Genomic DNA, 72,089 nt, shown 5'->3' on the forward strand with positions numbered 1-72,089 from the left:
CAGCAAATTTTCGTTTTCATATTGCTATTTTCCATTTACAATAGCAAAACTGAAATAAAAAAATGCTGTTTGAATTAAATGCACTGTAATATATATATAAATCTCTCTCTGTGTGTGTATATATATATATATATATATATATATATATATATATATATATATATATACATAGCACTCTCACTACAGCGGTCCCGCACACATCAAAAGCCCCTGAAGTCAGGAACGTACATATACATTCCTGCTGCACGGGGTATGTGCAGCAGGAATGTATATCTATGTATTGCTGACGTGAAGGGGTTAAACATTGAAGGGGTTATCCAGCGCTTCAAAAACATGGTCACTTTTCCCCCTACTGTTGTCTCCAGTTCAGGTGTGGTGTGCAATTAAGCTCCATTTACCTCAATGGAACTGAGTTTCAAAACCCCACCCAACCTGGAGACAACAGTAGGTGGAAAGTGGCCATGTTTTTGTAGCGCTGGATAACACCTTTAACTATTACTGTCGGGGACGGGTAATAACGCTACCAGTGACAGTAGTTTAACACTTGTGTTTGCATTATTTTCTAAAGGTGTCATTATGGACTTGGTGACCTCCAAGTGGTCAAATTTAGGTTTCCAAAAAACTAGCATTTTTTCACATTGACTTTAATGGGGTTCGATATTCGATCAAATAGTCGAGTATCCCGGTCTATTTGAATCAAATTATGAACTTTTAAATTTTTTACTTCTTGCTCATCTCTAGCTGTCAATCAGTTAATAGTTATTGGCCTGAGGTTATTTCCTCTCCCCCCCCCTCCTTTTACATGTAAAAGTTTACAATTCTATCAGATACACACACAGAAAATAATCCCAGCAGTAACAGGAGGACCTGAGAATACAAAGTAGAGGGCGAATTATACAGACTAGCGGAATTCATCGCTGCCGTAGTTTTAGTTGTGCTTGTAGGTGTAGATGCAGATCTTGTTGTTTGGGTTGCTGTAGTTGTAGGGCTTGTAGTTGGGGTTGTTGTAGTTGGGGTTGTTGTAGTTGGGGTTGTTGTAGTTGGGGTTGTTGTAGTTGGAGTTGTTGTAGTTGGGGTTGTTGTAGTTGGGGTTGTTGTAGTTGGGGTTGTTGTAGGTACGGTTGCATTCTGACATGAGCTCAGAGGATAATTTCCAATAGAAGTGGCACAGGACGCGACACTAGAACAGCCAAGTGTACTAGTAATACCATCTGTGAGGAAGTAACACGACATTGCAATGTTATAAGGGGTTGCCCACCTTCTTATCCAATATAAAAATATGTAAGTATATATCTGTAGTTCTGTAACTTATGTATACTGCAGGTTATGTAACTTATGTATACTGCAGGTTAGCTGGACACTGTTGCTAAGCTTAGTTGCTAAGGCCTCGCTCTACCCTTCTATTTAGCAGATTAAGGGTGATCCTGTCCATAAACTGGCAGAACACATAACCACGCAGCTCACTATTCATTTTTTATTATTATTATTGTTATTATTATTGCTATCCTGCCCATATAATTTTTGTGCCTATTTTTGTGAAGAATTAAATCCATCATATTTTGCCTATAAGAGATTGGGATCTTTATTCTTAGTAACTTCATATTTTCCTGCAACTACAACCTCGTGCTGACCCTTTTCTGACAGGAAGCGGTTTACTGCCCTCTAGGGGTCTCCCGGGAAAAGGGCGTTAACTGTCTACTAGGGGCATCCTAGGGGAAGGGAGTTAACTACATATGAAGGATATCCTGGGGAAAAAGGGCTAACTACCTACTAGGGGGGATATGACTTATTAAGGGAATCCTGGGGTTTAACTACCTACTAGCAGCACCCTGGAAGGAAGGGTTAACTACCTAATGGGGGCATAATATCACAAGCTTGTTATTCTATTCATAGGGAATAAAAAGCTGACCATTGGGTGTCTGAGTGCCAGGACCCCCACTGAACTCTGTGCAGATGCACTGAACACTGTGATTGGCCGGGAGCTCCAGAGTCCCTACTCAGTCCAGACAGCTGATTGCATGCCCGGCTGTCACTTGACATGGCCGGGTATCACCTCCTATGTCCCTGATGGCGAACCTATGACACGCGGCCGCAACCATGTTCGCTGACACACGGCCGCGTACAGAAAAGTATGCTGCCGCATACCGACTCCATCGCAGCCCTAGCGGCACCAAAACTACAGAAGCCTGGATGCACCCTGGCCTGACCCCACGCTGTGTTGCCCGTTCCACGTACGGGCCGACTTTGGCCCTGCCTTGCTCCTTGTGCGCTCCGTTCTCACCCTCACAAAGGCATCCTAATGAATTGTAAGCCTGGGGAGCAGGGTTTGGGGAGGGATGGGAGAGGGGGTTTAGTGTGTGTGTTTGTGTGTGTGTGTGTGGGGGGGGGGGGGGGATGAATCATGTGGGCATGCTAATGACCGCTGCATGTTGATATTGAATTGTAAACCTAGGGAGCAGTGTGTGTGGGGATAGATGGGGGTCAGGTGGGCTAGTGTGTGTGTGTGGATGGGGGTCAGGTGGGCTAGTGTTTGTGTGTATGGGGATGGGGGACAGGTGGGTTAGTGTGTAGGGATGGGGTCAGGTGGGTTAGTGTGTAGGGATGGGAGTCAGGTGGGCTAGTGTGTGGGGATGGGGGTCAGGTGGGCTAGTGTGTGTGGGGAGGGATGGGGGTCAGGTAGGCTAGTTTGTGAGGGGATGGGGGTCAGGTAGGCTAGTGTGTGTGTGGGGAGGGATGGGGTCAGGTGGGCTAGTGTGTGGGGATGGGGGTCAGGTAGGCTAGTGTGTGGGGGGATGGGGGTCAGATGGGCTAGTGTGTGTGTGTGTGGAGGGATAGGGGGTAGTGTGTGGGGTGATGAATCAGGTGGGCATCCTAATAACCGCTGCATGTTGGTATTGAATTGTAAACCTGGGGAGGTGTGGGGATGGGGGTCAGGTGGAAAACGACTGACAGATGAACAAAGAAGTCACTAAGCGGGTAAGTTAATTATTTTTTTGTTTATTAAGTACAATTATACTGTATATTACAATGACATATTTTTGTAATTTAAACTATAAATGTCGCAAATTATGGTGTTTTTTTCGAAGTGACAAACCATCCGAGTTATGCTCGTTTTTTTGAGACACACCAAGCTCAAAAGGTTGCCCATCATTTTCCTACGCCATGCGGGTAGTGACGCTGGAATTTGACTAGGTATGTAAGTGCCTGACACGAGCCATATAGAATTAGAATAGGGCTCATGAACAGAAATGCCCCAGTGTGGCCCTATCCATAGTTCTCAGAACTTCCAGCAGCAAGGTCTGCCCATCGGGTGAGGAAACAGAATGACTGGTATGCTTTAACTACCTAGTTAGAGCATGACCTGCATATGTAGTTAACATTAGGCAGATTGTGCTGACGCTACAATTCTTGTACTGTGAAAAATCAGCACAATCTGTCTAACGCAGGTACAGAACACAGCTGCTGGTCTGTGCTTGGGGTGGTAACAGGCTGGCATTATTAGGCTGGGGAGGGCCAATATAAATGGTTGCTCCCACCCTGGTATTGTAAGGCTATTACTACTTACTCTGCAGCTGGTTGTTTATGAAAAATAGGGGGATCCCACAAATTTTTTTAACCCCTAGACGACCCTGGACGTAGAGTTATGACATGGAAGTCGGTCACCAGACGACCCTGGACGTAACTGTACGTCCTGGGTGTTTCTCTCTCTATAAAGCGCGCTCCGAAGTTCACTCATTTTACTGTCCCTTCGGCCCCTCTAGGCTCCAGTTTCTTCCTGCTCTACCTGGCATGTGTGCTGGCCCTCTGTGATTTAAAAGGGACAGTGCTTCCCTGATTGGTTGAGCTCCTAGTTACCTCCCTATTAAAGCTACACATCTCTTGACATTCCCTGTTGGAGACTCTGCATGTTTTTTAAAGTGTGTGGTCTTAGCTCTCCATGTTTCCTGCCCCTGATTCCTGCCGTCAGCCCTGCTGTCTTCCCTGATGCCTGTGATTCCTCACATGAGTTCTGCTGTGTACCTGCCTGCCTACATGTCTGTAGCTGCACCTCATCCGCCGCTGTTAGCAAGCTTAGCCAGGGTTAGCGGCCTGGGGGTCGCCTGCTGCAGCAAGCCCATCCTGCCCATCCTGCCGAAACAGCTGTATGTGGATGGTTACCTAGCCTTGGTTTATCCCTTGTCATTACATTGACTTATAGGGCCACTTAATATGGTGGTTTTGGGGGTTTCCTAACAGGAGCTGCCCCTTGGCTGGGTCCTTCCCGGAGGGATATCTGGCTAGTTCTGTGTTTTGAGACTCTTCAATGAGGCTCCACTGGCTCTTCTTTTGCACATTCGTGTTTTCCAGGGGGCAATGCACCTAGGACTTAACTGCATTGAGCGCTTTCACTAGCAGCCGGCAGTGTTGTTGTTTGGCTGGTCTCCCTGAGTTCAGCAATCTGTTTCTCTTATGGCTCTGCTAGGCATTGCTCCCACCTAGCCAGAATCATGCTCCACACTGATGAGGGGCAACACCCCGAAACAGCTGTATGTGGATGGTTACCTAGCCTTGGTTTATCCCTTGTCATTACATTGACTTATAGGGCCACTTAATATGGTGGTTTTCTAACAGGAGCTGCCCCTTGGCTGGGTCCTTCCCGGAGGGATATCTGGATAGTCCTGTGATTTGGGACTCTTCAATGAGGCTCCACGGGCTCTTCTTTTGCATATCCTCTTTTTCTTTTGCATATCCTGCCTTGTGGCAGGCACTGGTGAAGACCAGCGGCCCCTTATACTCCGCTCCCTGGTGCAGTTTACACCAATGCTAGCGGTGGTACAGCCGATCCACAACTCCAGTCGTTACATAAAAGAGGTCATGATACATTTTAGGAGTGTATTATTATAGGTTATAGTAACTAGATTCTGGAAAATATATCCACATTCCCCACAAAAACAAAGCCCATCTCACATCAACAGTGCTAACTCTACGGACCATCAGAGCAGAGAGAATCATAAATACATATAGGAACACCATGTGTCGGCTCTGTACCAGTGCCTTCCTCCAGTCACATGACCTGAGAAACACGTTGTCAGTTTCTGTATTTATGATTAAAATAATCTAGCAATCTCTTCTCTGATGGTCCGTGGAATTTGCGCCGTTGATGTAAGATGGGCCTCGTTTTTGTGTGGAATGTGGATGGGTGTATTGGTAGTGTTGATTGAACTGGTCGGGAAAAGTTTGATTCGAATATCGCGATTTTCTCGAACTTGAAATGAACAGTTTACTGTTCATTCGAGTTAATGTTCATGTTCAAGTTTGTGTGCCTTTTTGCCAGCCAATCAGTGCAGACCCCATAGAAGTGTCAGAAATGTCATTGTTGAGGTAGATAGATATATACAAACCAATCAATCGTACATAGCACAGAACGGCCGCTGTCATACACTGTGTGAACATGGCCTTTAAGTGCACCTAACGGTGACATATACTGGTGCGTTATTGTGATCCACATACATATATATGTGTGCCATTTGCATTACCGGTGTCCTATGTGTCCTTTTGGGCCAACTTAGGATGCAGGGTCCAGTGGTGGCTGCCTCCTATAGCTGCCAGCTGAACCTCAAAGTTGCCTTTTGGCATGTTCTCGCTGCCACCAATGGTACTGACATCTATTCTACTCCAGTCTGCAGAGGCTGCACCCCTATAGCTATGCCGCTGCTTGCAAGCTGTCCTCATCTTTTCAGTTATCCATAGAAAGAAATGCAGTAGTTTACTTTCAAATTTTTTTTTTTACTGTCATTCTTAGAGCCAAGATTCTTCACTAAGTTGTTCCATGTATCTAGTATACTCATCTGGATGGTAATTCCAGCTTCTCCTGGCCTGTATAGGCTTAAAAATTAAACCGAACATCTCCCATTGACTTTTTTTTTATAACACTTTATTTAGAAAGTTTTTCAATAGAAAATTGCACAATACAAGGGAATGCGTTACAGGTACAGTAAAGTACAACAGCATGTGTATTGAGCAAGGGAAGGGAGGTGGGGGGGAAAGGGAGGGATATAAGGGGAGGGAGAAGGTAAAATGGGGATAGAATAGGGGGCGGGGGGGGGATAGGGCTTATGGTGGGAGGGGGGGAGGGCACCACTAAACACCAGTGGCGCAACATGGGGAATACAACAAAGAAATCATCGTACAGTCCGGGTTTTTCCACCTATTACTCTAGACAAACTCTAATCCTAATACAGTAAAAAGAGAACCTGAGTGCATTCATCAGAGATGCTGGTCCTCCCATGCATCCCATTTAACTAGGAATGAGGGGTAGGTATTTTGGCGCCTGGCCACCAAACCTTCCATAGTATGGTTATGGTTCACTACAGCGACAATGCTTTCTATTGTGGGGATACTTGTAGATTTCCAGTTCCTGGCTATAGCTGTTCGTGTGGCTGTAAGAAAGTGGAATATGACCGTGAGGTGGGAAGTGGAAAGGTCATCCAGTCCCATGGACAACAGTGCCACCTCCGGTCCCCACGGCAAGTTAAAGTGTACTATTGTTTCCAGTTTAGTGCGGACCTTGGACCATAGATCCTTCACGGCCTTACACTGCCACCAAATGTGTAATAATGTACCAATTTGGGCCCCGCATCTCCAGCATAGCGGGGAGACGGAAGGGTATAGTTTAGATAATCTATAAGGTGTATAGTACCAGCGGTAAAGGAGTTTTCTGGATGCCTCCAGGTGATTCTCACACTTGGACACTTTATAAGGTAATTGAAAGGCAAAGGCCCACTGTTCAGCAGTAAAGGATCGTCCAAGGTCCAATTCCCATTTGGTCTGGAAAGGGAAAGTATCGGGGCAAGACAAGGATATGATGTGCAGGTAAGCTGCAGAAATGCCCTTGCTTTTGTTAGTAGGGTTCAGGAAGTGTTTCTCATATAGTGTCGGAGGGCTGTCCCACAGCCAGTCCAGGGAAGAAAGAAGGTGTCTTATTTGTAAGTATTTGTAAAATTCTCGGTTGTTAAGATTAAATCTATCAGCTATATCCCTAAATTGCATTAAAGTCTGCCCTTCTGAAATATCCCGTACAGTGCGTATGCCCACATCCAGCCAAGCCCGAAGGTCAATATTATCCAGGGAGTTTTGGATGGCTACCAGTGGTATGTCCTTAAGTCGGGCTGGGCAAAGGTTTCTAGTAGGTGACTCCATAAGCCACATCTTAAGGCCTGCTTTAACAGTAGGTGTGAAGGATAGTTGGGTGGGGGGTAGGATGCGTGAAGCCCAGAGCCAGTCTGACATGGAAGTTACCCCAGAAGAACGGGCCTCCATGTCCACCCATTTAGGTGCCATAGAGTTACTGTGCCACCATGTGCGGATCTGATCCATCATTGCTGCCCTATAGTAGGAAAGGAGACAGGGGCATCCCAACCCCCCTAAGCGAGTTGGTGCGTAGAGAACCCGTGCTGCCACTCTGGGTTTGGAGTTATTCCATATAAATTTCATGAGAATGTTTTGCAATTTACGAATAACAGGGAGAGGGATCACTACTGGCAGGTTGCGGAATAGGTATAGTATTTTAGGTAATAACATCATCTTGGCCGCATCAATGCGACCAACCCAAGATATTGGCAACGTGGAGTAAGATATTATGTCGGAGTTGAGTTGGGACATAAGGGCTGTGTAATTCAGGGAGATGAGTTTGTTTGGTGATTTGGTTAGTAATATTCCTAAGTAGGAGATGTTACTGTCTGACCATTGGAAGGGGAACTGTAGCATTAGGTACCTTTTAGATGTGGGGGTGACATTTATATCTAAAATAACTGATTTTGTAATATTGAGCTTGTAATAGCTCACAGAGCTGAATTTTTCTATGATGCTCATTACAGCGGGGAGGGATTTATGGGGATTGGTGATGGAAATGATCACGTCGTCCGCAAATAAGCCCACGCGGTGATCAAGTCCATCCAAGGTTATACCTGTCAAGTCAGTGGACAATCTGATATGCTGGGCAAAGGGTTCCATCACCATGGCAAAAATCAGAGGGGACAAAGGGCACCCCTGACGGGTGCCATTGGTGATGTAGAAGGGGGCAGAGAGGGAACCAGCGCTCAGCACTCGTGCTTTAGGAGAGGAGTAAAGGGCCATAATGGCCGTAAGCAATCTGGGAGGTATACCAAAAGTCTCCAACACAGCCCGGAGGTACCCCCAATGCACTCGGTCGAACGCCTTCTCCGCATCCAAAGAAAGGAGCAGAGAAGGCGTTCGAGCGGAGCAGGTCCTGGAGATAATGTTAATAAATCGCCAGGTACCATCCAACGTCTGGCGACCTGACACAAAGCCAACCTGGTCGTTATTAATGACAGTTGGGAGAATATCCACTAATCTTGATGCCAATAGTTTTGCGTATAGTTTAAGATCCGTATTTAATAATGAAATGGGCCTAAAGTTAGCAGGGGTATCGGCTGTTTTGCCAGGTTTTGGCAATGTGACAACTATAGCCTCTAGCATTTCTGTAGGGGGACGGTGGCCTAATGCGAAATCATTAAAGAGACGGGTTAAGTAAGGTGCCAGGGTTGGACCATATAATCTATAAAATTCGTTAGTCATTCCATCAGGGCCTGGCGATTTGTGCGGTTTTAGGGATCTGAAGAGTTTACATACTTCCTCTTTAGTGAACTCAGAGGCAAGTTCTTCTCTAACGGACAGTGGAAGGGAGGGAAGATTGGCATCCCGCAGGAAGGAGGATATGGCCTCCTCGGTTGGTTGTGAAGTTTGGGTATTATCTACAAGATTATAAAGGGTGGTATAATATTCAGCAAAGTAATTTGCCATACCCTGAGGGTCAAACACATGCGTTCCATCGGGTTTTATAAGATAGGGAATGCGCATTTTAGCTGTTTTGTGCTTGAGTTGTTTAGCGAGAAGGGCTCCAGCCCTGTTGCCCTGCCAGTAATGAGACATTTTTAAACGACGTAGGGCCATGTCGAATTTGTGCAGGTTTAGTGAGTGTAATTGTGCCTGTATTTTGGATATGGCTACAGCCCTGTCCGCTGTGAAGGCCGCCTTATTAAGTCTGTGTAGTTCAGCTAGTTCGCTTTGTAAGGACAGTTGGGTTTGCCTTCGACATTTCTTATCATAAGCAGTTTGACTGATAAAATGACCCCTGATGGTGGCCTTAAAAGCACACCAAAGCGTGCTGTTGGAGGTGTCACCAGTGTCATTCGACAGGAAGAAACTCTGAATTTGAGTAGATGTGGTTGTCTGGTAATCAGGGTGCTGTAGTATGTAATTATTTAACCTCCATACGGAGTTAGGGTGGCAGGGGTATGACTCTCTGAGAGTAAGGGTTATCGGGGCGTGGTCCGACCATGTGATTGTTTTGATCTCAGTGTGGTCGACCAGTGGCAGAGTATTCTTGTCTACTAAGATATAATCAATTCGCGTATAAATCTTATGTGGGGCTGAATAGATTGTGAAGTCCTTTTCTGTCGGATGCCACACCCTCCATGCGTCATATAAACCAGCCTTAGCTATAATAGAGGACATCCTAGTGGGCTCTGTTACAGGAACTGCGGATGTGGAGTCCATAGAGGGCCAGAGTGCGTAGTTAAGATCCCCTATGACCACATGTGCACCTTGCACCCATTCTGCTGCTCTCCTTAGGGTAGAACGTAGGAAGGCATCTTGTTTTCTATTTGGAGCATAAAGAACTGTTAACGTGTAATCCACATTGTTTAGGGAGCACACCAGCACAAGGAACCGACCTCCAGCATCCACCTCCACCCGTTTGAGTGCAAAAGCGACTGTGTCACGTATGGCTATTGCCACCCCCCCCCCCCTTCTTATTAGGGGCTGGAGCGGAAAAAACATTAGGGAAGTTTCTATGTTTGAGCCTAGGAATGTCTGTGTCTATCAAGTGCGTTTCCTGAATACATAGGATATCTACTTTAGACACACGGGCTTCATTCCAAAGCATTGATCTTTTGTAGGGGGAGTTTAGCCCCTTGGCGTTAATGGAAAGAATTTTGATCCCCATTGGGAGGTAGGGACCTGGATGCCGGAGGTCGGCCCATACAGAGTATGTGCCATGCGGTCACAGGTAGGAATGCAACGGAGAGGACATTTAGCATGCACTGTGATTGGGGGTGGTACAGACCGGACAAGAACAAACAAAACATTACAACAAACAACAAGTCCTGTTTGGTACTTGGGATAGTGTCCATAGAATCGTATAGGGGGAAGTGTACGTAAACGTACAGGGGGGAAGAAAAGGATAACTTACAAAACGTCATGTAACCATATAAACGGCCAATATAGAACACAATAGGCCCCTCTAGTCAAGTGCAAAAAAGAAAAAGAAAGACGATGAACAGGAAAAGTTGCACCTGGGTCTTAGAGGTAGTTCAGCAGTTAAGATACTGCGGAAGTCGGCAGTATATCAACGCTGGAGATTCATCTAGCGGTGCGTTTCTTCCTAGTCACAGTGATCCACTCCTCCTGGACTCTGGCGTTTCGTCCAGTTGGGCGTATTTCAGCTGCATCTTCCTCCTCCAGCAGTCCCCAGTCGGTGCATAAACGACGTAGCGCTGCCGGTGTCTGTGCCACATGCTTGCTTCCTTTATAGGAGATTATCAGCTTCACAGGGAAGCCCCATTTATAGGCAATGGCGTTATCCCTGAGTATTTTGGTTCCCACAGCAAATTCTCGTCGTCTGGCAAGCGTTGCCGCTGATAAATCAGTAAAGATCAGAATATCTCTGAAGCGCTCAGGTAGATCTGGGTTGCATCTCGCTGCATTCATTAGCTTTTCTTTAGTACGGAAAAAGTGGATCCGCGCTATAGTGTCTCTTGCTGTGTTGGGGGCCAGATTTTTAGGCTTAGGAAGCCTGTGTGCCCTGTCAATCAGGAGATCAAGCGCTTCAGCCTGAGGTAAAAGTGCCACAAAATAATCTGTGAGGAAATCTTGCAAGTCCTCCTGCTTCACTGCTTCAGGAATGCCCCTAAAGCGCAAATTATTGCGCCGAGACTGGTCCTCCATGTCAGCAATTTTTAGTTGTAGTGCCGCGATTTCATCCTCCATATTGTTTGTAGTGTCCACAACTAAGTTGTGGGAGGTAGAGAACTCCGCCATCTTTTCCTCAATATGGGCAGTGCGACCTCCCAGGGACGAGATCTCTTTTTGCATGGTGGTGATGGCCGAGTGTATCTCAGCATGAAGGGAGGTTTTGAGATCTGCCATCATAGCTCTCATCATAGGCTCGGTGACTGGGGCAGCCTGCGAGGAGGGATGATGAGGTGATAGCATGTCTGCTGCCGTGAGGTGGAATGGCGCCAACGCTTGGGATGAAGTGTGGCCTCGCTTACCCTGTGCGGGAAGATCAGTGCGGGGTCCAGTCTTTGTGGCGAGCTGCTGCGGGGAAGCTCCACTATCCGCCGGGGAGGATGGCGATGCCGACGGGGAGCTGCTCGAAGCAGGAGAGAGGGATGCAGGGAGCCGGGGTGCACTTAGCTGTGAGGAGGAGAGACCCGCCGCGCCATCTTGGGAGCCGGGTGCTGCTGGAAAGAAGTGAGTGAGCTTCATCGGGCTCTTCTTCTTTTTCCCTCTGGTCCTCATAAATGTCGGGTAGCTTGTCCCGGTTACGTACGGGGTAGCCGGTTGAGCGTTTTGTCGGGGCTGTTAGCCGTTATGAGCCGCTTAGGCCGATACAGAGAGCGGAGCTCCTAGTCTAAGCGTCCGCCGCCATGCGCTGCTAACCACGCCCCATCTCCCATTGACTTTAACAGGGTTTGAGTCGAACTTCAAACCAAACACCACTACCATTCAAAGTTTGACTTGAACTTTTAGGCTATGTTCACACTACGTAAGTCTCCGGACGTAGCGCGTTCCGGAGACTTACGTAGTTTGCGCATAATGGAAAGTATACGATGTACGGCGCACAGTTCACACTACGTAAGAACTTACGCGAGGATAGGATTTTGAGGACGAAAATGCTGTAACTTACGCCCGTAGAGTAACATGCGGTCCCGTACGTAGTCTTTTTGTGCCGATCCAAAAGGTTGTGTGGGGTGTCCGGGGCTAGGCAAAGATATCCAAGTAAAAGACCGCTGTCAGATCGCTATGTAGAGCGCTCGGGAAGCGTAAGTAGACTGCGGGCGTAAGTTCGCGCTCCGTACGTAGCCGGCTGCAAGTAGCGTAAATCCCAGGCCGGAGTTTACCGCGTATATGTCCGGCCGCGAAAATATACGCAGTGTGAACATAGCCTTACTGTGCTTATCACTTATTACTGTTCGCTTGGTCTGAAGCTATCTGACCCATTGAGAGGAGAAGTGCCCACTCCTAGCAGCTTGATCCGTGACTTGCCATGTCTTTGACTACTATACATGTTTAGCGGTGTTGTGCCTGATTAGCACAACACAAATGGGTGAGCTTATTCACTGAATTTTTTTTATTCTATTTTAAGAGATGATGGTGCACTAGGTGAGTGCACCCATTCGTTTTTTCGTTTTCTCTATTTAGCATTTTTTGCAGATTCTGGAGAAGGGACGTTGATTCAGGGATTTTTTTCTGATTGCCAGATTAAGAATATTGGCTTCTACATCATGGTATTTTTGGTTGTTTTTCTGGATCCACAATATAAGCTAATAAGCTGATCTAGATGGACTTGTGTCTTTTTTCAGCCTTAGGCCATGTTCCCACTGCATAAGTTCCATAGTAATCACGGCCATTGTAACAACGGCCGTGATTACTATGGAACTTACATAGTGCTGCTTTCTAAGGAATCCCGGCCAGAATCCCGGCGCAGCAAGAAACTGACATGTCAGTTTTCTGCAACCGCTATTCAATGAATAACGGCCGCAGAAAACCCTGTTCACACAATGGAGCGTGCGGCTCCGGCTGCAGTACAGATCATCTGGCCGGTACTGGATAATCTTTTCTGACACCGGTCATTCCGTGCCCCGGCCTGGTCACGGAACGGCTGGTGTCATACAAAGTGTGAACATAGCCTTACAAAGTACGTAACTATATTGTGTGGGAACCTACTCATTTGCGAATGCCATAAACCACTCCAGAGGTGACTCCAGCATCTATGGGACATATATGATATATCCTGTGCATCCTTCATAATTATCCCAGAAAAAAATAATACTGCTTAGCAATTCACTATAATCTTGCTGGATATATTAACTGAGATTCCTGTTACTTCCAGCAGATATCACTAGAGATGAGCAAACTTTTCAAAAGTTCGTTCCGACCGGACTTCCAGATTTTTTCAGAAAGTTCGGTTTGACCAAATTTCGGATTTCATAGTTTAAAGCATCTATATGATACGGGGGTAGTGTATTTGGTTGAATTTAGGGCTCTACATGTAAGTAACATCATTATCTTTTTGATATCTCAAAGTAATTTTTTTTTCTTTAGACTTCAATATTCACCATTACAGGGTCTATGCAGGAAATTCACCATTACAGGGTCTATGCAGAAAAAAAGGTCACAAATGCAGTGAAGGAGCAGCAGTAGTCATTGGAGACCAGTGGAGGTCCAGCAATAGTCATTTGCACAGGGTATTTTTGTCTCTCAGGATAAGACGGATGTGATATGTACAAGGGTCCAAGTATAGAAATTGTCTATATGTATAGCACTTTTTTAAAGACTTTTATGGTATAAACCTGCACCAGGTATTTTTGTCTGTCAGGATAAGATGGATGTGATACACACTATCAGAAGTATAGGACTTGTATCTGTAAAGCAAGTTTTTGTTCTGTGCACCCTTTGCTGTCCTATGCCTAATGTACAGTATCTATCTTTTGCCCACTCTATATTTCTCTCTCAATCACTAGATGTTTCTCCTCTCCGCTTTCCTAATCTTTCCTTTCCTACAATATCTTCTCAGTAGTCTGTAGTACACAACAGCAGCAGCACCAGCAGCGTTTTGATAATCACGAGCTGTGTGCACTGCAATAACAACCTCCTTCCTCTGTGTGTGCACACTGTGTTGTGCGGTCATGTGACCGCTCCTCTTAAAGCAATACCGACATCACACAGGGGGTGGGCTAGTGCAAGATCCCTGCTGATTGGATGTGTTCCGTGCATCATGGGAAAGCACTTTTCCCGCCTGGAAAGCAAGAATAGAAAAAAAAAAAATTTGGAGCGGATTTCCAAAAATCCGAATGCGATCGGACTCGGACTTTTGGAAACATATGAACCGGATCCCATACCGGTCGAACCGGTTTGCTCATCTCTAGCTATCACATGAGAACTTGAGCCTCCCAGCATGTAGCAGATAACATACTGTATTCTATTGGCTCACAGCATTGTAGTCCGTACCTGTTTTTTTTCGTGTTTCATTGAAGCATTGAGTCTGAACTCCTGTGCATTCCAATACTTGTACAGAGGAATTTGTGGTAGAATCCCAGAAAGGACAATATAATCCATTTCCGACTGCAAATAAACAGATAAAAGATCAATAAACAGAATGTAATGTTACTAATGATAACTGAACGCTCATTGGGTTCCAGTAGAGGGAATGAAAGAGATATTATAGCCTAATAACACTATGGGGGAGATTTATCAAACATAGTGTAAAGTGAAACTGGCTCAGTTGGCCCTAGCAACCAATCAGATTCCACCTTTCATTTTCCAAAGAGTCTGTGAGGAATGAAAGGTGGAATCTCATTGGTTTCTAGGGGCAACAGAGCCATTTTCACTTTACACCATGTTTGATAAATTTCCCCCTTTGACATCATGATCAGACTGGGCCCGTCCTCTGGGACTCGCTAATCCTGATATGATAGTTGTGCAGTGTAGATTCAGTTCTACGGCCTTCACAGTTTTTCTGTCCCCTGAAAAGTGGTGTATCCTATCCCCCAGCTGTATAGAGATCTGCTGTTGCCCTATTTAATGTTTATCTCTGTGCAGAGAACTGAATCAATATTGTGACTTTATTATCGGAACCGGGTAGGGGGTCCCAGGGGTCTCACCTTAACTTCTCAATGGCATATCCTAGCAACAGGTCAACACTTTATAAGGTAGGAATACCCTTTGAAATTTATTCTTGAAAGAATAATCAAAAATCTGATCACAGGTTGTTTGATTCCTGGGAAACATAGTGTACAGCCAAAATCTGTGGTACCGCCCATTTTTATTTCCCCTGGAGCGCCACCACAGGAGAAATGAAGCATTGCATGTTGTCTATTAAATTCAATGAGATGTTTAAAGTGACTCTGTACCCACAATTTGACCTTTGATCTGGGATTGACATCCCGCTGTGAGTATGTGCTTTAACATTTTGCCGCCCGCAGCCCCGCCTCCTGCAGCCGCTGCCGCCCGTCCCGCCGAGAGCATACATTACCTGCTCCTCGGCGCGGCTGCAGTGAGGCTCCTGGCTCCGGTACCGCTCAGCCGATCAGTGCTGCCGTGCGCTGATCGGCTGAGCGGTACCGGATCCGGGAGATGCGGCGGTGGGGCTGCAAGAGGCGGGCATGAGGCGGTGGGGCTGCGGGCGGCAGGGGGTTAAAGCACATACTCACAGCGGGATGTCAATCCCGTTGCGAGTATGTGCTATCATAGGGGTGAATGGTACTGGATCCGCAGAGGATCACGCTGCGAATCCGCAGCGTGAGATCTGCTGCGGATCCGGTAGGTGTGAAAGCACCCTAAGGCTAGGTTCACATCACAATTTTGCTATCCATTTCACTGTAACCATTTTGCAAAATGTACAGAAAAATGTGGTGACCCACATTTTTGTGTATGTTTTAGTGAAATGAAAAAAAAAGGATCAGTTTTGATCTTTTTTTTTTTTTTCTTTTTTTTTTTCATTTAAGTGTGCAAGTTAATGGAAAACGGATCAAAACGGATGGCATACAACAGCAATCCTATCCATTTATGCATCCTTTTTTTTTCATAGAACGGACACATTAAACGGATAGCAAAATTGGGATGTGAACCTAGCCTAACCTGCTGTTATGTTCCCATAGTGATGAAAGTAATCATTTAATTAAATTAGGTGGTTTGATTTACTGAGATGTTGACTTCTTGATGTTGTGCAACAATCTGCTAAACCTGCCTGCTTCTTCTCTTCATTATTTATCTAGCACTATGCAGCGATGCAGAGCACTGCCTCTAAATACATAAGGAGGCGTGTCGGTAGGGAAGATTGGTGCACTGAGGGACTAATTTGCATCTTAAATAGTTGCAACAAAGTTTCCTTTAAAGGAGAAGACCAGCGAAATTTTTTATTAAAGTATTGTATTGTCCCCCAAAAGTTATACAAACCACAAATATACACTTATTACAGGAAATACTTAAAGTGCTTTTTTCCCTGCACGTACTACTGCATCAAGGCTTCACTTCCTGGATAACAGTGTGATGTCACTTCCTGGATAACATGGTGATGTCACTTCCTGGATAACATGGAGATGTCACTTCCTGGATAACATGGAGATGACACTTGCTGGATAACATGGTGATGTCACTTCCTGGATAATATGGTGATGTCACTTACTGGATAAAATGGTGATGTCACGACCCGACTCCCAAAGTTGTGCGGGCTGTGGCTGCTGGAGAGGATGATGGTAGAGGGATGCTCAGTGTCCCTCAAGTGCCCTCTGCCATCATCCTTTCCATCCCGTGCAGCTTTGGGAGTCGTGACATCACCATTTTATCCAGGAAGTGACATCACCATTTTATCCAGGAAGTGAAGCCTTGATGCAGTATTAAGTGCAGGGGAAAAGCACTTTATGTGCATTTCTCATAATAAGTGTATATTGGTAATTTATATAACTTTTGGGGAACTATACAGTACTTTAATAAAAATTTTCACCAGACTTCTCCTTTAACTCTGTGTTTAGCCCCCGATTACAACCCAATTACAAAGTTTCTTAAAATCGCCTGGACTATTGATTTCTGCGAAAAAAAAAAAAAAAATGACTCCTTAACCCCTTAAGGACAGAGCCTGAAAGGACAGAGACAAATTTTATGAATATGACCTGTGTCACTTTATTCATTAATAACTTCGGGATGCTTTTACCTATCCGTCTGATTCTGAGACTGTTTTCTCGTGACATATTGTACTTCACATTTCTCGTAAATTGGAGTCGATGCTTATAACGAATTTATGAAAAAAAAACAAACAAAATAATGTGAAAAAATGCATTTTTCCAACTTTGGAACTTTTCTGCTTATACAGAAAATGGTTATGCCACATAAATTCTATATTAAATAGCATGAGCAACATGTCTACTTTATCTTGGCGGTATTTATTAAACTATCTTTCATTTTTTTAGACGATAGGAAGCTTAAAACATTAGCAGCAATTTTCCAAATTTTCAGTAAAATTTCAAAATCAGATATTTTTAGGGACCTGTTCAGGTTTACTTAAAGTGTATTTGAGGGGACTGTATGTTAGAAAGCCCCACAAAGCACCACATTTCAGAAACTGCACCCACCAAACTCTGCAAAAGCAGATCCAGAAAGTTTTTTTTAACCCTTTAGGGGAGTCACAGAAATAAAAGCTAATTAGTGTGCAAGAAATTTGAAAATTTTTATTTTCTGTGCAGAGATTTTATTGTAATCCAATATTGTTCATAATTATAAGCCTGAGAAATTAAAGTACCAGAGAAATGCACCTCAATATTAATTGCCCCATTTCTGCAGTTGATAGAAATACCCCATATGTGGCCCTATTGTGTTATTTGACACAACCACAAGCCTCAGATACAAAGGAACGCCTAGTGAATTTTAATGCCTCTGTTTGTTTGGTCATTTTTGACTGTACCACTTCAGGTTGGCAGAGGCTCTGGGGTGCCAAAACCTAAAAAACACCCCTAAAGGGACACCATTTAGAAAACTACACCCCTCAAGGAATGTAACAAGGGGTACGGTGAGAATCTGGACCCCAAAAAAAGCTTTACAGATTTTCAGAAAAATGTGGTGTAAAAAAGGAAAAATATTTTTTTTTTCCACTAAAATGTTGTTCTAGCCTTCATTTTTCATTTTTACCAGGGGATAAAAGAAAAAAAAACACCAAAAGTGAAGCACAGTTTCTCCTGAGTACGGAAATACCCCACAAATGGACATAAAGTGCCAAGCGGGCGCAGGACAAAGGGAGCCTCCAAAGGGAAGGAGCGCCAATTGGCTTTTGGAAGCTGGATTTCACTGGAATGGATTTCAAGGGCCATGTTGCATTTACAGAGTCCTCGTGTTGCCAAAACACTGAAAACCCCCACAAGTGACCCCATTCTGGAACCTACACCCCTCAAAGAATCTAACAAGGGGTGCAGTGAGCATATGGACGCCACTGTTGATGGGCACAAATGTGGAACAATGTGACATGAAAGGGAAAATATCCATTTTTTCACTTTCACGGTACAAATGTGCCCTTAATCAAGGGGTCCATATCCTCATTGCACCCCTTGTTAGGTTCCTTGAGAGGTTTAGTTTCCAGAATGGAGTCACTTGTGGGGGGTTTTCACTGTCTTGGCAGCACGATGGCTCTGTAAATGCGACATGGCGTTCATCATCCTTTCTGAACAAATCCAACCTCCAAAATCCAAATGGGCTCCTTCCCTTCGGAGGCTTGCTCTGCGCCCACATGACGCTGTATGTCCACATTTGGGGTATTTACGGACTCGAGGGAAATTGCTCAACACATTTTGTGTGTTTATTTCACTTTTAACCCCTTCTGAAAATAATAAATTCAAGGCTAGACCAACATTATAGTGTAAAAAATTTAATATTTCATTTTCACGCCACATTGTTCCACATTTGTGCCCGTCACCAGTGGGGTCCATATGCTCGCTACACCCCTTGTTACATTCCTTGAGGGGTGTAGTTTCCATAATGGGGTCACTTGTGGGGGATTTAAACTGTCTTTGCAACACAGGGGCCTTTTAAAAGCAACATGGCCCCTCGAAATCCATTCCAGCCAAATCCAGCTTCAAAAAAACAAATGGCGCACCTTCCCTTTGGAGGCTTACCCTGCACCCGCATGGCGCTTTATGTCCACATGTGGGGTATTTACGTACTCAGGGGAAATTGCTCTACACATTGTGTTTTATTTTATCTTTTAACCCCTTGTGAAAATGAAAAAATCAAGACAAGATCAATGATTTAGAGTAAAAATTTTCAAAAAAATTACACTAAATGTTGGTCTAGCCTTAATTTTTTTCCATTTCCACAAGGGGTTAAAAAAGAAAATAAAAGCAAAACGTGTAGGATAATTTCCCCTGAGTACGAAAATACCCCACATGTGGACATAATGTGCCATATGGGCACAGGGAAAGCCACCAGAGGGACAGAGCTCCATTTAGAGGCTGAAATGGAGGATGGAGGCCATGTCGCAATTACAAAGCTCCTGTGCTGCCAGCACAGTAGAAACCCCCCACAAATGACCCCATTCTAGAAACTACACCCCATAAGGAATCTAACAAGGGGTGCAGTGAGCATATGGACCCCACTGGTAACAGGCACATATGTAGAACATGTGCCGTGAAAATAAAAAATACTATTTTTTTCTAATTTTCACGTTCCAAATGTGGCCGTCACCAGGGGGCCATATCCCCGCTGCCCCCCTTGTTAGATTCCTTATGGGGTGTAGTTTCCAGAATGGGGTCACTTGTGGGGGGTTTGTACTGTCCTGGCCGCTCAGAGGCTTTGTAATTGCATCATGGCATCCTCTAATGGGAATGGCGGCCATACTTATTTAGCTAGGGAAAAGGGACAATTCTAATTTATTTGGGGGTATTAGGCCAATTATTAGTTTATAAGGTTGGAAATGACAGGTGTCCATCAAATTTAACCTGTGTTGATCCATAGGAAGGCAAAAAAACCTCGTAAGGCAGACGACAATAGCTTCATCACTGGGAAAAAATTCTTTCCCGACTCCATAATGGCGATCAGAATAATCCCTGGATCAACGTGACCCCTGAAAGGAATAAGGGACAGAATTTAGATAATGTGGAACTCCGATGACGTGTGGTACGCCTTGAAGCGATCCAGTATGCAGAGGCCGGGGTGATCAGGACAGGCGGCACACTGGAAAATGGCGTCCGTCCTGATCCCCCTGTTACGCCACACTCTGCACTTCTTCTGGGGTCTCCTGTTTTCCAGTGTGGGGGACGTCACCTGGAAAATGTTGTCCTGGTGCGATACGGGATTCTTCATATCCAGAAGCGCTGGGTCCGCTCCATGGCTGCTAAATATTAGGGCTCTATTACTACTTCTGATATTTTCGGACCGTGCCGCAAGCTACAGTAGCTCGGGCAGCGAGGGACCAGAAGAGGGGGTGCTGGTATAAAAGTTTATCCAGCAGTGGGAAGATCAGTTCCCAAACAATCTTCCCACTAACTCGGAGAATGAGGGGACCTGGGGGCTGGATTCGGGTGTCCCTTCCTTCATACACTCTAAGGTTACGTGCACACTGCGAAATAGCGAAGGATAACCCTTTGTGCATTCCGCAGCTGGCACCCACCGGCGGACTTATGCGGGCGCACGTCTCTGCTCGTGTCACACTCCATTCTATGCACGGGCGGATTCCGCTCTCCGTCCAACGTATTCATTCTTTGGATGGACGATGGAATCCGCCCGTGCATAGAATAGAGTCTATGACACGGACGGAGACGCGCGCCTGCATCAGTCCGCCGGTGGGTGCCAGCTGCAGAATGCACAAAGGGTTATCCTTCGCCATTCCGCAGTGTGCACGTACCCTAAATCTGTAAGTGTACCCTGAGGTACTCTCACAGAGTTTGTAGAATTTCACGCCATACCGTCATCTCTTATTGGGACGGTACTGGCGGAAAAGATGTGTCTGGGGGGCAGCGTACGCTACGCTACCCCCAGACACGTCACTGGATGATGAGGATGAGGATGAATGGAGGAATAAAGGATCCCCCCATTCATCCTCACTGGCTGTTTCGGTGTCGGAGGCAATAATAGCGTATGCGTCCGATACTGAAAACACGCCGGGGGCCACTTTTATATAGGGATTGGTATATGGGGTATGTAGTGGTGTAGTGTAAAACTTTATTCAATGTAGTGTAGTGTGGTGTAATGTAGTGTTTTTTACGTGTTTTTTTTACAGTAAGTATAAAAAAAAACCTTCGTCAAAAATGGTGTTGCTTATGTGCGGCACTTATCAGTAGACCGTGGCAGTAGGATATAGAAAAAAAAAACACCCTACGCCAAAAAGGAGGAGTTGCTGATTAGCAGCGCACTTTCGTGCGATGCTGATCAACACTCAGCGGCGATAGGGTGCGGAAAATAGAAAAAAAAAATTGGAAAAAAAAAAAAACTTTTACTACATTCTGAACATCCCTATAGTGGCTGATACGTGTATTACACTTATCAGCCGCTAGAGGGCAGCAGAGCGCAAGATCCGAAAAAAGACGACGCTGGAGCCGAAAAAATAAGAAAAAAGACGGCGCTGGAGCCGAAAAAAGCCGATCGGGACGTCACGGAAGAAGCAGAAGACCCAACAAGAAGAATAGGACGCCCGTAACCCGGAAGACGCCGATCAGGACCCCGGGACAGGTGAGTAATGTACAAATACTTGCTCTGGACCCCTCAGCCACCTAGCTGAGGGGTCCAGAGCAGGTATTTATTACTTGTGGGGACCGTGATCGCCGTTAATCGTTCACGGCGATTGGGCCGGAGGTACCGTGACCACCATTACTTTTTACAGTAATGGCGGTCGGTGCCGTCACCGCGGCCACGTCATCAGCTGCTCAGCCGCGATTGGCTGAGCACAGTTATGCTCAGCCAATCGCGGCTGAGCTTCGGATGACGCTGCAGAGGGCGGCCGGCACTCGGGAAGATCCGCCGGCCTCCCGAAGAAGACGTCACTGCTGAGGATCGGAGACCGTGGACGACACGAGATGCGGTGAGTATAATGCACCACACTTCCGGGTCTAGCGTGGGTGGGGGGAAACACGGGGAAGGGGGCCATTCACAGACATAACATACATTACAAAGTTGTATAACTTTGTAATGTGTGTTATTCTGTGAATAATTTTTTATCGCCGGACGACCCCTTTAATTGATATTTACCATGTTCTTTTATGTGCTACTTCATTGCCCACACAGGTGCCCACATCCAAGATGGCCGCTGGGTCGTCAGCGGTCCAGTGCGCATGCGCCTTGCGCTCTGACTTGGGACGTGCGGCGCCTTGCGCTACAGGATCGCCATGTATTATACGGCCCAGGTGTTACATATATTTCACGGCCAATCTTTTACATTGGATGCATATATAAGGCCCCTGGACCCCCACCTCATTACTCCCTGACAAAGCTTGGAGAGCGAAACGGCGTTGGAGTGTGAGGTGGGGGACTAGTGGACTGGGACCTGTGTTACATACTGGTAACTACTCTGTCATCCATGTGTATTTGCCTATTTATATGTGATTCCTATCAGTGTACTGTAGCAACTGGCACTGGCACTTTACTATGCACCTTATGCTGGATGAATTATAATATATAGTTTACAACATTATGTATATGGATGCACCGTCACTTTAAATAACTTGTCCCAGTAACTTGGTCTCCCACCTCCCCAGGTCTTGTTTTTATGTGTTGTTTGTTCTGTGATCGATTAAATAAACTTTCATTTTTGTTAATTAACATCTGATGTTATTTTTGATTAGTTGGGGTTCCCCACATGAATTGTTCGGTGTAGTCTGGTTCTGGTTGACATGTGGGGACATTTCATATAGTCCTTATAGGAAAAAAAAAAATGTGATCCTAGGTTGATAGGTGTTTTCATAAAAACGATCTCTACCTGTTCGAAGATTTCACCTTAACTAGGTTGAAAGCCCATCTGCGGTCGAGAGGCGGGAGACAAGTATTTAAGATTCGAGGTCATGTGGTTCAGCCATTCAATGAGGGTAGACGCCATTTTCGCGCTGCGTGCGTACTCCCAGAGTCCCTCACGACCTCCAAGCATTGTGATTGGATTATGTTTCCCGCATATTCGACACACTACTCGATTGTATTCGAATCTTTCCAATACCGCAATATTCAATCGAATCGTATTCGCTCTTCTCTAATAACCACTAAAGTGTTCCAGTGTCATTTAGCCCAGTCTTGCCTTCCTAACACTATGATAAAGTGGGAAACAGAAACTCAAAAGCATAGAAGAGGTCTGAATATATTTATAAGATTAAATACACTTACCCACAGCATCTGATGTAACACAGTTATCCTTACTGCAGCAGCTATACCACGAATTATATCTACCAGACCCAAGCAGAAAAGACACGGCACTGTCACATATTGATGATGGTGAGCAGGCTTTGTAGACGCTGAACATTTTCTCACCTAAAATAATAATGATAATAATAATAATAATAATAATAATAATAAGTAAATTACTATTAGGATACAAAATGTAAACAATCTGATACTTCACGTAGAATAGTAACACAGCTGCCAAATGCTAACTCTCAGGGGGGCACAACCATTTTTGGTCTGAGGGACACAGTGTTTTATTGTTGATTTCAAAGGGGTCACAATACAACCTAAGGTGCATAAAATGCTTCCTTGTGGGTTTACTGCAGGAAAAATTTAATCTTTTGGGATATATATAAATATATATATATATATATATATATATATATATATATATATATATACTGTATATTCCAAAAGATTACATTTTTCCTGCAGTAAACCCACAAGGAAGCAAACTTTTGATCTGTACTGTATACACTACCGTTCAAAAGTTTGGGGTCACATTGAAATGTCCTTATTTTTGAAGGAAAAGCACTGTACTTTTCAATGAAGCTGCAAATGTCTGGTTTTTGGTGCAATATCTACATAGGTGTATAGAGGCCCATTTCCAGCAACTATCACTCCAGTGTTCTAATGGTACAATGTGTTTGCTCATTGGCTCAGAAGGCTAATTGATGATTAGAAAACCCTTGTGCAATCATGTTCACACATCTGAAAACAGTCTAGCTCGTTACAGAAGCTACAAAACTGACCTTCCTTTGAGCAGATTGTGTTTCTGGAGCATCACATTTGTGGGGTCAATTTGCCTCTAAAGCCTTTCTCAGAGGAATATTGGGGAAGGCAGTGAGTAAAAAGAGGAGGGAGTTTACAAAGGAAGAGGAAGAGCTGATGAAAAAAGTAGAAATCGCTGAAGTAGAGTTTGTTAGAACCTCGGATGCAGGAAAGAAAGCAAAATGGGAGGATGCGCAAAAGGAATATGCAGACCTCGAGAAAGACCTCGAGGCGAGAAATAAATTATTCTTTTTGGAGAAGAATTGGTACTTAGATAGTGGTAAGTCAAATAAATAAATAATATTTATAATTAAGAGTCAAGCAGAAAGAAATTATATTTCAGTAATACAAGATGGGGGAAAGGAGATTAACCCCCTAAGGTCAAAGCCAATTTTGGTTTTTGCGCTTTTGCTTTTTCCATTTTATGTTTAAAAGTCCATAGCGCTTGCATTTTTTCACCTAGAGACGTATATGAGTGCTTATTTTTTGTGAAACCAATTGTACTTTGCAATTACAGGCATAATTTTTCCATAAAATATGTTGTGAAACCGGAAAAAAATCATTTGCGCTGTCAAATTGAAAAAAAACGAATTTGTTTTGATTTCGGGGAGTTTTGCATTTACGCCGTTCGCCCTATGGTAATGCATGTTATGCATGTTCCTCAAGTCGTTACGATTACAACGAAATATGACATGTATAACTTATATTGTATCTGATGGCTTTTAAAAAATTCAAACCATTGTTAACAAATATATGTTCCTTAAAATCGCTCCATTCCCAGGCTTATAGCGCTTTTATCCTTTGGTCTATGGGGCTGTGTGAGGTGTCATTTTTTGCGCCATGATGTGTTCATTCTACCGGTTCCTTGATTGCGCATATACGACTTTTTGATCGCTTTTTATTACATTTTTTCTGGATTTGATGCGACCAAAAATGTGCAATATTGCACTTCGGGATTTTTTGCGCTGACGCCGTTTACGATGCGAGATCAGGAATGTGATTAATTAATAGTTCGGGCGATTACGTGTGCGGTGATACTAAATATGTTTATTAATTTATTTATTAATTTATATTTATAAAATGGGAAAAGGGGGGATTTGGACTTTTATTAGGGGAGGGGATTTTTTATTTATTAATTAATTTTACTTTTTTTTTTACATAAACTAGAAGCCCCCCTGGGGGGCTTGTATATACACAGCAATGATCTCTCATAGAGATCAATGCAGTGTATATACACAGCAAAGATCCATGAGATCGGTCATAGATTGCTATGGCCTGCTGCAGGCCATAGCAATCTATTGCCGAGCCGGGATCAGCGTCATTCCGACGCTGAGGCCCGGCACGGGCAGAAGAACGGATCTCCCCCCTGCGATCGCATCGCACAAAGCACTTCAATGCAGCTGTCAGGTTTGACAGCTGCATTGAAGGGCTTAATTAGCCGGCGCGGCAACGGGACCCGCGCCGGCTAATAGAGGCACTGCCACCTGCGGGACCCCGCTCTGAACCCCCCCTGCGGCACCATGACGTATCAGATACGTCATGGGTCGCTAAGGGGTTAAAGTGCAGGAGGACATTTTAGAGTGTTTTGTAAGATACTATAAAAAATGATATACTACTGAAAACCAGTGTTCCACAGAGGAAGTACAATCTTTCCTGGATCCTATTAACCTCCCGGTTGTAACAGAGGAACAGAAGAGGCTGTTGTGCGCGCCATTAAAGATTATAGAATTTGAGGAGGCTCTAAAACAAATAAATGGTAATACTGCTCCTGGGATAGATGGCCTCCCTTATGAGGCTTATAGAAGGTATAGAAAACAAATGATACCGGCACTACATAGAGTTATGGTGACAGCGGTAAGGGAAGGGCGTCTACCAGAGACAATGAAGGAAGCTAAAATAATGCTTATACATAAAGAGGGAAAAGATCCGGGCAAAACTGAATCGTATAGACCAATATCTTTGTTGAATGGGGACATCAAGCTATATGCCAGGATACTGGCAAATAGGTTTAAAAAGGTTATAAGGGATCTTGTTCATCCGAACCAGAGGGGATTCATGCCAGGTTCCACTATAAGATATAGTATTAAAAGACTGTATTATAATTTGCAGGTGGGTTCAGAAGTGGGCTCCCACTCCATCCTGTCTTTAGATGCTGAGAAAGCGTTTGACAGGGTGGAGTGGGAGTTCTTATGGGCTGTTTTAAGAAAATTTGGGCTGGGAAAAGAGTATATAGCGATGGTAAAACTCTTTTACCAGGATGCAAGAGCGGTGGTGTCTGTAAATGGACAAATGTCAAAAAGTTGTGGGCTGGGAAGGGGCACCCGTCAAGGGTGCCCTTTGTCCCCAATGTTATTTATTTTACCGATTGACCCTTTAGCAGTAAGGATAAGGGAAGATAAATTAGGAAAGGAGGACAGAATTAGTCTATATGCGGACGATATGCTGTTATTTTTAGAGCAGCCTGAGCCAGTGCTAAATTATGTTATTGAGCTTATAGAGAAGTATGGCAAATATACGGGTTTAAAAATAAACTGGGGTAAATCAATTCTGATGCCTCTTTCTGGCCCTTGGAAGAAAAGTGCTCCGCAACATCTTAGAGTGAAGGTATTAAAGGATAAAGAAAGTTTTAAATACCTGGGGGTGAATGTTACTGCTAGGGTACAAGAATTTGCAGATAAGAATGTAGTGCCGGTCATGAAAGAATTGAGAGAGAAAGTAGAAACCTGGATAAAACTGGTGGGATCCAAAGTGGACAGAATAAAAACAATTATACTCCCAAAAATACTATATCTCTTCAATGCCTCCCCAGTGTGCGTGGAGGATACGACCTTTAAGAAAATAGAACAAACGTTAAATTGTTTGAACGGAGTCTGTGCCCAAAGCGGTTCGGGCTGTATTACGCGCAGAAAAAAAGAAGAAGACGGATTACAATATAGGGATTTTCAAGCACTATAATAGCTTCTAAAAAAATTGGTAGAACCACACTGTCATATTTTTTATAGAATTCAAAAGGGATTCCATCGGGGCCTGGTGCAGACCCATTCGCAGATTCACCCAAGGCCTTCTGTAGCTCAGCAAAGGAAATATCCCTATCTAGCTACTCTGAAAGATCCGGGGAAAGAGTCGGATGCTCCAGATTAGCAAAAAAAAAGGTCTATGCAGTCCTCAGAATCTCCAGCAGTTGAAGTATATAGTTCTGCGTAATATTGAAGAAAAGCTATATTAATTTCCTGTTTATCCGTGGTGGATGATACAATATATAGTAAATAGATTATATTATACACCTGCTTTTCTGTTTAAGATTGGGATTCTCCTAACTGTACTAGATGTGGAAGAGGTCTAGCTGACTGGATTCATATGTTCTGGTCCTGTGTAGAATTGCAAACCTATTGGAAAGAGGTTTTTGAGGAAATTTTTGAGGAAAAGGATTTAAGGTTTGAGGTTCAGTACTCACCGAAATTAGTTTTATTGGGAGTGGATTTACAGGTTGAGGCCGGTTTCACACGTAGTAACAGTGCGGGCGTTAAAATTTCTGTCCCGTACATCTCCGGGTGGTCTGGCGGCTGTATTTGAAAACCACTTACGGTCTTATCGTAAGAGTCCGGCCGTAGTGTCATGATGTGTCTTGGCTTGTTTGGCCCCGCTCAAAAGCATGTATTTGATTCATGAATCTGCCCCCGGGCCAAATAAGCACACCCACATCCCTATAAAATCTCCGCCCACTCGCGAAGTACGCCCATATGCTTGTAGTGTTTTGAATGCCAAAAAAATAAAAAAAAAGATGTCTGATGGCGCTAATAATGCGCCCTATGGGCCAGCCCGGCGTATGAGGCTGCGCCGCAAGCACCAGCTCGTGGTGCTTTCGATCCTGTGGAAGATGCGTAATTATTACCAGCGTTTGTGTGTAAGTCTCTATATATTTATTTTTTTTTTTTTTTTTTTTTTTTTTTTTTTTAAAGCTTTATGTAACTTATTTCAAACTAGCCTTACAAACTGTTTAGGCTTATAATCCGTAAAACATTGATTTAAATGTATTGTTTATGCAAGCTCCCTTAAGTACTGTTGACCAAAGGTCCTTAAATGCAACTGTGTAATAATTTTGTGACTAATTGAGATGTCTTAAAAATAATAAATTTAATTTTTGAAAAATTCTTCTCAGAGGCAAAAAGACGCAGAGCAGCGCCGTCTGCAGGAGGTGCGACGGCGATATTGGGTCCACCCCATCAATGTTCGGAGGGAGACCCGGGGCCACATTGGTTGCCTGTATGATGATTTGCGACGGTATGTCGATTTGAATACATCAAAGTCGTCAAATCTTTGAATGTAATATTGCAAATGTAAAGGTTACTGTCCACAAATGTTTACCCCAAAGTCCATAATTTTATTATGTTTTTTGTTTATCCTTACAACGTTTGATGTTAATTTCAACATTTGTAAACCGTATGACATCTTCCTATGATGTGTGTTTGTGTGTAATATTAGTGATCAATATTTTTCTTAATTTGTTGCAGACATCCTGACAAGTTCCAGGACTTCGTGCGCCTGCCTATGGAGGCCTTTGATAATTTACTTTCCATTTTGACCCCACATCTCCAGAGACAGGACACCTACATGCGGAAATCCATCCCTCCTGTGGGACGTCTGCTCATAACGTTAAGGTGAAGATGCTTTATTTTAATGCGAACTATTTGTTCATGTAATTGTAGTGAAATCTAATATAGTGTTAAAATATGTAATAATTTAATATGTAGCTGAATGTGAAATAGAATCATAAAATACTATTTTTCATTTTTTCACAGATTCTTGGCGACAGGGGAGAGTTATGTATCGTTGCACCTCCAATTCAGGGTTGGTACGTCCACCATCTCTGGAATTGTGAGGTGCACGTGCGCCGTGATCTGGGAGCATTTGCAGCCCATCGTGATGCCCAGTCCGACCCGGGAGATTTGGTTGCAGTCAGCAGCAGGCTTTCAGTCTGTGGCCAATTTCCCCAACTGTATAGGGGCGGTTGATGGTAAGCACATACGTGTGAAGCAACCACCGCGATCAGGATCACAGTATTTCAATTATAAGAAATTTTTTTCTGTGGTCCTGATCGCGGTTGTTGATTCCACGTATCGTTTCCTTGCCATCGACGTCGGCTCCTATGGCAGTACTGGGGACTCCCGGGCGCTACTGAGATCAGAGTTTGGGCGGCGCATACTCTTAGATCACGTGACTCTACCTCCTCCCACTCCTCTTCCGGGTACCACGCATCCCGCTCCATTCGTCATGGTAGGGGATCAAGCCTTCCCTTTACTCAACAACCTGCTGCGCCCTTACCCACGGAGAGGGCTGGATGAACGGGGGAGACTATTTAACCGGAGGCTGAGCCGGGCACGTAACTTCGTGGAGTGCGCCTTCGGGATCATGACTAGTCAGTGGAGAGTGTTTACCACTGCCCTGCAGTTGAAATTGGCCACAGTTGACATGGTCATTAAAGCTGCCTGTGTTCTCCACAACTACCTTCGGGACTATGCTCCCACCCCGGAGGTGAACGTGGAGACACTGCCAGCTTTTAGTGCCCCTATCAACTATGGCCAAGGGAGACAACTCAACCGCGGGATAGTGGTCAGGAACCTCTTTGCTGACTACTTCATGACTCCTGAAGGCGCCGTGCCCGTGCCCCTTTCACAGCCTCCCTTATGAGCCACGGCCACAGGACTGATGTTTTCCCGCATGTATGTCACCTGTCTCTGGGATGTGTGTTTTTTTATTTTCTTTTGTTGTTTGAACCCGATGTATTGGTTGATATTTAATTTTCATTCTCTTTTTACTAAAACAAAAAATATATTTTCTTATTCGACTAAACAATGTGTCTGCCTTTTCAATGTATGTAAAACATGTTGTGTGTTCCCACATAGTAGTGTTCGAAAATACACATTACCTCACTCGATATACTACTGGCCAGTAATTATCGAGCATGGTCACATCATGCTAATGTTAATTGTATAGTCCTTTGAACCTAGTGTGCTGAAAGATTGATGTGATCAAAACATGTGCATTTCCTATGGAGTGACCAGCAGGGTGCGCACTATATGTCTAACTTTCTAGTGTGGGATATGTAACAGGATCTGATATCTTCTAGTGCCACAGTCCATCTCACTTCTTAACAATCACTATTAACACACCACATATATCCCTCCACACATCACCCAGGTGCGCCAGCTGGATGTGGTCTACTTAGGTTGCGGTTCAAAAATATTATTTTATCATCCATTTTTTTTCTGTAAAACACAGAAGAGTGTATTCAAAGATTAGAAATCTCGCTCTTTACTTGATCACCTGTTCCTTGTCTACAGTCATCTCCTGGATTTCTTATCCAAAATCCATCACATCAATCTGCCAGTGTAAACGCTACATTATGTAGTTTATTGTGTGTACGTTTATATATCCTCCACTTTGTACATAATGACCACATGCTGGATGTCCTGCAGGAGGAGATTTCTACTACCATCGGACATAGAGCTCTATGTGGAAATGATAGTGTCATGATAATAACATTAATGTCCCAAAATATGTTAGTGCTCATCACAAGCCTCTCCTGCTCTGCCCACTTCCTGCCTTGGCTACAGATGTCAGCATAGAGCAGGCTCAGACCTCAAAAAGAAGGAATCGCAGCATTCACTACATCTTCGCTAGTGGCTTCACAATACGTGTATTTCACTCAGTATAGCTAACAAAAACAGCAGTGGATTCTAAACACCCAAAGGATCTCGACACAATGTTGTAATGTTGTGGATGTGCGCCATTAAAACACTAAATAAGGACATTTCCAAATAACATCCATTCTTAGAAAAAAACTTAGCAATATTTCACTTTAAATGGCGCACAGCCACTCTATTTCTACATTGTGTGAACACAGCCTTTGTGTTTTTAAGCCACTACTGGTTTTGTTAACAATACTGACCAAAATATACTGACTCAAATACACGTATTGTGAACCTACTACGAACATGTAGTGAATGTTGCGATTCCTTGTTTGTCATGTATGACAGTGCTCTCTGCTGCCATCTGTGGCCAAGGCAGGAAGTGGCCACAGCAGGAGAGTGTTGGCCTGATAAATGAAATACTTAACTACATTATAATATTTCCTATCATGACACATTCATTTTAACACATACAGCAATGTCTCACATATGATTAGAAATATTCTCCTGAAGGACATCCAGCATGTGTTCATTTTCTACTAACGTAAAGCATACAACAAAATTTTATAAGACACAATAGCAACATTCAATACAGCTTTCTATGCAAACAAAGTCCACTAAGTATTTTGAAGCGTATTTCGTAGTTCCTTAGTGGCAGTCAATAATCATTTGTTTTTTTAACCCTTAAACACTAAAACATAAACAAGTAAAAAATAAGATTTCGGGAAACAACAAGATATGTCGCAATGGATTTATTACATGTCAAAAAATAAAACATTCACATGATAGTGTGTGTGGGTGGATGTGGGCGAGGGTGTGTGGAGACTACTTTGGACCATGTTGACAGAAGTTAGAATAGTGTGCAGAGGCAATAGTGTGGGCAATATGTGAAGGACACAGCCAGCCTGACTGTATTCTGGCACCACAAAAATAAAAGGGACATCCCAATCCCCCCAAGCTGTTATTGTCATCCCTAGCTAATGTGATGCCAGACCTTCTAAACAGTGTGTTATTGATGTGGTCCTGGTGCACACAAATGTTAGGAAATTATTAATGCTAGTAAGGCGCGGTTGGCACTAAGGCCCTACAGTGTAGCAGACAAGGGGTGGTGTTGGTGTAGCTGAGGAGAGGGAGTGCGGAACAAACACAAATGTTGTTGGACGGTCAAGGCACATGTCACTCTCTCTCGCCAGGCTCCACAGGACCCTCTTGACATCTTGGTGGTGGAGTCCTGGCCAACCCCTCTGCCAGATTAGGTTCTTCATTCTCTTCATCCGATGAGGCCTCTGCTGGTTGCTGAACTACTTGTGGTCTGAGGAGAAAACAACACTGGTCACTATCTAAGATGGCACTTTTGTTTAAGGACATATTTAGCCAGATAACTAAAATGGAGGCATCCAATGCAGGATTACACTCTGCCTGCTTTCACACTATTTTCTATGTACGAGGTGCCACACTAGAACTTTTTACAATATATTCACACACTGTTGACCCAAAATGTGGGTCTTCACAAGGCCACCCGAGTGGAACATTAGTTTACTCTATGGACACATTGCGTACATTGTTTAAACATTATGAAGACAGTCCACGCTATTGGCATAACTGCCATTTCATGTTCTGGATTAGATCCTGGAGGGATCAAAAGCTGTTCCCAAAGCGGTTAGGCCAGGCTGCATTTGTTAGTTATCTGGTGTCCAGCAGGGGGCGCCTCATCTTCCCGAAATCGAGATTACTCTAAAGTGTTCACTAAATATACTGCTCCCCCTGCTGGAGCCTCGATGTATACAATCTATATAAATCTAACACATGTCTATGTCTGCACACATAAGACACTGAGCTACTTCCATCATCATCTGCTACTACCATGGACACATGCAATTAACACACACACTTACCTGCGGCGTCTGGGGGAATTCAAAATGAAACGCAGCATTGGGGCAAAACGCAAAGCGGCCAGTTCTTCTTGGGCGGCCCCACGCCTGATCAGCTGCCGTCGCTGCCTGATGAATCGGTCCCTCACACTGGACCACCTGGTCTCCACATAGTTAGCTTCAAGCAAAAGCATCCACACATTAGGAATATATCAGCGTCAGGTGACCATAACACTCGAGTTAATGGTTTGCCACAGTGGCTAAACAACTTACCAATTATCCATTGCTGTAATCTAGTATGCTGGTCCCAATCTGGGTATACAATCCGGGCAACCTCCCTCCATGCGGCACTCCGTGTTAGCCGGCTTCTGTACCCAGGCGCAGGGCCGTCCCATAGCACTGGCCGAGCATGGACCTGAAAATCCAAAATAATTACAGTAACGTCTTAGAAATTATTAGTCAATAAGGTCATAGCTACTACACCCATGTCACATGCTACACGCCATGTTTGATTGTAAATAGTACGTCACTTATGTGGGTGGGGTCTCCAGCTTCACCTGCAGCCAACTCCCTCCCTCCATGATGTTTGCTGGCGCCACATATCATATACACAGTACACTACTACTCACATCATGTCCTCATAGTATTTGCCCTAAATATATGTGCTTACTACTAGGGAATGGAAGGCCACAATCCGGCGCGGGGGTCTGGGATCGGATAGCGACACGGGGGGACACGCCTCCTCTCTGTAGTCTCGCCACCTCAGCACTGGGCGTAGCGGGGGTGGGGGGGGGTTAACTATTGCGTGTCGTGTGCTCGGCGAATTGCTATGTGACACCATGTAACGATGCTCAGCTTACCCATTTCTGTCCGGCATTGTCACGTCGTAAGCCGCTGCACTACAAGTGCCATAATGGTCGGCCACGCCTCTTTGAACGTGGCTGCTGCGGATTGTGTGTGCTTCCGACGTTACAACGCCTGACAAAGTACAAAGCAGAGCAGCGCTAAAAGCCAAAATACTCATTAGCCGAGCAGTGAACAGAATTAGCACAGCACACCAAACACTCCGGCTAAACAACAACCCCGCTACGCACACTGATGACGTGCATGTACTACAGAGAGGGGGCGTGTCCACGCTGTGTCGCTAGCCTATAGCATCATCAGCCTGCGCCGGATCTTGTGCGTGATTTGCGTACTATTTAAGCGACCTCCTTATGATGACACTATCAGCACATTATATGGTAGGATTTCTACTATGTATGTGCCGCCAACAACCATCATGGAGGGAGGAGGGAGGAGGGAGGAGGGAGGAGGGAGGAGGGAGGAGGGAGGAGGGAGAAGGGAGAGAGTTCGCTGCACGGCCATCTCGCTAAGAGCAATCCTAAGTCACGCCCTGTTTGCCCAACAACATGTGCTATTACAAGGACAATTCCTCGACCAGCCATTACTTACAAATCTCGCCTAAAATACGATGTGCGTTACATGGTCCGAAAGAGCTAACACATTCACAGATTTGGAGGAGACACACACATCTGAAAAGACTCATGCAGTCATTGCTGGATTTCAAGCGCCCCCTGATGGCAAACACATAGGAATTACACACAATCGTACTTACATAAACTACTCGGAGCGATGTATCGTGCCACTAAATGACTATAGACAATCGTACACATAAAATAAATATTATCTAGCATCTATTGATCATTACATAATCGATTTGTTTTCACTAAATTATTTACCACTTAAACAGGATGCAATTACAGATGTGACTTTTGGACATCACAAAAAGCGATATAAAAGACAAGACTTGTAAATTACATGTATGTAAATGTGACTCACACAACAAATGACAGTCATACATTAAGTCACGGCCACACAACTATCTTCTCCGAGTCCAAAGGACGATCGAAATCTTTCTATCGATGATCTTATCTATGTATAAAGCACTCCCAACAGCTCCAGAAAATACTTACTTCACTGATCAGCTGGCCGACGGCTATAACAGACCGATCAGGATACATCTCGGGCTCCATGAATCACTCCGGCTTTGTTGTCCAAATCACTTCTTCTTCCAGCGACGGTTTTCAAAGTGCAGATTCTTACAATGCAGACACATCCTAAATAACCTTGGCTTCTACCCATAGGAACTCAAAATGATACATTTGTTATCTCCATCCAGTCACGGACACGGCCTAGGTGAAGCCTGGACACAAACAGTTGTTACATTCATCCCTGTATTTTGAGTTATATTTAAAAATATACAAGGACAATTACAAAATAAGACCGTGAGAAATGTGTGGCAAACAATATTTCTCTCATGGCTAAGCTTCAAATAAATAATTCCTTTCTTCTATCATCCTATGTCAAGGCCAAATGGCAATCCTGCTCTCATCACACAGGTGCAACTAGCCACAGTGCAGGGTGGCACTCAGATACATGCACTAACAATGCTATATAACATTTGGCCACTTCTCCAAGAAATGGACCACAAACACAACATTCCTTTCCCTTCCGGCCCAAAAGGCACCTGCAAAGGTCCAGGACACATGTCCACTCTCTGACAAGGCCGAGAGCACACCTGTACCAACGATACCTCATACCCAGCCCTCAGGCCAGGCACTCACTGGTCGTCAGTTAACTGCAAACTAAGGTGTAATCTCCAGAAGGAGAAAACTGGTGCTCAGCCATGAAATGACCACAGAACAACACGTTTGTTATTCCTAGATTCATTCCTTACACCCCTTTGTTTGCACCATGTCGTACCTGCTTGCCGCTTGGGCCCCACGATTTCTGTGATCCATTCTATATTGGAGCTACCGAACCGGTGGATCAGCCCAGCCACTATCTCCATATGTGAGCGAACACACTCATTTACATATGCAAATAACCAGCCCTTGGCGGCAAAGGCCACTGTTGACTAGAAATCAACGTTAGTTTTCACTTTGGTTACTGACAGGGTTACGAAATTTTGAATTACCATATGAAATAGAGGCTTTGTATTCAGACTGATAAAGTGTTGCCATCTGTATACATGGCTAAAATAGGCATGTCGCATTAATGCAAATCATTACGCGAAACAAAGTGCACAACCAGCTAAGCTTTTTCTGGGAGAGGTGAAAAAATGAGAGATTATATAAATACACAAGGAATTTTATTCAAAAACATTCTCAGACTTGCCAAGCAATATGATGTCACAATAGTAAAGTCAAAGTTAGATTAGGACAGAGGGGGAAGGGCGCATGAAGCTGCAGCTTACTGCAGACAGATCATTGCATTCTGCTGCAGGCTCCCAAAGGCCGATCTCGTGGGCCAGTCTAGGAGCAGACTATCAGATATTCATCCAGCACACACTGAGTCAATGATTAGCGTAGTGACACAACATGTTAATAAAAGCCTGAGACTTGTGGGAAATGTTACATATATATCGTCAACACATCCATTAACTGCACTATGTGCAAAGGCCAAACCAATACAAACATAATAATGGTTAATTTTTAGCTTTTTAAACTGAAAACATGTGAATAGATCCTTGATGTATCCTTGGCAAGGCTTTAGGCCTCTCCATGTGTGAAAATGTGGATTTTATTCTAGGATACAGTACATTGTGTAAGCGCGCGGTACTTTAGTAACCTTGAGCCAAATCACTACATTACACCTCCCAATCGAGAGAGAACAACGCAGATGTGTGTGGAAGAATGTCAACTATTCGACTTACACACACACACAATGTAGCATTGTTTTCTCCAGGCCAAATGTAGTTTGGATTTTATTGTTGATCATTAAAATACTTATAATGTTGAATTAAATATTATATCTAAAATAATTTTACACCAAACTCTGCATGTTCTGTATGAAATATCACATTAAACCCATTATTGTGTATAAAGGTTAACAAAAAGGATACATTTCACAAATCAACCTTCTGTGCAAGATGCTGAGTCAAACATAGGCAACAAAAGTCAGTAATGGATGTAAAAACCGGACACATCAGACACTTGCATTTAGGAACTCATCTATTTGTATGACAGTCCTTTTTTTTCCTTATTGACGTTTAAATGTAGTGACATATTGGTTCTGCTAACAAGGGCCCCTACACACAAGAACCATTCGCCCTGGAGATAGCTAAAGGAAAGACATTATGATTTTACTTTTTTCTATAGATTCTTTTAAATGAGGATCTTAGCAAACTGTTTTTTCAAACAGAGTGTACCATGTCACCCCGGTAAGGTGTCCTCAGGGACATGGACCCTACTCTACCCTAACACAAAATGACCTCTCTGGGCCTGAAAAAGGAGACCACTTGCCATAAACCAAAAAAAATAAAAAAAAAAAAAAAAAAAAGAAAAATTAAACCAAAAAAATATAATAATATTATGATGTATTGCCTCATACATCACATAGTAGAAATCATAAACGTCGTGGGTAACGAGATGTCCGAGAGCGCCGTCCACGCCGTGGCTGGCGCCTAGGAACGGCCCTAGTACCCTCAGATGGAGGGGGCATGGCACCAGGTGGCTCTCGGGACAATGCTGGGGGGACAAGGGGGGAGAGAGGTGGGGGCACAGGTGGGGGCGCAGTGGTCTCGGGGAAAAGAAAGCCCTCCGGCGGGATATGTGGCCTCCGTGAGTGTAACCCATACACAGATTGTAGGAGGACGCCCACATAGCAAGGGTCGGGGAAAGTATCGGGGTCAATCTGCTCGTGACACGACAGCAGCACTTCTGTAACCATCCGCGCACTACGTGCCAGATTAGTAGGGAGATTCCGTAAACGGACTCCCAGATAGTAGCAGAAGAAATCATTCTGATCATCTCCTCCATCAAACCGCCTGACAAAGTTGACGACAGATTGATCCAACTCACTCAGTGCTGAATGAGCTTCTTCTTGCTCCCGACGCCTCCTGGTGGTGGTAGTAGTGGGCCTCGTGAGTGGCTGACGTGGCCGAGCTGCCAGGGGCACACCACTAGGACCTGCACCAGATGTTGATGGTGCTGCAGCCTCCTCCTCTTCGTGCATGGAAGTCGAGCCAGAAGGTCCTGGCATCGGCTCCGTGCCCTCAGAAAGAGTAGGACTGCCAGGCTCCTGTGATGGCGGTGGCGTGGCACAATCCCCCTCCTGCTGTGATGCTGCAACATCAGAACCAGCAGCATCCTGTCCTCCCGGTGGGTCTGCGAAATTGCCACTGGTTCTGTGGAGAGACAGAAAGGTTAGCTAATATGGACACATTCATAAAGGTACTTCATATATCGAATGTTTAAGTTTTGATAACATACAGTATGTCGAAATGTGTGTTTTGGTAACACGAAGACATTATGTAGTACTATGCGCATCCTATGTTAGGACATACAACTATTTATATTAACTCATTCACATTAGTGTTTTCTAATAAACTTAAACAAAAAAACATTAGCCAAAAATGTTCCCCGTTCTGAGTGTGGAAACAATGCTCTCATCTTCAGGGCATGTTGTGGGCATGGAACCATTCTGGTGACAACACAACAACAAGTGTTTTTTAATGTGGCCCAGCAGGGAGAGGAGCCTGAGTTAGTCATGTGACCAGATACACAAGCGGCCAGTAAGAGGCCTGTGTACCTGTCATAGATCCCCGCAGGCCACACTGAGACAGTGACAGAGCAGCAGGCCGCCCAGCATTGAGTATAAAGGAAGTGAATAGTGTGGGCCGGAGAACAGCTCTCGGACTGCTTAGTACTGTAGGACACTAAATATAAAACATTATCCGCTGCATAGAAACAGCCATTTCATTCACCATGCTTACTGGCTCTGCCACCTACAGCACACGCTAAACAACTGAGGGAGTGACCGTGATCTGCAAAAATCACGAGATGTTGTTCTAGCGCCATGACAGAAACTAACATATTTTAGAGAAATGACAGGATGTTGAAGCACGAGTCAGAGTGGTGTGTAAGCATTTGTTTGAGTGTGAGCAAAGGGGACTATTGTGATTGGTCAGGATACATTAACCCTCTCTGGACAGTCACATACACCAGCATGAAGGCTAACAAACATGACACAACTAGGGCCTTATAAAGAATGGCAATAGTGTATGTAGTCAAATTATGTGGATACATTAAAGATAATTGTCTGCACATTCCTATAAAACATATACATAAAGAGGCAGATTGGTGAAATCGGATGAGATTATCTGCTAGTGAGTATGGACCAGGTTCTGCTGAACAACCAAAGGCAGAATTAAAATTCATTACTCCCATATAACATTTTATCTCATGTATTACATATTGTACACTATATGATACTATATACATTATGGAATAAGAAAAATATACTTACTGCCGTTGACTGCGGCTCGGGATAAAATCCAACAAAGGCGCATAGCGCATGGAGATCGGCTCCCCACCCCTCTCCTCCGTGCGTATCGCCCGTTGGTACTGGTCCCTGACACTAGACCAGCGTGTCTCCACTGCTCGGACTGACAAAAGCAAAGATTTATTAGAAATAGATAGATTTTAATAATTGATAGATATTTCGAGGTCTTGGTAGAAATATCGGACATTGTTCTCACAATTTTATGTCATACATTATTTGACAACACGACATACCCATCCGCAGCTGCTCGCTGTCCGTCACATCGCCCCACTGTGGGACTACCACAGCCGCTATCGTCTCCCACGTCTCGCGACGCAGGACGCGGTCGTGGTAGCCACGCACAGTCAAGTCCCACAAATGGGGACGGGACCGCACCTGAAAAATTATATAGAAAGACAGAAATCACTAGACATCTCCATCTGACTTCACCTCTCTGTGTGTCTACATCGATTAGAATAAGAACATGTTTTCCATTATGACATTACATAGAGTGGTGTTGGGATTCCAACAGACCACCTGTGTAATCTAAGGAACACAGCCTAATAACCACTGAGCCAAGACTCACTAAACCAAGGAATGCCAGAACTCTTTGAACACACTTCTGAAAACATACCAAGATTGGTGTCTAATGATTGAATTTAGGAAAGGCTTTGTATCTTAACTAGCACTAATTAGTAGGCCACAAGACCAGATCAATGCCAGCTTTGCATTCACACCTGATGAAAGAGAAAATCAACATTGTTTCGAAAATACATGAACACATGTGCAAACGAGTGAAGCTAACTATTTCACTGCTGCGGTGTTTGTTCTGGTGTGTGTGTGGTGTTTTGTTATCTTAGTGTGTGGATAAAACATGTCACAACGACTATGGTTAGAGATCTCGACATTTTGTAATAACTATGGTCAACATTTATGTATTAAACAGTCGCTGATATAGAGTGACAAATATATTTTAATAATTAAATACATGTAAGGTTAGGTATAGCATTAGGTCGAACATTCGAGGAGGAGCACACAATAACATGAAACTACGTGCAAAAACGAGCTACATGAAAAACGCATCCAAAACGCAACCTTGCTCGACTCGATTTGCAAAAGATTCCACAAACATTACTTGACTATACTGTGTACGGTGTAGTGCGCACGCTTACTCAGATTCACATGCACTATATCACACAAAAAACGCATCAAAAACGCAACCTTGCTCGACTCGATTTGCAAAAGATTCCACAAACATTACTTGACTATACTGTGTACGGTGTAGTGCGCACGCTTACTCAGATTCACATGCACTATATCACACAAAAAACGCATCAAAAACGCAACCTTGCTCGACTCGATTTGCAAAAGATTCCACAAACATTACTTGACTATACTGTGTACGGTGTAGTGCGCACGCTTACTCAGATTCACATGCACTATATCACACAAAAAACGCATCAAAAACGCAACCTTGCTCGACTCGATTTGCAAAAGATTCCACAAACATTACTTGACTATACTGTGTACGGTGTAGTGCGCACGCTTACTCAGATTCACATGCACTATATCACACAAAAAACGCATCCAAAACGCACTATACTGATTTGTGCAGAAAAATTGTCTACATTTGTACACATGTCACTGTTATTAAATACAATTGATACATGTAAGAAATCAAACAACCCTACACTCAATAGGGATACTAAATTCGACATATGTAAGTAGTGGTTTTATATGGGAACTGCACTAGAAATTAATACTATAGCAGATAAGGAAACACATGACGATACTTTGTGGTTTTTTGCAGGCCACATTCCCACGCCCGTGTCGCATGACTAAAACGATTATATTTAAGACCACTAACAGTGTTGACATTCATATGTGTGTTACATGTGGCTTAGGTGCGTTTTGGTTGGCCGAGACGACCATGTGCATTTCTAAGTCCAAGTAAAACATTTTAACACATCACATAAATATATTAACAGAGATATGTATTTGGGTTCGCATACATTACATATTATTAGACATATATTTACATAGATATATAGATAGAGAGAGGGATAAATAGATACACAGAAAGAGACTACACATCCTATTTTCCAAGTAAAACCATTCTAGAAAGATGAGTGTAATTCTTCGATCAAACTTACCTCTGCGATCAGGCGTGGAACATCAATGTCCCGCTGCCAGGAACCACGTCGCCCACGACCAGCACCACCATGCTCCGCTCGCCGTGCCATCGCTCCAGATCGGGACACCTAAAAGGATGGTCACCTATTGAAGCCCATTCACTTGGGCCTTTTAAACTGAAGGGGCGTTACGCATTGATGAATTATTCTAATGAGAATCCAGATTGATCCGGCAGTAATCAGAGGTTCCGCCAGGCCCGAATGTTACTTCCTACGGTCGACTTGGACCATTTCGGCCCGGAAATAATGGTCTTGCTCATTTTTTACGGACCCGGATACAATCAGGCCAGAAACTCATACGGAGTGTGCACTGTGCAGCCGCATATCCTATACTTCCCAGCATACACACGAAACATCAAATATACGGCCTCACTATTACATCCGTACATACGGACGCACTATTACTACGTGTGAATCGAGCCCCCGGCTATGTTCACACTACGTAAGTTTCCGTCCGTAGCGCGCTCCGTGAATACGCGGCCGGAAACTTACGTAGTTAGCGTACAATGCAAAGTATACGATCCCGGCCGCACAGTTCACACTTCGTACGAATGTACGCCGGGATCGTATACGGCGCCGTAAGAAATGAACAAGACCATTGTTTCTGGACGGAAGGCTTATAACTTACGCCCGTAGCGTATCCCGCGGCTCCGTACGAAGTGGTGATTTCTTCATTTTTCCGCTCTTCTATGCTGATCCAAAAGGTTCTGTGGGGTGTCCGTGGCTAGGCGAAGATTTCCAAGTAAAAGACCGCTGTCAGATCGCTTCGTAGGGGGCTCAGGAAGCGTAAGTATACTACGGGCGTACGTTCGCAATGCGTACGCATTGCGTACACACTGCGTACGCATCCGTCCGCACATCGAATATTCGCATGGCCGTTGTTTCAGCCGCACATGTACGGCGCCGTACGAAATGCGTACGGATGCGTACGTAGTGTGAACATAGCCTAAGGGTAAAAAGAAAAAGTTAAAACTAAATAACTTGTTGTTTATTGCAAAACTGCAGATAGTTAGGATTTGGAGGTCAAAAAAAGAACCCCAGTGTTATAGGCTTTAAGGAGTCCTGTAGAAAATACAAGGAATACGAGGAATGAGTAAACCAGGGGGAGGAGAGAGGGGGTGGCCCTTTTTTTATGGGAGGGGGGGTGGCTTTATAAGGGTTATGTTTAAATTTATTTATTTCTAGAAATTTTGTAATTGATGTGTGATGTAAAAGAAAAATAAAGATAAATAAATAAAAAAAAACATTTGTGGAGTCAATTAAACGCTCAAAATGGCCAGAAAAAGAGAACTTTTATCTGAAACTTGACAGTCTATTCTTGTTCTTAGAAATGAAGGCTATTCCATGCGAGAAATTGCTAAGAAATTGAAGATTTCCTACAACGGTGTGTACTACTCCCTTCAGAGGACAGCACAAACAGGCTCTAACCAGAGTAGAAAAAGAAGTGGGAGGCCGCGTTGCACAACTAAGCAAGAAGATAAGCACATTAGAGTCTCTAGTTTGAGAAACAGACGCCTCACAGGTTCCCAACTATCATCTTCATTAAATAGTCCCCGCAAAACACCAGTGTCAACATCTACAGTGAGGAGGCGGCTGCGGGATTTTGGGCTTCAGGGCAGAGTGGCAAAGAAAAAGCCATATCTGAGACTGGCCAATAAAAGAAAAAGATTAAGATGGGCAAAAGAACACAGACATTGGACAGAGGAAGGCTGGAAAAAAGTGTTGTGGACGGATGAATCCAAGTTTGCAAAGAAGAACGTTTGTGAGACGCAGAACAAATGAAAAGATGCTGGAAGAATACCTGACGCCATCTGTTAAGCATGGTGGAGGTAATGGGATGGTCTGGGGTTGCTTTGGTGCTGGTAAGGTGGGAGATTTGTACAGGGTTAGGCTGGGTTGACACTACGTATATTTCAGTCAGCATTGTGGTCCTCATATTGCAACCAAAATCAGGAGTGGATTAAAAACACAGAAAGGATCTGTTCACACAATGGTGAAATTGAGTGGATGCCATTATTTCAATACAACAGCCGTTGTTTTAAAATAACAGCAAATATTTGCCATTAAATAGCGGCCATCCACTCAATTACAACATTATGTGAGCAGAGCCTTTCTGTGTTTTTAATCCACTCCTGGTTTTGGTTGCAATATGAGGACCACAATACTGACTGAAATATACATAGTGTCAACCCAGCCTAAAAGGGATTGTGAATAAGGAAGGCTATCACTCTGCACCGCCATGCCATACCCAGTGGACAGCACTTGATTGGAGCCGATTTCATCCTACAACAGGACAATGACCCTAAACACACCTCCAAATTGTACAAGAACTATTTACAGCAGAAGCAGCAGCTGGTATTCTATCGGTAATGGAGTGGCCAGCACAGTCACCAGATCTGAACCCCATTGAGCTGTTGTGGGAGCAGCTGGACCGTATGGTACGCCAGAAGTGCCCATCCAACCAATCCAACTTGTGGGAGCTGCTTCTAGAAGCGTGGGGTGCAATTTCTCCAGCTTACCCCAACAGATTAATAGCTAGAATGCCAAAGGTGTGCAATGCTGGAATTGCTGCAAAAGGAGGATTTTTTGACGAAAGCAAAGTCTGATGTAAAAACAATGTTATTTCAAATACAAATCATTATTTCTAACCTTGTCAATGTCTTGACTCTATTTTCTATTCATTTCACAACGTATGGTGGTGCAGAAGTGTGACTTTTCATGGAAGTCTATATATATATATATATATATATATATATATATAAAGTAAATTTGTAATGCAGGTTCTCTTGAGTACAACGGTACCCCATATATGGCCGTAAACCACTGTATGGGCACACAGCGGTGCTCAGAAGGGAGGAAGCGCCAATTAGCTTTTTTAATGCAGATTTTGCTGAAGAGGTTTCTGAGCGCCAGCTGCATTTGCAGTGCCCCTGTAGTGCCATCAGAATAGAACCCGCCCAAATGTCACCCTATTTTCGAAACTACACCCCTCAAAGAATTCATCTTGGGGTGGGATGAGCATTTTGACCCTACAGGTATTAGAGGAAAGTATTCAAAAGAAGACAGTAAAAATGAAAAACTCAAATTTTTCCAATAATATGTTCGTTTAGTTTGAAATTTCTCAATTTCACGAGGAACAAGAGAAAAAAATTACCCAAAAAATTTGTAATGCAGGTTCTCCTGAATACAACAGTACCCCATATGTGGGTATAAACCACTGTATGGGCACACAGGAGGGCTCAGAAGGAAGGGAGCGCCAATTAGCATTTTGCAGTGCAGATTTTGCTGAAGTTGTTTCTGAGCGCCAGGTTTGTTTGCAGTGTCCTTGTAGTGTCAGCAGAATAGACCCCCCCCCCCAAAAAAAAAAGTCACCCCATTTTAGAAAGTTTACCCCTCAAAGAATTCATCTTGGGGTAGGATGAGCATTTTGACCCCACAGGTATCAGAGGAAAGTATTTAAAATTAGACAGTAAAAATGAAAAACTCGAATTTTTCCAATAATATGTTTGTTTAGTTTGAAATTTCTCAATTTCACGAGGAACAGGAGAGAAAACGTAATACAAATTTGTAACGCAGGTTCTCCTGAGTACAACTGTACCCCATATGTGGGCATAAACCACTGTATGGGCACACAGCAGGGCTCAGAAGGGAAGGAGCGCCAATTAGCGAAGAAGTTTCTGAGCGCCAGTTGCGTTTGCAGTGTCCCTGTAGTGTCAGCGGAGTAAAATTGCTCCCAAAAGTCACGTTTTGGAAAGTAAACCCCTCAAAGAATTCATCTTGAAGTGCGGTGAGCATTTTGACGCCACAGGTATTAGAGGAAAGTTTTTAAAATTGGCCAGTAAAATTGAAAAACTAGAATTTTTCCAATAACATGCTTGTTTAGTTTAAAATTTCTCAAATTTTCAATTTCCATATGTGGGCATAAACTACTGTATGGGCACACAGCAGGGCTCAGAAGGGAAGGAGTGTCAATTTGCTGGAGCAAAACCGCAGCTAATAATAGTTATTAGAAAAGCGCAGTTACTAAAATACAATAAAAAAATGAGATTTCAGGTAATGTGCGGTGGTTACGGGAAACCTGCGGTGGTTACGGGCAACCTGCCGTGGTTACAGCAACTTGTCGGGGGCACACTCGCACTTTTTATCCCCAGTCACCAATCATTTATGGTGACAGGGGATAAAAAGTGCTTCCCTGCAGTGGGAACAGGCGATCAGCGGTATATAGTATATACCGCCGATCGCCTGTTCCGGGACCACACAGGGGGGTCCCCGATCACTGCCCCATGCTCTCCGGTACCTCCGGTGGCGGAGAGCATGGGGCTTTGATCATTTTTTTATTTCCATCGCTGTGAACAGACATAGTCTGTTCACAGCAATGGGGGCGGCCATCTTGGATGTGATGGCCGCCCGGGAAGGGTTAGTAATCGGGGCACTAGCCACAGCCTCCTCCCGCCACCCGATCGCCACCCGAGCCACAAATCTCACCATAGACGCTGCGGTCTCACCGACCGCGGCGTCTATGGGGTTAACTGCCCGGGGGGAGCGAGGCTCCCCTCCGGGCAGAGGCAGCAGGAGGAGGCTGTGTGACACAGCCTCCTCCTGCTGCCCGATCTCACATAGGGACAGCGGGGGGAGGCAGGTAAACCATTACATTCCTGGAACGTCATGTTGGGGGAACTACCTGCTTTACATGACATTCCAGGAATGTCATTTTGCGGCAAGGGGTTAAAGTAGCCGCCTTTTGCTTTGACTCCTGTTTTGCACACTTTGGCCATTCTCTTGATGAGCTGCAAGAGGTAGTCTCTGGAAATGGTTTTCACTACACAGGTGTGCCCTGTCAGGTGTAATAAGTGGGATTTTTTGCCTTATAAATGGGGTTGGGACCATCAGTTGTGTTGTGTAGAAGTCAGGTGGATACACAGCTGATAGTCCTACTGAATAGTCTGTTAGAATTTGTATTATGGCAAGAAAAAGCAACTAAGTAAAGAAAAACGAGTGGCCATCATTACTTTAAGAAATGAAGGTCAGTCAGTCCGAAAAATTGGGAAAACTGTGAAAGTGTCCCTAAGTGCAGTTGCAAAAACCATCAAGTGCTACAAAGAAACTGGCTCACATGAGGACCGCCCCAGGAAAGGAAGACCAAGAGTCACCTCTGCTGCGGAGAAGAAGTTCATTCGAGTCATCAGCCTCAGAAATCGCAGGTTACCAGCAGCTCAGATTAGAGACCAGGTCAATGCCGGCACACAGAGTTCTAGCAGCAGACACATCTCTGGTAAGAGGAAACTCTGTGCAGCAGCCTCCATAGTAAAATAGCTGCTAGGAAACCACTGCTAAGGACAGGCAACAAGCACAAGAGACTTGTTTGGGCTAAAGAACACAAGGAATGGACATTATACCAGTGGAAATCTGTGCTTTGGTCCAAATTTGAGATCTTTGTTTCCAACCACCGTGTCTTTGTGCGACGCAAAAAAAGGTGAACGGATGGACTCACATGATGGTGTGGGGGTGCTTTGCTGGTGACACTGTTGCGGATTTATTCAAAATTGAAGGCATACTGAACCAGCATGGCTACCACAGCATCTTGCAGCAGCATGCTATTCCATCAGGACAATGACCCCAAACATCTCCAGGCTGTGTAATGGCTATGTGACCAAGAAGGAGAGTGATGGGGTGCTACACCAGATGACCTGGCCTCCACAGTGACCAGACCTGAACCCAATCCAGATGGTTTGGGGTGAGCTGGACCGCAGAATGACGGCAAAAGGGCCAACAAGTGCCAAGCATCTCTGGGAACACCTTCAAGACTGTTGGAAGACCATTTCAGGTGACTACCTCAAGAAGCTCATCAGGAGAATGCCAAGAGTCAAAGAATCAAAGTAAAAGGTAGCTACTCGTAAGAATCTCGAATATAAGACATATTTTCAGTTGTTTCACACTTTGTTAAGTATATTATTCCACATATGTTATTTCATAGTTTTGATATCTTCAGTGTGAATCTACAAATTTCATAGTCATGAAAATACAGAAAACTCTTTGAATGAGAAGGTGTCTGTACTGGTATGTACTGTGTATATATATATATATATATATATATATATATATATATATATATATATATATATATATATGTTTTATCACATCACGCTAGTATTACACCTCCATTAGAATAGACCCCAGTGAAATATAAACCCTAGTATTATACAGGTAACTACATAACCACCTTAGAATTACAACTCCAGTATATTAAATCCCAGTTAGTGATGAGCGAATAGTGAAATATTCGATATTCGTACGAATATCTCCTGAATATTCGAATATTCGATCGAATATTCGATCCCATTAAAGTCTATGGGAACAAGTATTCGATTATTGAAAAACATCTATTCGACCACTTGGAGGTAAAAACCGGAAGCTGGGGCATTTGAACGCTTATCAAATATTTTTTGAATATTCTGCAAACTATTCGATAATATTCTATAGATCGAATACCTTACTATTCGAATATCTATTTGATCGAACAGTATTCGCTCATCACTAATCCCAGTATCATACATACCTTATTATTATTATGGCTTTAGTATTAAATAGACCCAAGTATAACAGAAGATCAAATCCCAAATAAGGAAACATCAAACAAACAGATGAGATACAAAAGTAAAAAACATACAATTTATTACATACTTTAAAAAAATAAGAGGTCAGCATACAAAAAATTATAATAAAAAAAAAAAAACAGATGTTTTTCCATTGTTAATGTTTAGCAGAAGCCTGTTGATTCTAACACATAAACCTGATTAAATAAATCAGGAGATGGGTGATACCCTTATACTTACCTAAAGAGACATTAACCCATATACATTTGAATAAACAGTAACTTATACATATAAGGCTGGGTTCACACTACGTATATTTCAGTCAGTATTGTGGTCCTCATATTGCAACCAAAACCAGGAGTGGATTAAAAACACAGAAATGATCTGTTCACATAATGTTGTAATTGAGTGGCTGGCCATCATTTAATGGCAAATATTTGCTGTTATTTTAAAACAACGGCTGTTATATTGAAATAATGGCCGTTATGTACTGTTATATGGCGGCCATCCACTCAGTTTCAACATTGTGTGAACATATCTTTTCTGTGATTTTAATCCACTCCTGGTTTTGGTTGCAATATGAGGACCACAATACTGACTGAAATATACGTAGTGTGAACCCAGCAAAGGTGTACTCCGGCGGAGGGGCTATTTTGGGATCTGGCCAGGGATGAGGTGGCTGAGGGAAACAATGTCCACTCACCTCCCCGGTTCCCGGCAACTTCCTGGTGTCTGACGCGGGCTCGAGACGTGACGTCCATTTCAAGTCCGCTCAGATCTCGCCTCTGTGACTGACTGGCTGAGTGGACTTGAAATGGATCCTGCCTCTGTCACTGACTGGCTGAGCAGACTTGAGACGTCACCTCTCGAGCCCGCGTCAGACACCAGGAAGTGGCCCGGCACCAGGGACTGGAGCGTCGCGATACGGGACCCGCCACTGGAACCGGGAAGGTGAGTGGACGTGGTTTCCCTCAGCCACCTCATCCCCGTCTAGATCCCAAAATAGCCCCCCGCCGGAGTACCCCTTTAAGGCCATGTTCCCACTACATAAGAGACTGGCCGTTCTGTGAGCCGACCGGGTCACGGAACGGCCGGTCTCTGCACAGATCATCCCAGCCGGCACTGCAGTACCGCCGGAGGATCTTTCCGGCCTCAGCGTTCTGATGTGGGCCGATGGCAACAACGGCCGTACTTTTACGTAGTGTGAACATTGCATTAGGGTATGTGCACACTGAGGAATAGGCGAGGAATTGAAGAAGAAAGCAATCTCTGTCTTCGACGGGACCAGTGCATGGCCATTGATTGGCTGAGAAGGCTGTCACTCTTGTGTCGGGAGTGGCACCCCACTTAGCCAATCAAAAAATCCCAAAGTCGTATATGCGCAATCAAGGTACCGATAGAAAGTAAACATCATGGAGCAAAAGATGACACCTCATACAGCCCCATAGACCAAAGAATAAAAGCATTATAAGCATGGGAAGGGAGAGATTTTAAGGAACATATATTTGTTAACAATGGTTTGAATTTTTTACCGGCCATCAGATACAAGAAAAGTTATACATGTTACATATCGTTGTAATCTTAATGACTTGAGGAACATGCACAACAAGTCAGTTTTACCCCAGGGTGAATGGCGTAAAAACACAATCCCCCAAATAAAAAAAATGCGTTTTGTTTTTTTTTTTCAATTTCACCACACTTTGAATTTTTTCTGGTTTTGCAGTGTACTTTATGCAAAAATTCAGCCTGTCATTGCAAAGTACAATTAGTGACGCAAAAAATAATGGCTCATGTGGGTTTCTAGGTGGAAAAATGCAAGTGCTTTGGCCTTTTAAACACAAGGAGGAAAAACCGAAAACGCAAAAACGAAAATTGGCCCCGTCCTTAAAGGGTTAAAGAGGATGTAACTGGTGGTACATCCTCTTTAAGCTTCCACTAGCGAGGACAAGTCAGAAATCACCATAACCCATGCTGTGGACAAGGAGAGACACAGTGCAGGATAGTATCCATAGAAAAGTGAAGGAACTAATCTGGATAGAGCAAAGTTGCTAGAAGCCTATGAACTCTATCTCGCAGCGTGGATGTAAGCAGGGAACCCTCAGCATTCTGCTCATCCCAGGTAACAAGGTGTGGGACTTGTGTCATCCACTAGGAAGGGTCACTCGACACTGGTGGGCAATAAGTGGTGCAAAGGCTAAAGAGTCAAAACACAGGCACAAGTATCCTCTCTACTCTCAAGTACTCTTCTACTCTTTCTACCTTCAAAGGTAGAAAGAGTAGAAGAGTAGAAGAGTCAGCACGACTGTACCACTCCTTCTACTCTCAGTGCAGATCTGGATTCTTAAGTATTAAGTGCCTTATCAACTATAAGTTCTTGTGTCAATGCAAAGCTGTATGACCTACTGCCTATTTCAAGAATAAACCAGATTATATTTATGCTAAAGAGACTCTTTGGTTCCTTGTCAAGCACCATCACAGCACATACATACTCCTTGGGTCATCTCCCATTTCTGTGGATGGCAGTGCCAATAGTCCGGGTGGGTCACTACTCCACTTCGGACAACCGTGATAAGTACCCAAGAGACCCCGCAACAGCCCGGCAGGTCACAGGAGAACAAGGTATAGCCAGCCCATTAAAATAAAAGAAGGTCCACCATACCTGTGTGCCCAACCGGCACTGCTGTCACGACAAGTTACCATCACTGGGCAAGGCTATGTCTCGGCCAACCACCATAGGACTGGGGTCACACTTAACCATCTGGCAAGTGACCGGCCATAGCTACACACCGGGAGTCACCACACCTGCACTGCAGTTCACATTGCCTGTCAGGAACTGCAGAGCTCACCACCGCCCGAGCCTCCTGCCGACTTGTTCCCTGATGTCACCCCAGCTTCCTGGGTGACATCAGGGAATGAGTTGGCAGGAGGCTGGGGAGGCGGTGAGCTCTGAAGTCCCCAGCAGGGGATGTGAACTGCAGTGCAGGGGCATCAGCAGCAGCATCAGCGACGGCATCAGCGGCGGTGACAAGGAGTGCTGGTGATGGGGATAGCCCTGGTACTACTCCCCCATCATCTGCTCATACTATTAACAGGTGATGGAAGGAGTAGTACAGAGCAAATGTGGTGGCAGCGGCGGGGTGGGGGTGGGTGGGGGATTTGGTTGGGGCTTGATGGGGATGGCCCTGGTACTACTCCCCCATCATCTGCTCATACTATGAGCAGATGATGGAAGGAGTGGTACAGTGTATATCTGTTCCACAACACCAAGCTCGGAGGGAGGGGGGTGGTAGTTAGATGCACAGGCACCTCTCTATCCCTTCTCGGTGCCCTACAAATGTATTGATTGCTCCCAAACGTATTCCATAAATGTATTCAATCAATAAATCATAGTGTACATACATTACATACACTTCTATAGGCACAATACAATGCCATAGACTTCTACATATAGGGCGCCCCCTGCTGCTACTAAACTTTCCATAAGTAATAACATATTAAAAATGCGAACTTCTCCTTTAACCCTTTCCCTCACGAAGACGTAACTGTACGTCCTAGCGCAGGCGCAAGCGTTCAGAGCGGGGCCGCGCGGTGACCCCGCTTTGAAACACTGCGGTCCCGGGTGCCGCATGTAGCCCGGAGCCGCGGCTATTAGCGGGCACAGTCCGATCGCCGTGCCCGCTAATTAAGTCTTCAGATGCAGCTGTCAAAGATGACAGCTGCATCTGAAGACTTCAGAGCAGCACTTCCCTGGTGTCTAGTGGGGAGATCGCTCCCCGTGACGTTGTCACGGAGGAGCGATCTCCATGACTGGTGCCGGCCGGGGTCTGAGCCGTAATGGCGCTGATCCCGACTCGGCATTCGGTTGCTTCCGGCTGCAGCATAACTATATACAGCATAGATCAATGAGAGATCAGTACACTTAAACTAGAAGTCCCCCAGGGGGGCTTCTAGTATAAGTGTAAAAAGTTTTTAAAAAAGTGATGTTAATAATAAAAAGCCCCCCCCTAATAAAAGTCTGAATCACCCCCCTTTTCCCATGTTATAAGTAAAAATAAATAAATAAATAAACATGTTTGGTATCGCCGTGTGCGTATTCACCCAAAATATAAATTTATCACATTCCAGATCTTGTACGGTAAGCGGTAAAACGGTAAACGGTAAAATCCAGAAAAATTGTAATAAAAAGTGATCAAAAAGTCGCATATACGCAATCAAGGTACCGATAGAAAGAACACATCATGGCGCAAAAAAATGACACCTGACACAGCCCCATAGAACAAAGGATAAAGCACTATAAGCAATTTTAAGGAACATATATTTGTTGACAATGGTTTGAATTTTTTACAGGCCATCAGATAATATAAAAGTTATACATGTTACATATCATTGTAATCGTAACGACTTGAGGAACATATATCACATGTCAGTTTTTCCATAGGACACACGGCGTAAAAACGAAACCCCCCCAAAGAAAAATAATTTTTTTTTTCTCAATTTCACCCCGCATTTAATTTTTTTCTGGTTTTGCAGCATATTCTATGCAAAAGTGCAGCCTGTCATTGCAAAGTACAATTAGTGACGCAATAATTAAGGGCTCATTTGGGTCTGTAGGTGTAAAAATGCAAGTGCTATGGCCTTTGAAGCACAAGGAGGAAAAAACGAAAAGACAAAAACGAAAATTACCCGGGTGCTGAAGGGGTTAAGGCGTGCTTATTCTAAAAGGTGAATATATGACACATGGGATACTATAATTATTACATATAACAAATCTGAAACACATTAGTATCTGGGATGTTCTCACATGCTGAGGTCAATGTTTTAATGGAATCAAAGTAAAGCTGGAATATTTCTCACTTCAAACACTGGATTAAAGAGAAATGTTTATCTACTTTCTGTAACATACTAGCCTGTTGGATTACTTCCCAGTAAACTTACCAGTATTATAAGTATATAGTGACGAGCAGACTTCACCAGTTGTGCAGGGTATCGCCACTCCTGTGCAGGTAGTGCCTGTGTCATTACTACATGCGAAGCAACTGAGACAGAGACCTTTAGGGGACAGAAAATTAGAAAGGATTCTATTTATTATCAAAATGAACTAAAATAAATGTCCACAAAAATTCACATTATTACAAGGAAGCATATCCAGGTTTTGATAGATCGCACAGGTTGTATACTGCATCAATGTAGATGAAGATTGGATAAACGTGGGATTATAGCATCAAAAAATATTGATAATCTGGAGGACTTGTGAACTATACCCCGACACAAAAAGAGTGAAGATGGAATACACTACTGGATACTTTAATTCCAACAGGTCTAAACAAGGATTGTAGTTTTGTTTCTTTTTTATGAACCTGTATAGTAAGTATTTTTCTTTTATTCTCTTTTTTTTTTTGTCTTTCTCTTCCTTATGTCAACATCTTATTCTCTTTTCCTGTAGGGATCTGATGTCCATACAGGGGGTTCGTTGTGAAGTAAATAGCATTTAACCCCTTCAGGACCAAGGACGTAACTATATCGCAGCACCTATAGTGTGGAATAGAGGAAAAAAATCTTCCCTCTATTCCCAACTGGGCTGTGCAGAAGCAATCCCATGGCTCCAATGGTTTCTATGACACCAGGAGGCTTCCTTGAAGAAATGAGTATTCATCCACAACTAGGGGGGGGGGGGGGGTGTTCATCTATCTAATAGTTGGGGGTGCCTAATGTTTGAGTAGTCTTACTTTATATGATAGGCAAAGGCTTTCTAGTTACATTCACCCAGTGATCCTAAGTAAAACAATGGCCGCTGGAGTAAGAGTACACACAACATGGAAGCCTATTGTTAGAAAGATCCTCTGTTCTAAAGATTTTTGCTATTCTAACAGCTTTATTAGTACAAAACACAGCAGAGGTGTAGCTAGGCTCTCCTGCACCTGGGGCAAAGATTAAATTTGCTCCCCCGCCCACAGTAAGCACAAGCACTAGTGTAGTGTTCACAATGTAGGATACATAATGTCATATTTACTGTGTACCTGGAATGTTTTTATGAAGAATGATTATCAGGCAGCTCTGGGCTCAATCAGCACTTTTAAAGTACTTCCATTTTCCCAATTAAAATTTGATCCCTAAGTACCTTAACGGAGGGGCCGTTGTCTCCGCTCCCTGCTGTCTGTACCTGAGGAGGCGACGTTGTCTCCGCTCCCTGCTGTCTGTATCTGTGAATTAGGAGGTGAAGCTTCCTGATCTATCTCCAGTGTGACACCCAGTGTAATGTCATTCTATGAAGCCGTCTCCTAATGTACAGGTACGCTCAGCAGTAGAGTTGATCAAACCTCGGGAAATCCTAGGTTCTATTGAACGCGAACATTCACGAACCTGCCGCATTAGATTGCTGATGCCTTCACGGTCCGTGGGGAAGCAGGAGAGTGCCCGGGTACCGCCTGGAATTCCAGGATTCAGCCTATTACCTAGGCTCAGAGACAAAAGAGGAAAAAACTGGGGAGCGATCTATTACCTAGGCTGAATCCCGGAATTCCAGGCGGTGCTCGGGCACTCTCCTCCTTCCCCACGGACCGGGAAGGCATCATCAATCTAATGCGGAAGGTTCGTGAATGTCCTAGGAATTCCTGAGGTTCGATCGACTCCACTCAGCAGCGGAGACAACAGCAGTAACACCTCCAGTAAGGTTTTCCCTCACCAAATTCAAAATAGAAATAATTTAGAAAAATGACTCTTGTATCATGGTCAATGTATATACAGATACAGGTGCTTTATAGATCGGCGTAGGGAACCTTGGCTCTCCAGCTGTTGCAAAACTACAACTCCCATAATACATGAGCTAAAACTTTGGCTGTAAAGACATGATGGGAATTGTAGTTCTGCAACAGCTAGAGAGCCAAGGTTTCCTAACCATGCAGATAGTAGGTAAGGTTTATATAAATGTGATATATATTTGGATAGGGCAGTTATTAAGGGGTTAAGTATGGAATAATGTACAACCAGACCCCTAAATAGACACTGGACACTCTCTTGTGTGTATCCCCCCATCCCAGACTGGTGTCCCCCTGTAAATCCCTGTCCCCCTCCCCACTCCACCCTTTACCCACCTCCCCAGACTGGGCACCCTTTACCCTCCTCCCCAGACAGGGCACCCTTCACCCCCCCCTCCTCCTCACACTGGGCACCCTTCACCCCCCCCTCCCCAGACAGGGCACCCTTCACCCCCCCCTCCTCACACTGGGCACCCTTCACCCCCCCTCCCCAGACTGGGCACCCTTCACCCCCCCCTCCCCAGACAGGGCACCCTTCACCCCCCTCCTCACACTGGGCACCCTTCACCCCCCCCCCCTCGCCAGAATGGGCACCCTTCACCCCCCCTCCCCAGAATAGGCACCCTTTATCCTCCTCCCCAGACTGGGCATCCCTGATTGTCCTCCCCAGACTGGGAACCTTTCAACTGCCCTCCTTAGACTGGGCACCCTTCAACCCCCCTCCCCACACTGGGCACCCTTCAACCCCCCTCCCCACACTGGGCACCCTTCAACCCCCATCCCCACACTGGGCACCCTTCACCCCCCTCCCCACACTGGGCACCCTTCACCCCCCTCCCCAGACTGTGCACCCCTGATTGTCCTCCCCTTCCCATACACCTGTATCTTCTTTCTTCCTCCTCCATAGTGCAGTGTACATACAGGACCAGCGGTGAACTCATAGTTACATGCCAAGGTCCTTTACCATCTACACAGTAACTTTGCTGTACTGTTTCCTGGCTGCTGTTTAGCCCTGATTTGAGAAAAATTGTGGTAAAAAACACTGCAATTTTGCGCAAATTATAGCTAAACAGCAGCCAGGAGACAGTACAGTATGGGAAATACCTCTTTTGATCAAGTAAAAATCGTCCTTTGCCTCCCACACTGACAGAGGGCAGGAAGCTTCCAGGCTGCCTCATCCACTGTGATCCTTCTCTCACTGCACCCTGTGATGGCGCCCCCCCTGGTCTCGGCGCCCGGGGCAGCTGCCCCCCCCCCCCCTCGCTATGCCCCTGAAACACAGAACCATCACCTTACACCAACCATCTTGGGACAAATACAGGATTCAGCTAATTAACCAAAGACAATTGTGTAAATACATTTCTTATGCAATGTTATCAGATCTCTAATATCTCGAACCTCGCTCGTTCGATAACCAGTGCCTAGTGAACTTCAAGAGACTTTAAGAGTGACGTTAATTTGTCCTCACTTGTAAGTTGCAAATCCTTTCTAAGAAATAGCTGGACAGTTGCAAATATTTTTGAGGAAAAAAAAAATGTTTTAACTTATAATAATGTAAAATGTCAATAAGTCAATAAACTTACCCTGGTGAATCAGGGCCATTGATAGACAGACAAGTAATGGAAGAGAGTTCATGTTTGCACCTGACACAGAACAGTTCTGTGCTTTTCTTGTCGATTTGACGTCTAGTCTTGATTGTAGATGACGACTATTAGACATTTTAGTGGGCGGCCTCAAACTGTTTACAATGGCTTCAAGCTAATTCCATTTTCCTGTTTTCAGACTACAATTATTGGTTTAAAAGATTAATTTCTCGCAGGTGAAAAAGCTAACTCACGTAAGTATTGGTGTCCCTAAAACGCACAGCAAAGTCCTCACAAGGGTCAATATCAAGCAATGGTTAAATGTCATGTTGGGGGCCCCCACCCCAAAAAAAAACCAAAACAAAACTATACAGCAATCTATACAGATGGCAGTTTACTGTAGGTGACTTACTACCTACCCCTCCTCACTCCTGGATGTAAGGCTGTATCCTCCTCTGTTGTGAATGTGATGGTCACTAGAGGCTGAAGTGCAGAGGAAGATGCCAGGCCAGACAGGAGCAGGGAGGGCTGAGTATCAGAGTGTGTTCTCACATTATGTTTGTGTTGATAACACAATGTGAGACCACAGCATTTTATGTGCGCTATTGCCCACTGTGTTAGGACTGTATTACATGTCCTGATATCCTAGGTAAGTAGTGTCATTTTGCTAGATTGGCGCTATATAGTAATAATGTCTCCTGCGGTGCTCTCCATATAGTAATAATGTCCCCCACTGTGCCCCCATATAGTATAATGTCTCTTGCTGTGCCTCCATATAGTAATAATGTCTCCTGCTGTGCCTCCATATAGTAATAATGTCTCCTGCTGTGCCTCCATTTAGTAATAATGTCTCTTGCTGTGCCCTCCATATAGTAATAATGCCTCCTGCTGTGCCCCCATATAGTATAATGTCTCTTGCTGTGCCTCCATATAATAATAATGTCTCCTGCTGTGCCTCCATATAGTAATAATGTCTCCTGCTGTGCCTCCATTTAGTAATAATGTCTCTTGCTGTGCCCTCCATATAGTAATAATGCCTCCTGCTGTGCCCCCATATAGTATAATGTCTCTTGCTGTTCCCCATATAGTAATAATGTCTCCTGCTGTGCCCCATATAGTGATAATGTCTCCTACTGTGCCCCCATACAGTAATAATGTCTCCTGCTGTGCCCCATATAGTAATAATGTCTCTTGCTGTGCCCCATATAGTGATAATGTCTCCTGCTGTGCCCCCATATAGTAATAATGTCTCCTGCTGTGCCCCCATATAGTAATAATGTCTCCTGCTGCGCCTCCATGTAGTAATAATGTCTCCTACAGTGCCCCCATATAGTTATAATTCCTCCTGCTGTGCCTCCATGTAGTAATAATGTCTCCTACAGTGCCCTTCATATAGTATAAATGCACCCATGCTGTGCCCCCATAGGGTAATCATGTCCGTTCCCCCGTTCCCCCCGCTGTTGCTGTTCCCTCCTTGGCCCTGCATTTAATGTGCGCAGAAGTGCTGTAGTGTGGGTTAGTAGAACCCGGGGAAAGGAAAAGTACTGCACCCCCAATACCCCTAGCATTGTAGTTAACCCTTCAGTGGTGCTCTTGTAGCTGTAGTTATCCCCCCCCTCCCAAGTAATGCCCCTGGGGTACACAGATGCCCCTGGGGTATGCAGTTTTGCTGCACATAGAAAAAAGGGTGACAATTTCGGGGGCAGGCTTGTTCACTGCTGGAGCTAGAGGAGTATTGATCTTGATTGTTACATTGCCTCATGGGTCTCTGTTGGCTGGGTTTCTCTTGCCACTTATAAACATGTTTAAGCAAATAGGTATTAAAGTGTCACTGTCGTTATAACTTTCAAAATCTAAATCAACAGTAGATGTGATATAAAGCAAGTTTGCAATTTGCATTCCTTTTTTTTTTTTTTTTTAGTTACCATGGAAAAGACAGCATCAGAAAACAGGAGCGCTCACAGAGAGAAGGCAGTCATGTGATTGATGGACACATTGAGCCGTGACTCTCTGTACTGGCCTGTTCCTGTGTTTAGTCTGGTTTTTTCAACCAGCAAAAAATCTGCCTTCAGTAGACTGGACCTGGATTTCTGGTAAGTACAGCTTTGTTTTACAGCATGATAACAGCAACAAAAATTTTAAATAATGAATATATATGGCAAACTTGCTTTATATTACATCTACTGTTGATTTAGACAGTGACGACAGTGACACTTACCACCTTTAACTAGAAACACTATGCCATTTCTACTTGACAAGTCTCACTTTTTATTAACAATCAGGGATAATTTTCAAAACCATCTTTGATTTGTAAATTCAGAAATAAACTAGTAAGTGTGGATATTGGGAGAGAGAAGAAGGTTCCCAGACATGTTTTTTTTTCTACTAAGCATAATGGCACTTTTCAGTAATATGGAGAATGATTTAGCTTTGCTAGAAAAGTGGTCCGAACAATGGAAACTGCAGTTCAATGTTTCCAAATGAAAAATAATGCACTTGGGGAGAAGGAATCCTCTATCCGAGTATCATATCGGCAGTTTTGTGTTGGCAAAGACTTCAGAAGAGAAGGATTTAGCGGTAGTGATTTCTGACTGCCTTAAAATTAGTCACCAGTGCAACCAGGAAAGCATATCGTATGCTGGGCTGTATATATATAATGGTATGCTGGGCTGTATATATATAATGGTATGCTGGGCTGTATAGCTAGAGGTATAACCAGTAGGAAGAAGGAGATTGTGATCCCGCTGTATAGAGCTCTAGTGACATCACATCTTGAATATTGTGTTCAGTTCTGGAGACCTCACCTACAAAATAATATTGTTAAAATAGAACGGGTCAAAACACGGGCTACAAAAATGGTGGAGGGTGTAAGGCATAAACCATATCAGGAAAGACTTAAGGATATGAATCTGTATAATCTGGAGGAAAGAAGAGAAAGGGGAGGACATGATGGAAACTTTTAAATATGTTAAAGGGCTAAATAAGGTTCAAGAGGGAAGTGTTTTTACAAAAAAGAACACAAGAACTCAAGAACAAGAGGAGAGAGTGAGTGGTTACTGGGGGAAAGATCAGAAGCAACATGAGAAAATATTACTTTACTGAAAAAGTAGTAGATGCTTGGAACAAATTTCAGCAGATGTGGTAGGTAAATCTACAATAACAGAATTTAAACATGCCTGGTATAAACATATATCTATCCTAAGATAATAAGAAGGGAAATACTTAAAGATAACTAATCACGGACGAAATGTGATTTTTTTTTATTCCTTAATTCAATTTAAATTTTATTATAATTTGTAAATATAATTAATTATTGTTACGGTTGTGCTTTTATTTTTTCAATTCTTCTTTTTTTTCAAAAAAGTATGCGCGTGACAGAAAACTCATCATGCAGAGCGGCGGGACAGGTTCCCATGAGCCTTTGCCCGCCGCTCTGTCAATACACAGTGATCTCGCACGCTATAGCAGCAGCCGAAAGCAATCGAGTCCCGATCTCATTGATCTATGCTGTATAACTATACAGCATAGATCTCAATGAGAGATCAGTGTGCTTATACTAGTCCCCCAGGGGGATAACCCTAACCCCAGGGCTTCTAGTATAAGTGTAAAAGAAAAAAAAATGTCATTATTTATAAATAATCCCCTCCCCTAATAAAAGTTTGAATCACCCCCCTTTTCCCATGTTATAAGTAAAAATAAATAAATAAACAAACATGTTTGCTATCGCCGCGTGCGTAATCGCCCAAACTATTAATTTATCACATTCCTGATCTCGCACGGTAAACGGCGTAAGCACAAAAAAATCCCAAAGTGAAAATTGTGCATTTTTGGTCGCATCAAATCCATAAAAATTGTAATAAAAAATTATCAAAAAGTTGTATATGCGCAATCAAGGTACCAATAGAAAGTAAACATCATGGCGCAAAAAATGACACTTCAGACAGCCTCATAGACCAAAGGATAAAAGCGCTATAAGCCTGGGGATGGAGCGATTTTAGGGAACATATATTGTTAACAACGGTTTGAATTTTTACAAGCCATCAGATAATATAAAAGTTATACATGTTATATATTGTTGTAATCGTAACGACTTGAGGAACATATATAACAAGTTAGTTTTACCCCAGGGAGAACGACGTAACACCCCCCCAATAAACAAAATGCATTTTCTGTTTTTGTTTTTTGTTTTCCTTTTTTTTTTTTTTTTTCAATTTCACCACACATTTATTTTTTTCTGGTTTTCCACTGTACTTTATGAAAAAATTCAGCCTGTCATTGCAAAGTACAATTAGTGGCGCAAAAAGTAAGGGCTCATGTGGGTTTCTAGGTGAAAAATTGCAAGTGCTATGGCTTTTTAAGCACAAGAGGAGAAAACGAAGGAGGAGAAGGACGAGAAAGGAGGAGAAAACGAAAACGCAAAAATCAAAATTGGCAGGGTCCTTAAGGGGTTAAAGAGCAGACTAGACGGACCCAGTGGTCTTTTTCTGATGGCAATCTTCTATGTTTCTGTGCGTTCCATTTCAAGAAACCTAGGTGGCACGCTATGCTGTTTGCATAGAGTGACTGACAAGTTTCTAGCAGTGAGCTAGCATTGCTGGATAAAAGTTTCCTGGAAGTGTGTGATTTACACATCTGTTATTTATTCCTTGGGTTATTTTTGCTCTGAGGAATACCGGGGGGAGAATGTAACATAAGATTTTTGTCATACATGTTGAACAAGATCAAAGCCAGGCTTTCTTACAGTAAAGATAAGAAATGATTTGAAAGTATTTGGAAATAATACAGGTACAGAATAATTACACAAAACCTCTATTTTGCTGTACTGGGACTTGTAGCGGTAGATTTAGCACTGTAATCTGCAGTCAGTTTGGAGTCGCGGCACTGTCTCACCACCGACCAGGAAAATAGCAGGATCTGGTTCACCTGGACTCAATCCACGGACCCCCGATGCTCAGCAACAGATGGGCTATGGCAAAGCGCTTCTAATCGCAAAACGATCGTCGTCTTTCTGTGCATCATCTCACGATTGTATTGCAAAATAAAAATACTTTTTGGATCATAGAAAATGGGAGACTGGGAAAGAGAGGATAGATAAGTGTGCAAGATAGAAAAGAAGAGGGAGAAGGAAGGGGTAGGTAAGGTTGAGAAAGAGAAGAAGCGTAGAAACCTAGGGGAGACCTAAGGAGTAGTGATGTTCGAACAGTAAAATGACTCGAACTCGAACTCAAACCCCATTAAAGTCAATGGGAGATGTTCGGGTTAATTTTGACACCTATACGTAGTAGGAGAAACTGTAATTATTATCCAGAAGAGTACACTGGAAACATGGAACAACTTATAGCCTGAAATTTGGCTTTAAGAATGAATGCCAGACAAACGGAGTCATATTCCAGACCATTGGACTGATATTACAGACTATCGGACTGATATTACAGACTATAGGACACATATTCCAGACTATCGGACTGATATCCTGTAAACTAGTGATTGGTGCTGAATTGATACATCACAAAGTAAATTCATAAAAAGAGGAGTGCCCCTCGTTATCATGTGACCAGCCTCCTCTCAGCGACATCACCTGCCAGGATTTTGGAGGGAAAAATTTGCAAGGATCAATGTCAGTCTTTGGGGGATCCACATAAGTCTCGGAGGGGCTGCCCATATTTTTTTGCTGGACCCCACAGCCAGGATACAATTTTTTTCGGCAGTAAGATATTTTTCTGTGTATCCCTTTTCTTTTATAACTGTTTGCATTGTTTGTTTGTATGTATGTATGTATTTTTTGTAATCTTTTTTTGTTGTTTTATCTGACAATTACCTTTTTTGTATTGCATTGCACAATTGTGTATTAAACCATAAAAATTAATAAGCTTCTTCCTTGTAATCTTATAGAACTTATACTTCCAAAGGCAGAGAGCATTACCATAGTGTTATATTCAGACTAGTTGTAGCATTGTGTTGTAGTGGGAGTAGTTTGAGTGTTGGGATATAGCGAGATATCCATAATAGGCCCCTATTGCCTGATAAGAATAGGTGGTGGCAGCAAATAGTTGTAAGCGATATTGGAGTGCGGGAAACCTATGTGAGTAATCTAGCATAACTCTATCATCCAGAGGGGATTGTATATGAATCTATGTGGTAGATTGGTGAGCTCAATAGTGTTAATCACCCCAGTGACGTGACTTGAGAGTAGTGATCGTCACAACTACTATACAAGATGTTGGCAAAGCTGGGTCACTGCCATTATACTGACTACTATACAAGATGCTAGGAAAGCTGGGCGACCTCCATTATACTGCTTACTATACAGGATGCTAGAAAAGCTGAGAGACCTCCATTATGACCTGCAACTGGCGTCACTGCCACCTCAGCTCTGCTATGTCACTACCTCCCTACCTCAACTCTGCAACGTCACTACCTTACAACCCTAAACCTGCTACATCACTACCTTACTACCTCAACTCTGCTATGTCAATACCTTACTACCTCAACTCTGCTACGTCACTGCTGCCTCAACTTTGCTACTTCACTACCGGCTCAACTCTGCTACGTCACTGCTGCCTCAACTCTGCTACGTCACTGCCGCCTCAACTCTGATATGTCACTACCTTACTACCTCAACTCTGCTACTTCGCTACCTTACTACCTCAACTCTGCTATGTCACTACCTTACTACCTCAACTCTGCTATGTTACTACCGTACTACCTCAACTCTGCTAGTCACTACCTTACTTCCTCAAATCTGCTATGTCACTGCCGCCTCAATTCTGCTACGTCACTACCTTACTACCTCAACTTTGCAACATCACTGCTACCTCAACTCTGCTATGTCACTGCCGCTTCAACTCTGCTATGTCACTACCTCCCTACCTCAACTCTGCAACGTCACTACCATACAACCCCAAACCTGCTACATCACTACCTTACTACCTCAACTCTGCTATGTCAATACCTTACTACCTCAACTCTGCTGCCACCTCAATTCTGCTATGTACCTGCCACCTAAACTCTGCTACATCACTACCTTACTGCCTCAACTCTTCTGCGTCACTGCTGCCTCAACTCTGATATGTCACTACCTTACTACCTCAACTCTGCTACTTCGCTACCTTACTACCTCAACTCTGCTATGTTACTACCTTACTACCTCAACTCTGCTAGTCACTACCTTACTACCTCAAATCTGCTATGTCACTGCCGCCTCAATTCTGCTATGTCACTACCTTACTACCTCAACTTTGCAACATCACTGCTACCTCAACTCTGCTATGTCACTGCCGCTTCAACTCTGCTATGTCACTACCTTACTACCTCAACTCTGCTATGTTACTACATTACTACCTCAACTCTCCTATGTCACTAACTTACTACATCAACTCTGCTACATCACTACCTTACTACCTCAACTCTGCTACGTCACTGCCACCTCAATTCTGCTATGTACCTGCCACCTAAACTCTGCTACATCACTACCTTACTGCCTCAACTCTTCTGCGTCACTGCTGCCTCAACTCTGCTACATCACTACCACCTCAACTCTGCTACATCACTACCACCTCAACTCTGCTACGTCACTACCTTACTACCTCAACTCTGCTACGTCAATGCCGCCTCAACTCTGCTATGTCACTACCTTACTTGGATTACAAGAATTATTTGTTTCGGCACCATGCTTGTAATCCAAATCCACTCTTAAACTAAAGCTAATTTTCCCATACAAAATCACTTTAATGCAGACAATAGGTTCCACACTCCAAAAATAATGATTTTTTTATTCTCAATAACATGAAGTACAGATGAAACGAGCAATGAAAACAGCAGAATATAATATATTATAAGTTACTGTACAGTATATCAATCAGCTTGTGGAGTATAATGTATAGTGCATAAGAATAAAAAAAAAAAAAAAAAACAGCAGTTTGTAAATACAGGATAGAATGGCAGATCCACATAATGCAGTAGTATAGTACAACGGGCTAGAATAGAGAAGCAGGGCTGCTGTGAGAGGTCTGTTTGGTCACATGACAGCAATGGGGAAGGGGTGTGTGTTCAGCATGGACCAATCAGGAAGGGAGAATCCCAGAGCTGTGCAGGAGGAAAGTAGTGACAGATACTTTTCTATACAGCAATGTGAATGGCTGAGTGTGAGTGCAGGCACATTATAGCAGCAGTGTTTTTAGCTGAGTGTAAGTGCAGGCACATTATAGCAGCAGTGTTTATAGCTGAGTGTGAGTGTAGGCACATTATAGCTGCAGTGTGTATAGCTGAGTGTGAATACAGGCACATTATAGCAGCACTGTGTAAAGCTGAGTGTAAGTGCAAGCACATTATAGCAGTCTTTACACAAGAGGATATGATGAAGGTGGCACTCACCAGATACGGTAAAAGATGCTTTGTTAGGACAGAAAGGCATCAGCAACAGCTGCTATCCACAGAAATACAGAGCGACGGCCGTTTCACATGTAAAACACTTCTTCTCGGCCGAGAAAAAGTGTTTTACACGTGAAACGGCTGTCGCTCGGTATTTGGTGAGTGCCGCCTTCATCATATCCTCTTGTGTAAAGATTTCATTGGACTTTTAAAGCTGAGCATCACTAGTGGCTGATACTGATTATGGGAGCGGCATGTGGAGGTCCTTATACTTGTTTCTGAACATTAAGACAGTGCCAACATTGTTGCCTTGTGTTGATATACATTATAGCAGTAGTGTGTATAGCTGACTGTAAGTGCAGGCACATTATAGCAGGAATGGAGAGGATGGGAAACACAAGGGCTGACAGAGACTGCATGGAGCATGAAGGAATGATCAGGGCTTATGGGGACACATAGAGGGGTTACAGCTATGAAGAGATTACCTCCGCAGTCCTGTCCCTTGATGCAAGCCCAAGCCTGAAGTGGATCTGCTATCATTTGGAAGGTGAGGGAGACTTCCTGGGTCAGAGTACAGTGCTGTAGACCCCGCTATGCAGACCCCTCCCCCACTCCTCTGACCAAGTACCAGGAGCTCTTAAACCAAAGCAATGCTGTTAAATCAAGTTACCATTTTGAAAAACACTTGACATTGACATTGCGTGACTCTGACATCCTTGCTTAGGGGTAGTATCTTCTAATGTGTCACTCTCATAACAACATTTCTTGGAGACCAAAAATGCCAAATATGCAATAAGGCATTTAAGGCATTTGTCTACAGAGCCTCACGTACACAAATTACATGTAACATGTAAGATAACTACAGGCACCATTTTCACCTTTTCTTGTGGCCCACATTTACTAAAACTGTCTAAGTGTAAACTTACATAAAAGGGTAGTCCTCCCCAAATCTTTTTTGCATTATGTAATAGCCCACATATAGCTTCACATATTGGTCAATACAAGTAATTATGTTTTCTGCACCATTTTGGTGCTTTTTCTGCAGACTCCCCCCCTCTGGAAGCCAAAACTGAGTTAAATGGAGTCCTCTCTAACACGCTCCTTCTTTCTGGCCCTCTTTTCAATGCGTGGGTTATCAATTATAACTCTTCAGACCACTGCAAGTATGTAGTGGCAGGGAACTGCCAGGACCTGCCAGATTTGCAGCGAGATTTACACTGCGAGTCTGTAGGTGTGAACCGACCCTTAGGCTGCAGAGACCTGAGAAACATGATCCCCTACACTGACTGAGGTGGCGGCATATGGCCCAGCACTGACCTTCCAGCTTCCCAGCCAGACACCCCTGTCCTTCCCGCCCACCCCAACACTGACAGACACGGCGGCCACTGCTGCCGCGAACGGCAAATAGCTCAGCTCAGGCACTGACCACCCCCACCCCCCCAACACCAAATGAGCAGCTTAGTCAATCAGTGTCTGACTATGATGGAAGAGCACCGCAACCAAGATGTGGGGCTGTCAGCGGGAAAGTAAGTGATCTACGGTAACTGCACTAAAGCAGCTAACCAATTGTTCTATAAGATTTGCTTAGCCAATTTGCGAATTTTACACCAAAAATTTGTGAATTGGTGAAGCAAATTTTTGGTCTGCTTTGCTCATCTCTAGTTATAGCATTGAAAATATACAATATATTATTCGGTATAGAGGATATTCATTATGGTTATTTCCTGTTCCCAAAGTGAGAACATAGCCAAATAAAGGGGATCAGCCAAAAAGATTCCCTTCTCCTTCTGTTAACAGTTCCATATATAATGGGGAACAACTTTTCATAGGCCTAGCCATACAGTATGCTTCTGCAGCAGGTTTATATTTTTTTTTACTAGAGATGAGCAAGTAGTGATATATTCGACTTTCAAGAATTCGAATCGAGTAGGCACCGAGATTCGACTATTCGAACGAATACTCGATCCCATCATAGTCTATGGGAAAAAAATTCTCAGCACTTGGAAATCCAAATTCGACCACTTGGAGGTCACCAAGTCCCCCATGAAACCTCCCTAAATGATGCCAACACCTCCGGAATGACACTGGGACATTAGGGGGAGCATGCCTGAGTGCACCCAACACCCCAAAATCGCAAGATAATGCCACTCTCCACAGTTGCAAATGAAAAATATTTGTGAACGCTTTACGAATGTTTACAGGAAATGTTGACACATTTCCTTCGTATTTCTTGCGCAGTGTTACATGTATGATTCCAATGTGCGTCTGTAGAGCGTCATGTTATTTGCCCGTATCATGTGTAATGCTGTACGAACATTATTGGAACAGTATGTATGATGTGCCTTTTACTGGGTAACTGGCACACTAGGTATCATGTGCCTTTTACTGGGTAACTGGCACACTAGGTATCACGTGCCTTTAACTGGGCAACTGGCACACTAGGTATCACGTGCCTTTTACTGGGCAACTGCCACACTGGGTATCACGTGCCTTTTACTGGGAAACTGGCACACTAGGTATCACATGCTTTTAACTGGGTAACTGGCACAATAGGTATAACGTTAACGTGCCCTTAGTGGCCTAAACCAGGGACACCATAAGTCACTTGTACACACAGGGTACTGGAATGAATACAACTGCTGATGCTGATTCTGATTCTGCTGCTGCTGTGATCTATTTCTTAGCACTGAGAAGAGCTTTGGATGCAGAGATGACTTTTTCGCTGGATCTTAGCCCTGAAAATGACTTTTGGGTTCAGAAGTAATCCTGCCTGACCAAAACGCTACTAAAACCTATCTCTCCCTGCTCGAGGAACTCTCCCTGACTAGGTTGAAAGCACATCTGCGGTCGAGAGGCGGGAGGCTTGTATTTAAGATTCGAGGTCATGTGGTTCAGTCATCCAATGAGGGTAGACGCAGTTTTCACACTGCGTGCGTACTCCCAGGGTCCCTCACGGCCTCCCTGCATGATGATTGGATTTAAAAAAAGCGTCAAGTGCAATGGGAGGGCTTTCGAATGTTTTCCGCGTATTCGACACACTACTCGATTGTATTAGAATCTTTCGAATACCGCAATATTCAATCGAATACCTACTTGATTGAATCCTATTCGCTCATCTCTATTTTTTACCTCTACCTGGAGTTCCCCTTTAAAGTGAATTGAGCTTTATGTGCATTACTAAGTGTGGCCAGGAAGGTAGGACAGGTAGGATTTAATGGGCCAATGTTCTCTTTCTTTTCTCTCTGATCGTCATGTGATTGTATCCTGCATATACATGTTTTATTTATGTAGGCTCACTTTGACTACTGTATTTCAATTTTATTTTATTTTTTTGTCATGTTTACTATTTGTCTAATTTTTCTGAACTGTACAAATTGCCTTACCTGCTCTCCTCCCTTGTCGTATAGAGAATCTGCCCTTGTGACCTCTTATTAGTGACATGTGATTGGCAAAATTTTTGTGCAAAATCATTCCCGCATGTGCATATTATGTCATGTTATGATGTATTTGTTTTGGATTCAACCACATGATTGGCACTTTTTTTTTACATTTATAATATAAATGGATGAGGGGTGATGTCCACAATGAAATCTATGAGGATTTCCATTTATTGTTGCTGTTTTTGCAGCTTTCCCAGATGGACTGTTATCCACTGTGCAGCCATGAACATATACTGCCCCTGGTTATAGCTGGAACTTAAGATGTCCCCTCTTTAGCGCACCAGATGCGAGACAGAGAGCCGCAAGAAGTTGACAACCTTCTGTAATTTTTTCCCGCTTCTTTTTTTTTTGTTGTTTTAGATCAGCGGTGGGGAACCTTTTCCCTGTTGAGGGCCATTCGGGCATTAATAAAATCATTCAAGGGCTGCTGCACTCAGTGTTATACTTTGCACGGCAGTGGGGTAGCGTGGCAAAGTATTGTTCCCCTAATGCCCCTGCTATTGTAGTTAAACCCCAGTGATGCCACTTGTAGCTTTAGTTAACCCCTTATTGATGCCCCTGGTAGTCATAGTTAACCCCCCAGTGATGTCCCTGGAAGTCTAGTTAACCCCCCCAGTGATGCCACTGGTAGTCTAGTTGTAACTCCCAGTGAAGCCCCTTGTAGTCTAGTTAACCCCCAGTGATGCCTCTGGTATTCTAGTTAAGCTCCCAGTGATGTCCCTGGTAGTCTAATGAGCCCACAGTGTCTGTTTCAAATAAAAAAAACAAAAAAAAACATCCCACTCACCTTTCCTCCGCTCCCACGCTGTCCAAGTCCTCTTCTCTCTCCTCTCAATGATGAAATGATGTGATCGCGTGCGGCCTGCAGGAGAAGTAAGACGAGCGCCTCTCTGGTGGGGAAGGAGATGGCACTCACAGCATCCTCCTGTATCTTGCAGCCGTCACAGACAATGGCGGATTATAATGTGGGCGGTTTGGGCGGCCGCCCGGGGCCCCGAGGCTCCGGGGGGCCCATGCCACGCCGCCCACATTATAATGCCGCTGCGGCTCGGCCCAGCCCCCCCTCGCCACTGCAGGCTCTTGTGACCGCAAGCATTGTTTTGCTTGCGGTCACAACAATGGCGGATTATAATGTGGGCGGTTTGGGCGGCCGCCCGAGACCAGAGGCTCCGGGGGGCCCATGCCACGCCGCCCACATTATAATGCCGCTGCGACCCCCCCCCCCCCTCGCCACTGCAGGCTCTTGTGACCGCAAGCATTGTTTTGCTTGCGGTCACAAGAGTCCTGCTCTTACTGTCCCCAGCTGTTGTGCAGCTGCCGGAGGTGTCTCGTCCTATCCCCCGGCAGCACGCGCATCAGACAGCTCCCTGTGCGCCTGTGGCTGTGACTTCCGGCGCACGGGGAGCTCTGTGATGCGCGCGCTGCTGGGGGATAGGACGGGACACCTCTGGCAGCTGCACAACAGCCGGGGGACAGACAGAGCCTGCAGGACAGGAGAGGATGGATCGACGGGGGAACGGGTTGTAAGGTGAGTTTTCTTTGTTTTTTTGTTTTGTTTTGTTTTTTTAAATCTGCCTGCACGGGGGGGGAGGGGGACCATCTATTAGAGGGGGGGAGAGGGGGACCATCTATTAGAGGGGGGGAGAGGGGGACCATCTATTAGAGGGGGGGGGGGAGAGGGGGACCATCTATTAGAGGGGGGGAGAGGGGGACCATCCATAAGGGGGGAAAAGAGGGGGACCATCTATAAGGGTATAAGGGGGGAAGAGGGGGACCATCTATAAGGGGGGGGGGGAGAGGGGGAACATCTATAAGGGGGGAAAAGGGGGGACCAGCTATAAGGGAGGGAAGAGGGGGACCATCTATAAGGGGGGAAGAGGGGGACCATCTATAAGGGGGGGGGGAGAGGGGGAACATCTATAAGGGGGGAAAAGGGGGGAACAGCTATAAGGGGGGAAGAGGGGGACCATCTATAAGGGTATAAGGGGGGGGGAGAGGGGGACCAGCTATAAGGGGGGGAAGAGTTGGACCAGCTATAAGGGGGACCAGCTATAAGGGTGGGAAGAGGGGGACCATCTATAAGGGGGGAAGAGGGAGACCATCTAGAAGGGGGGGGCCATCTATAAAGGGGGAAGAGGGGAAACCATCTATAAGGGGGGGGAGAGGGGTACCATCTATAAGGGGGGGGGAAGGGATACCATCTATAAGGGGGGGGGGAGAGGGGTACCATCTATAAGAAGGGAAGAGGGGTACCATCTATAATGAGGGAAGAAGGTGACCATCTATAAGGGGGGAAGAGGAAGACCATCTATAAAGGGGGAAGAGGGAGACCATCTCCTATAGGATTAGCACCCTCCTCTCCTGACATCCTCTGTGCTGCTGTGACCTCCCCTATAAGATCAGCACCCTCCTCTCCTGACATCCTCTGTGCTGCTGGGACGCTGCAACCTCCCCTATAAGATCAGCCCCCTCCTCTCCTGACATCCTCTGAGATGCTGTGACCTTCCCTATTAGATCAGCACCCTCCTCTCCTGACATCCTCTGTGCTGCTCGGACCTCTTCTATAGATCAGCACCCTCCTCTCCTGACATCCTCTGTGCTGCTCTGACCTCTCCTATAGATCAGCACCCTCCACTCCTGACATCCTCTGTGCTGCTGTGACCCTGCGACCTCCCCTATAAGATCAGCTCCCTCCTCTCCTGAAACCAGGTGGCAATATGTTTATTGGGGGCAGTGGAGGTGGGGTGGACAATGCTTACTGGGAGCAGCAAGGGACCAAACATTATGTTTATTGGGGCCAGCAGGGAGGGGAGCCAGGCAGTGTTTATTGGGGACAGTGTGTGGGGGGGGGCAGTAGCGGAGTATAATGTGGGCGGATTGAAGGGGGCCCAGGTTGGGTGGACAGCCCGGGGCCCAGGGTACATTTAATCCGCCACTGGTCACAGACACAGGAGGATGCTGTGTATGCCGACTCCTGCCCCACCAGAGCGGCGTACATCACGGCGGCCCGCATCAGGAGGTCTCAGGGGCTGGAGTTTCCCCACCCCTGTTTTAGATGGTATTAGGTTATGCACAATTTAAGAGTTCACATTTGGTTAGTTATATTGGTTAATTGTATATAGTAGTGTGTTGAATATAGTAGTGTATGTTGCCCATTAATATCTTACGGTTAGTGGTAGTTAAACATTTTTTTGGATATATTGTAGATATATATTGTAAGGTTGTTAGTGGGGAGGAATGAGTGTGGGGATGGACCCTACCCTTATGTTATGGTGTGGTTCCTTATGTTTTTTAATTTTTTTATCAGTTTGTTCAGTTAAGATATGGTAAGTTTATTTTTGTATTTATTTATTATTATGTTTAAAAATGTAATATAAGTAATACAGGGCAATCAGCTTAGCCAGTTGATTATTTATCATCTTTGCCATAGGGTGGGTGTTAACATAGTGCTGTCTTATTGTGATGGCTTTAGACAGAGACTGTTGTCTTAGTAGTGATGTTGTTTTCCACCTGGTCCAAACAGAGGAAGGCAGAGGAAGATGTGAGGGACCTACTACTTACAACCAAGGCTGCATAGTCCTGACTTGCAATGATGGGGCTGTGCAATAGTAGCTGCAGTCGTTGTTTATAGGCAAGAAGTGTCGTGGGGGGTCTAGGTTCTTTTAGGCAATGGGGTCATAACATTCCACGTGCTGACGTATAGAAGTAATACCTTGTTTGGAACCCTGACTCCAACCTACTTTATATTCACAGATCCTCTAGATAGCATGATGGTCTTTGCTGCCTCCGACAAAGAAAAACTTTCACACTACTGAATGTGGTGGGCATTTCTGGGCTTCACCTTGAGTGCCTTCTTTAACGCCAGTCTGGGGACTAGCTGCCTCTGTACTCCTCCCCATTTTGCCTCTGGAACCATGAGCTGTGAATTGGACTTGATGCTGGCTAGGTGGAACAAATACATTCTCATACCTTCATGATCATGATGACATCTGAGGATGATGTCTACGACATCATCATCGTAGTTTGGGACAAAGTTATTCTCTTCTAAGCTCTTTTCTTCCTATGGGATGCGGTACAATCTGTACTTTGGTCCTAGGATGCCCCCACCTTGATCTACTGACTGCTTTGTGCCCTAGAAACCCTGGAGCCTCGAAGCTTCCTTCCAGTCACTGACTGTCGACATTCCTCCAAAAGATCTTTAGAGAAAAGCGGCCGATGGTCTTGCTGATGGTCTTCCAAAGTTGACCTAAGGTCGAGACACGTCAGGATATTGGACAGAGGAAACACTCTGCCCTTGGCAGGGATTTGTGT

The 72,089-nt window shown here is 44.2% G+C and overlaps 2 protein-coding genes across 2 annotated transcripts; one reads left to right on the plus strand and one right to left on the minus strand.

Annotated features, from left to right (window-relative positions):
* Positions 1-798: 798 nt before the first annotated feature.
* Positions 799-56,104, minus strand: LOC138768803 (threonine-rich protein-like). Its single transcript, XM_069946758.1, has 5 exons — positions 55,969-56,104; positions 52,566-52,679; positions 23,134-23,277; positions 14,296-14,409; positions 799-1,211 (listed from the first exon to the last, which is right to left on the minus strand). The coding sequence occupies exons 1-5, from the start codon at positions 56,102-56,104 to the stop codon at positions 799-801; spliced, it is 921 nt and encodes a 306-aa protein (XP_069802859.1).
* Positions 28,199-29,808, plus strand: LOC138769433 (uncharacterized). Its single transcript, XM_069947915.1, has 3 exons — positions 28,199-28,242; positions 28,473-28,619; positions 28,761-29,808. Exons 2-3 carry the CDS (start codon positions 28,510-28,512, stop codon positions 29,647-29,649), a joined length of 999 nt encoding a protein of 332 aa, XP_069804016.1. The 5' UTR covers positions 28,199-28,242; positions 28,473-28,509; the 3' UTR covers positions 29,650-29,808.
* Positions 56,105-72,089: the final 15,985 nt, after the last annotated feature.

Source organism: Dendropsophus ebraccatus, chromosome 12 (genome assembly GCF_027789765.1).
Source record: "Dendropsophus ebraccatus isolate aDenEbr1 chromosome 12, aDenEbr1.pat, whole genome shotgun sequence".
In the NCBI taxonomy this organism is placed as follows: domain Eukaryota; kingdom Metazoa; phylum Chordata; class Amphibia; order Anura; family Hylidae; genus Dendropsophus; species Dendropsophus ebraccatus.

Excerpts from the sequence above, each read along its gene's own strand:
- LOC138768803 (XM_069946758.1), bottom strand. The coding sequence starts at position 56,104 with ATGTCTAATAGTCGTCATCTACAATCAAGACTAGACGTCAAATCGACA. Across the intron at positions 23,278-52,565 it reads ACTATATACTTATAATACTG|GTGAGAAAATGTTCAGCGTC; the intron begins GTAAGTTTACTG and ends TTATTATTTTAG. Across the intron at positions 1,212-14,295 it reads TGAAACACGAAAAAAAACAG|ATGGTATTACTAGTACACTT; the intron begins GTACGGACTACA and ends ACTTCCTCACAG.
- LOC138769433 (XM_069947915.1), top strand. The coding sequence starts at position 28,510 with ATGGAGGCCTTTGATAATTTACTTTCCATTTTGACCCCACATCTCCAG. Across the intron at positions 28,620-28,760 it reads CGTCTGCTCATAACGTTAAG|ATTCTTGGCGACAGGGGAGA; the intron begins GTGAAGATGCTT and ends ATTTTTTCACAG.